Raw genomic sequence first — 60,177 nt, 5'->3', positions numbered from 1 at the left:
GACTGGCTGTTTAAAGCCATCACCGAGTTGTGAAGCAGAGAAGCCAGTAGGAAGAGCTCACACATGTACCCTGCCATTGCCTTCAGGTCATGGAGGCCACAGTACGCTTGTTAGGGCCAAGTTACCCCCGTGAAGTCACCCAGCAAAAGACTGTAGGCAGGAATATGCCACTGCTCCTATCTCGACCTAAATTATTGTGGGAGATTAAGTGCCCACCTTCAATGGAGAATTTTAAAATTGTGTTTTATATTCACCTCAGTGTCTTAAACATATCCACCCATTTGCTTATATGCTATGTGCTCATGAAGAAGTAAGTGTCACACACAGCCTAAAGTGTCCACCTCTTAGGTGACAGAAATGTTGACAGCATAGTACATCGTAAAAGTGAAGCGTGAGGTAGGTTTTATCTTGAATTATGAGTCTTCCAGTTATAAAACCTTTTCAGGATAGACAGGTATTACTACAAACGCAATTATAAAGACTGTAATAAACTGAAAGCATTTTCATTTTTAAAATATATGCATTTATCGTTCTGATGTTTTTAGCTAGCTCAGTTCCAAGCATTGCAATACACAAAAGAATCAAGCCCTCGTTCCTGTTCAAACAATGAGAAGTACAGGAAATGATGCAAAACTATACTGGAGTATGCATCTTCCCCTTCACAAAGACAAGAATGAGAAATCACCAGGCTGAATCATTTCTTTCTGATAAACTACCCTATATTAATTAAATCTAATCACTCTAGCACAACTTCCTATACAGCTGTTAAGCTGTAACCAGCTTACTGATTACCATCTTTACAAAAAATAATTGGGCTACCTTTTTATTACTGTTTTAAGAGACTTCCACTCGCCAGTTTTGTTCCTTCCTCTACCACAGGTCCCTGCTCCTTTAGATGTGCCAAATGCTAGATTAACCATTTATGTGTCTGCTGTCTGACTGAAGGGGAAGAAATCGCCAACCTGAACAGGGGAGCAGGTGCAATAATCATTTTTAATATGTTTTTTCCTTCTCATTGGTCACTGGTGGTACTTATAAGGACAAATTAACGAGAAAGAAAGGTATAATATTCCTTTGCTTCCCAGTATGTGTCATTTTTCTGGACTGCCGCAGAATTTCTCATGCCCAAGCTGATATTAAAATAAAGTGAGTAGTGCTTTTGAGGCCCTGATTCCTTTCACCACCTCCCTTTGGCACCCTGTAATGTACATTCTTTTACATGAATGTTTTATATATTCATAAAAAGCTATAGCCTGCTTGACATCTGTCATCTGGATTAAGGCTTTGCATTCAGCCGGCCAAAAAAGGGTGGAAATCAATGCAGCATTTCATTTACCACAATCTACAGATGATAGGTATTTGTCAGGGTGCTAATATGAACAAATACAGTAAACCAGTCAATCAGTTTACAGGTATAAGCAAAACATCAGAAAGGGGAAGAAATGGCGCATCCTCATAGATAATGCTCATTTTTGTGTGAGAGGCCTTGTAATGTAAATGTTACTATTACAGTCAACGTGACCTGCTTACAGGAATTACTAAGGAAAGGATTTATCACAAAGACCCTCTCTGTGAGAAGACAAAATGCAATGCCTTGAATGTCTCCTCCAAATTCGGACTCCTGCACTGAATGTGGCCAGTTTTGAGCCAACTCAGAATTACTGCTACATTTACTAGAACTAGTAATGTCCACAGCTATTTCCGCTCTACTCTTTTACAAGTCATGTGATTTCATTTCTCCTCTATCAGCACTCTAGTAAATGAAATACAGACTCATAATCATACAATCAATTTTATTATATTGCCACTGTGTAAAAAGGAAGGCTTCATTGATTAAGCAGAATTTTAGATAAGAAGATGAATGAGCTTGTATCCAAAGTGTGACTGCTTCAACAACAACAAAGGGGGAGCATTTAGATAAATGACTGAGGAAAAGAGCTGTCTCTCATAGTCCAAAAGTAATTGGGTACAGATCATGGCCGGTATGCTGATGGCCATGAAAATTTAACTACCTTCCGAACCACTGAATGAATTATGGAGTCTCTGATCCCTACAGAACAGAGTTTATAGGCCAGACTCACTGTTGGCACAAGCAGACAGAGTTACGTTGGCTTCCATGGAGTTGTCATCATTTGTTCCAGTGGTGAGCTTGGCTCGCCGTCCCTTCAGTGTGAATCCAGAGTCGTTTGAAGTCAATGGAAAGGGACCTTGACTTCAATGGACTTTGGATCATGCCTATTGTACCATGTGGTTTGCCAACAACCAAATTAGTTAAAGTGCAGATCACCGTGTCCATACGTTTTCAGTGTTGTGACACGTAGTGATTCAGGGTGGGACTGGAAATGGATCCGTAGCTGCAAATACTCTCTTTCTGTAGCCAAGGGCTGCATTCAGAACTATTCATTTCACATTTAGAATATTTCCACTTAGCATCCAGCCCCTGAATTTGTTTGCAGTTTAATTCCTTCCAGTGTGTTATCCCATCACCCCCACACATTCACAGTAGTAACTGCCTGAAAACTGAAGCTATTTTAGATGAAGCTTCATTGGAAAAAATGTGATTATAGGCTAACATATTCTTGCCCTGCACCAGCTGTCTGTTCTCTAAACCTATCTGTGAACATAATTTTCCTAAGAAAGCTCTCCAGCAGAAGTTAGGTAGGAGAAGTATGAAGGAGAGTGAGACTATGCATTTTAACCACTAGTTAATGGTATTTAATCACACAGTTAATAGTATTTAATCAGAGAGCTTGCTCTTGTCAAATACTGTCAAACCTGGGTAGAGAAGGTGCGTATGAGTGATGCCGTGACTCTCACAGTCACAGCTAAAGAAACGTGGAGAAAGTCCAACAAAACCTAGAGCTGCTCAGAAGCTCTGCTTTGCCATGATGAGATGGCAGATCCTAGCAGGCAGCCTTGCGCAGACTCCCAGACTGGGCTGGGCTTGTGCCACCTGCGTGGCCAGCAGTCAGCCCTGTGTCCCATCTGTCCTAAGCACAGCAACCGAGCCACAGGTCTCAGCAGCTCTCATACTCCCCATCCTATTGACAGGCTGAGGGCGTAAGTGGCTTTTTTCTTGTCCATCTTTGCACAACAAATGTGTATGAGAGGAGGAGGCCAAGGAGAGAGAGACTGAGCAGACATATATAGAAAAATGCCACAAGAGGCTATTCTAACATGCAGTCACAGCAGTAGAGTCTGATCAAGAGAACTTAGGAGGAGATCAAAATTGTGCTAACAGTAGTGTTTATCTTGATGGTCAAACATTGCTGTGCATTTCAATTATCTCCTGGATGATAAGAGGATGAGACAGAAAATCTGGCATACACCACTTCTCGCTGAGCAATGCTTACAGAATCAAATGTATTAGAAAGGTTCACATGCCTGATGTGACCTGATTGCTGCATCACTGAAGTAAATCTTATGTCTCCAGCTTTGACATCTGGAACTGAGCAGATGGGTTACCCTCTCTATTTTGCTATTCTGTACCTCAGTTTCCCGAGTATAAAGTGGGATGACAGCAAATCATCCTGAAGGCTTTAATAAAGCACCTAAAGAGCCTGCTGCTCTAAAAAGAAGCAAAAGCGTAATAGGTAGAAGTATTATTATTTACCAACTCTGTTCAGGTATGAGATGGACACTTGGTAAAGAGATGCTAATATCAGACTGCAGGTTTAAAACAGGCACTTCCAGAATATCATCCGCAGACAGACTTTTTAAATACCAGTTCAATCACATGCCATGGATTAGCAATGAAATCTAAGTTCAAATTCCAGCTAAAAAGCTAAATGTATGGTTATGAAATATAATGTTTAAACAAACCTGTATCTGAAACCAACTGATCATCGCAATACAGATTTAGAGTTGGCCACAATTATGTGGTTTAGTGTGAAACTACTGGAAGTTTTAAGCTTTTACATGTTTTGTCACAATCTTGATAATGGGCTTAATATGCGGGTTGTAAAATTTCATTACGGCACATTCATTTCTTGAAGAAAATGAGGCTCATTTTTCCAGTGGAAATAGCCTGGTCTTCATGATGCTTCTCTCTGTGCCAGGGAATAGACTCAGCTGGCTTCTTGGATTAGCTTTTATGGCCTCTTTGCAACACCAGAACGCTGTAGAAAGGAGAAGTAGGGAGCCAAGAATTTGGCCTCTGGATTTCAGTGACATTAACACCCAGCAAGAATTCCTGGGAAGGACCATTTCCATGACTGAAACTAGAGCCATTCCTCACAGTCTGGGGCTTGTCTGCACATGCAAATAAATGCATCTGGAATAAGAGAGGCTGTAAATTTAAAGTAGGATAGCGGTAAAATGGAGCAAGCCATGTGGCAATATGATTATTTCTTTTTTCTTTTTGATGGAATCAGTCATGAAAGTCACTTAAGCTGATGGAGGGAAAGATACCCACATTCCATTCTCACAACATCCACGTGTATTATCGCTCCAGACTAAGTTACTCAGGGCTGTTAAGTGACTCTGCTGGAATAATTCCCTGTGTAGACATGCTCTCTTTTTCTGTAGAAGTGGGGAGCTGCAGAAGTCTATCAGGGAATAAATTCAGTTTGTTTATTTCCTCTCAGAACTACTGATTTATCTAGGTTTGTAAGTTTAGTGTAAAAAAAATTGCTGGGATAAAGCAATAAGTGCTTCATAACTAGACGTTTTGCAGCTCAGTAAACTTATTTGAAGTATCAACTGGAAGCCATTGTTTGTAAACCATTATTTGTAAACAGCTTATTACCTCCAATAAGTTTTGAGTCTCTGTTCTAGCTTTCAAGTGCTTTGGCTGAAGGACAAAAAATCAGCTACCATATTGAGCTAAATATAAGATATAGTCTTAGGGCAATTTTCTTAAAGAAAAGAAAAGAAAAACTTGCCTTACACTCAGGTGAATACAACAGATTTCTCTTGTTTGAAGAGGAACGTACTTTCAGTTCTGAAGCACTAACTGTTTAGTGCTTTTCCCGAGAGAGAAGGAATTTATCTGTTCTTCCCTTTCTTGTCTATCTTTTGGTTAGTGTTTTCCCTATTCTTTGCCAGCCTTAAACTGTCATAGTGTGCATCCAAATCTGCAGCATTTAGAGATGCTTCATGTTCATATAGAGTTCATAGGGATGCCATTTGTTATTCACTGCTATTTCAAGGCACTTTGTGTGCAGAACAGATCCTGACAAAAAGAATACAAAGGAGAGAGCAGAGGAGAGACAGAGGGAGGAAGGAAGAAATGTAGGTATCTCATTTGCAATTGTGCTAAATTACAGTGCTGACCTTCTTCAGAAGCCTAATGGTTGTACACCAGGATTGAAGTGAGAGAGTGTTTCTATGACAGAAATATCAGTCGGATACACTTTGAGAAATGTATGTTGTCTAAACCTTATTTTCTTACATGAAAGCAGCTATATATCTATACACAATATTACAGTGGAAAACTATGCTGTCTTGCAGCAAGCATCTTTCACAGGCTGCTATGGCATATACTGTTCTTTCCAAACTTTTTCTGAGATCAGGGTAGGATTTGCAATACTTTCTCCGAAAATAGCAATCTGTTTTTTGCAATAACTAGCAAGACTGGCCATTTAGCATGAATCACCTAATTCATTCCAGATCTTGTACTTTGATATTTATTTTGAGATATTTTTTGTTTTGGAGCACAGCAAAGGGTACATTTCACAGGCCATTTTACCAGTTTCTTTGGGTAAAGAATGAATAACAATTCCCTAACTTGAAAATTGTTGTTTAACCACAGCTGTTAAGTGAAATCTTACTCTGCTCTGAGATTCAAGTGTATATCTTTGTATTAAAGGAAAAAAGAAATTATGATCCCAACCAGCATCAAATAATTAGATACTCAATATAAGCGGAAGAAGGGGAGAGAGATTGCAATAGGTCTATGGGAGGTGAACAATTTGTAGTGCAAAAGCTGTTCATGAATACTAGAACCATAAAAACTTCTTCAGATCTTTTCCTCTGACACCTCACCCCTTTCTAATGGTACAGAAAATCAGACTCACTGTATTTTCATTTGAGGCTCACATGTTCTTAAGAGGAAGCAAATACATAGTGATGATGGCCAAAGATATCTCTATGCTACTGCCCCATCAGAAATTTTTGCTCTGCATGAAAGTCAGCAGAACGGAATATATGCCTTGTACCTCCCCCCTCCAAGCCACAGTCCAGGACCTTAACACCAGCTCACCTTCTTGAGCTCTTTTTAGTGTCATCAGAGCCCACCGCACATTTGAATCTCAACCAGAGCCACAGTACGACCAGTCAATACTCCACTCTGTTGGCAATCCTAGGAGGATCCTTGGGCAAAGGAGCAGAGCAGACAGGTAGACCAGTACAATCTTAACCCCCTGCAGAAGATTCATAGCAACTTGTCTGTCAGAGTCATAAATCCCATGTCCTAAAACAGTTTCCTCCTCTCAGTGATTCTGATGTCACTCATCATGTACATGTCATATTTTGCCTGGATGTACACTTAAAATGAAGGAATTAATTTAACAGTCATGCAGTATGGTGAAAGGTACAGTGACCATTGTGGAATTTATTACTAACAAGAGATGCAAAAAGCATATGGATGTTGTGCTACTTGTGGAATTACATTGTTTTGCTCTCTGTACTATGGGCTAATGTGGGACAGGGCAGTTCTAAGCAGTCTCTAATAAGAGAATATATGATGCCCTGGAAATGCTCCAAAAGCTCTTTCAAGCCATTTAGGTACAGGATGTTCCACCAGAATCTAATGAGTTAAAACGGCTCTGTTCTGGTAATCTAATATTTGCAGAGAATATCTACTGAAGGCTGAGTAGCTGAGTCAGAGTGTAGCATTGCACTATTCATGTAATACTAATAACACAAGGGTGACTGGGACACGATAACATTGCAGCCAAGCCACATATTAGTAATGAATAAGCAAGAGCTACAGTGTACACTATATTCTTACTAAGCTTCCCTCCATTATGGATTTGATACAATCATCAGTCTCACCTATTCTCTTTCAAGATCAGGTTGTCATGTAAAGTATCAGATTAGCACTGAGCAAACACACTCAGAAGTCATGAGAACATTTGTTCAAATACAGAGCTTGTATTCGCTTTTCCCAGTCCTTTGAGTCATCTGCAAATCTGATTTTTTTTTAACCTGGCATCTTACGGAAGTGGCAAATGTTCAGCCATACTGGTGAGTGACAGTGTGCATGAGTGCAATTTTTCTGTCTGTTTTTCCATTCTGCATCTGCCCACCAGTATCTTTTAAAGCTATCAGCCATTTGCCCTCCTATCTCTATTCAGAAAATTAGAGAACCACATATTTTGCAGACTCTGTACCCTCTTTCAGATTCTTGGCTTTCCACAAACATCGGCATCAGACTGGAAAATGGAGCGAAACATTTGAGAAGGATGGTGGATATGACTCAGGCACGGTCAGCCTGTTGTCTCTGGGGGTTCATTTCTTCCCTTCCTAAGTCATTGCAAGGAAGCAGCAGAAGTGAAATTACGCTTCTTCAATCACCTAACTCCACAGGAAAAAAAAAAGGAACAATGAAGAATTGAAGACAAAGCCAAAATAAATAGTTCAGAAACAACCCATAAGCTGAAATTTGTTCCCATTCAGCTGTATGTTCTACAAATAACTAAAGCAACTCCAAAAATCAGTGTTCTGCTCATGGATAATTCCCCAGTAGAAGAATGATAAATATGTCATATTCTTCAGTAAGTAAATTAAGAGAGTAAATTTTAATTTACCATGACTGTATTTTCTTCAGAATGATCTAATGACTGGAATGGAGAATGTAGTTGAAGGGAGCAACCCAGGGCTTAGTGCACACAGGGACATAGGTCTGTACCTCTTTCTTTAGTCCCTGAAATTTTAGATTTAAATTTCTTCATAAAGTTCCTGAGTTGGAGGGACTATTATAATCACCAAACTCGGTGGTTCCCAAAGCAGTGTCCTCCATTCATGGGACAGGGGAGAGGAGCAGGAAGGCACTGCTGGAGGCTCTGCAGGGATTAGCCCCTGAGCCACAACTGCCCAGGAGGCATCGGTGGATTGAGAACTGGCTGGATGGCAGAGCTCAGAGGGTTGTGGTGAATGGCGCAGAGTCTAGCTGGAGGCCTGTAGCTAGTGGTGTGCCCCAGGGGTCAGTCCTGGGTCCACTCTTGTTCAATATATTCATCAATGACCTGGAGGAAGGGACAGAGGGCACCCTCAGCAAGTTTGCTGATGATACTAAACTGGGGGGAGAGGCTAACACACCAGAAGACTGTGCTGCCATTCAGAGGGACCTGGACAGGCTGGAGAGGTGGGCGGAGAGGAACCTCATGAAGTTCAACAAAGGCAAGTGCAAGGTCCTGCCCCTGGGGAGGAATAATCCCATGCACCAGTACAGGCTGGGGGTTGACCTGCTGGAAAGTAGCTCTGCCGAGAAGGACCTGGGAGTGCTGGTGGACAACAAGTTAAACATGAGCCAGCAGTGTGCCCTTGTGGCCAAGAAGGCCAATGGTCTCCTGGGGTGCATTAGGCAGAGTGTTGCCAGCAGGTCGAGGGAGGTGATCCTGCCCCTCTACTCCGCCCTGGTGAGGCCTCACCTGGAGTGCTGTGTGCAGTTTTGGGCTCCCCAGTACAAGAGAGACATGGCACTACTGCAGAGAGTCCAGTGGAGGGCTACCAAGATGATGAGGGGACGGGAGCACCTCTCCTATGAAGAAAGGCTGAGAGAGCTGGGCCTGTTCAGCCTGGAGAAGAGAAGTTTGAGAGGCGATCTGATCAACATGTATAAGTATCTGAAGGGGGAGTGTCAAGAGGATGAGGCCAGCCTCTTCTCCGTGGTGCCCAGCAACAGGACAAGAGGCAACGGGCAGAAACTGAAGCACAGGAAGTTCCACCTAAACCTGAGAAAAAACTTCTTCCCTGTGAGGGTGACAGAGCATTGGAACAGGTTGCCCAGAGAGGTAGTGGAGTCTCCTTCGCTGGAGATATTCAAAACCTGCCTGGACGTGATCCTGGGCAATATGCTCTAGAGGACCCTGCTTGAGCAGGGAGGTTGGACTAGATGATCTCCAGAGGTCCCTTCCAACCTAAACGATTCTGCGATTCTGTGATTCTGTAATCAGGATCACCCTGCAGAGGTGGCGGGACTGTGCTAGCGTCCTGGCAGTGCTGGCTGCAGTGGGCAGTCCTCTACCAGCCTGACTGGGGATCCTGTGGTGCTCCTCTCTTCTTCTCAGGTCCTTCATCCCCAATAATGGGGCCAACTGAACAGTGCAGACAGCCTACCTGTGCTGTGACACTAGGTTGTTTGCTAGACTACATGTAGCCATGATGTCCCGCTGTCACAAATCCTCTGGAGCTGCGAGTGCTCTGTGACTGAAAACTAAGGGACAAGTGGTCAGGAGACAAGAAAGCTCTCGCACCAGAAATCACCCAACGGACAGACAGTCCTTCCTAAGGCAGCTTTGGGGTGGCCATGGTAGTTTGACTTTCTGGTTCTCCACCCTGTGAGTCCTCAACAGAGGTAAGTCACTGTAGCTGTTTTACACCAGCAGAAGAGCTGACCACAAGCAGCCAGAGGTCGTGGTTCATTGGTGATTCACAGCAGAGCAACATCATGACACTCTTCCATCATTGTTCAGTACCCTGCAGCTAGGCGTGCTGCACCGAGGCCACTTCTGCTCTCTACCCTTAGCTTGCAGATAGAGCAATGGAAGTTATGCTTGCACAAGAGCAGGAAGGAAAAGTATAGCTCATTACAGAGTAAGGCTGTTCTGAAGCTGAAGTGAGTGACAGTGCATTGTATTACTGTACAGCCTCCCACTGTGTGATGCAGGTTGGCTTCATCTTGCCAAAAACTTCCAGTGTTTTTGTTTCCTTTTCTCTTTTTAAATTAAAGACTGGTAGGACTGAACGTTCAGAGAGAATCACTTCTGTGATGCTTTATTTCTCCGCAAGGCTTTTGCTTATGATATTTTCTTCAGGATAATCTAATGACTGGAATGGCCTAATGAACCCAACGATGAACCCTGGGATTGTTGTACACAGGGATATAGGGACTACCTGCTTCCTTAGCTCAAAAAGTTAAAATCCTAAAAAATTGCTGCTCAGCAGCTGCCTAACCCTGGAGCAGCCTGGTCCCTAGGCTCCTAATTGGCTGCCACTAAAGTCCCCACAGCAACTACACTGATGCCGCTGGCTATGCACAGGACTCCCTAGACCTAACAGCCAAGAAATATGTAGGGTCCCCAGGATTCGACAAGTGTGTCTCCTGCAGGGCCCAAGGCACTGGATTTTCTTAAGATACAACTAAGAAAGTGCAATAACAAGTTTATTGAAATGGATGGAGTGCTGTCCTGGAAGATGCAATTTGACATTTCTCTCTTTATTTGGAGGCATGTAAAGTCACACGATCAGAGGGAGTTGTTTCATGAGCTATACCATATTCCTAGAGAAGAGCCCACTCACTCACCCTTGGTGAAGCTGTTTTACATGCATTACGCCACTGAGAGAACGACATTAGAAGCAGCTCTATATTACCACAATCTGAGCACTTACTGGGATAAGAAAGAATTGGAGTGGATATTTGAATATGGAACCAGAGATGCTAAGGCTTGGCAGAGGAAGGATTGAGACACCTGCCTATTTTCACCTCAGAACATGCCAGGGCAGTGTTCTTTGTTTTACAGGACATATAGCTCTACAAAGTGATTGTAAAAATTCACTGAACATACCCACTTCCTTCCAAAGAAGCAAGGAATCAAACAAAATGAAGGAAAATTAAAAATGAGCAAATGATAATTTAAACATTAGCGTCCTCTATATATAAAACCTTTATGTCATAATATGGCCTGGAAATCCTTTCAAAAAATGCTAGATGGGCCTTGCAATTACAATGGTTTGAGAAACATAGCTCTGCATTGCGGTGGGTAGGGAACTTTCTTGGATTACAGGTTAAGTCTCTCTCTTCAGACAAATACCTGGATGTCTGACTTCTCACATAGGGGATCTAACTATTTAGGTAAAAAGACAATTTTAAGCCATCTCCCCTCCTCACGCGCATTCTTGGCATTCATTCTTGGTGCCATGGGCAGCTCTATGCTCAACTTGCTGAGTGCATTGTTAGGTACCCAACTCAACTCATTTATTGTACAGGATATTGTTCTGCAGATTGCAAGGCTGCATTCCATGAAGCCACACAGTGCCGGGAAGTTAGGCACAGAAACAGTAAGTGCAATGATGCCAAAAGTCCTTTCATCACTGTAGCCCCTGGTGACTCTCAGGCCAAGACCTGGCCCACAGACCCAAAACTCATACTTAATATGACTTTTCTTTGCCAAAGCTTTAGCAGAGCAAAATCACTGGAACGCATAACGCTGCTAAATGACTCTCTGATATGAGGCAGAAATAATTTTCCGTTAAAAACCTGACCTACATGTGGTAAGCATGTTACAAGTTCACCACTGCTACCTGGTTTACTACCCATAATCTGACCACTTCAGTGGTCTGCTGTGTTCCTTTGCTGCATGCTGAACATAACTGAGTATGCTAAGCATTCAGCTCTTTAAACATCTCCAGGGTACCACACCCTCTCCCTATGCCACAAAGAAATCAGGAGCTACTCAAATTAAATTCCTTTATTAATGGAATGGTTTTAATAGACCAAAAATGAAATGGATGAAAGGAATGCTTGTCCTTTATGGTTGCCAGAAAAAGTAAATATTGTCTACAGACATTATACAGCTTTCTTTTAACCAAAATTAAACAAGGTCTATAGCAAAGCAAGCAATCTGTAGAAATGTATTGTTATGCTGCTATTACAAACTATTTACATTGGATAAAAAACAGATGGCTCAAGGCCAGCTTTAACCTTAGTTGATTACTGTTATGATTTTGTGTAATTTTCCCTCGTCTCCCCTTCTTAGCTATTATATATAAATCAGCCATTAACAAGGTTAAAAAAGTGAGTGATCACAAAACAAGTTCCGAGTAGCAAAGAGAAAGAGATCTCCCTTCATCACCTCCCAGCACAACTAGTCTGCCACCCTCCTTCAAGATTCAAAGGAGTTTATCACCTTCCTATGGGCTCTTCCCATATTCAACCATTTTTCTCTCCCATCAATTTATTTTCAATGCCAGGAATCCCCATTAAGGCAATACCTGCTATGAGAATATACATTTTAAAGGAGAATATTTTCTTCTGGCAGCACTGCATGCTGTCTCTGTGATTGAATGTTCACAGTAAAACCATGTCAAATAAATATTTGAAGAAACCAGCACAGTGTATCCAGTTTCACTTTCCAATTGAAAGTGGTATGTCTATTTTTACTGATGGTATAAGGCAGAGACTTAATACAAATCCAGCTTTGCTAAGTCAAGATACTGGACAAAGAAATCCCACCTAATTACAAAATACTTGATTAGCAGCTTAGCCAAACAAAGGGATAGGTTTACTCTACACCAAAGCTATCTACTGAAAAGGACTCCACTGCTGGTTTCATAGCAGACATACAACACAGAAAAGATACTTTTTCAGTTTGGGAAAAGAATTGATCGGGATAGTCTGTTCATTCAATCAAACATTGCTCTGCTGTAACAACATTGTTCTCAGTTCCCTCTCTCTCTGGTCCTCCTGCCTATATCTCTCCTCTAGCTTTTGTTTTTCAGAGTCCATACTATAAAAAGTAGAATCTGTGCATCTCCTGATCTTCTCAAATTGGCTGAAATCAGCAACATACTTTCCATTTGGAGAGAGAGAAACCACAGGCACGAACTCATAGCCCCAGTGGATCTCCTCCGGGACGTAGGAAGTCCTGCTTTGGCAGACAGCACTGGTGGACTCAACCGTGGCATTCAGGAGCACCACAAGCTCAAAGTCCTTCTCCTTGAGGTTTTGAGGTGTGAGATCTCTTAAAGGGCTGCTTTCATCTAAAATATGGTAGAAGGTTAAAGGCAAAATGAGAAAAGGACTCTCAGAAGAGGAGTCAACATTGAACTTGACGCTGGCTTGGTTCAGCAAGATCCTCTCCCCTTCTTTAGTTTCATATGTCTGAAGAAGCTTCCCAGACAGCTGACACTGTATCAGAAGGCTCTTCCTCATATTTGCTACTCTGATCACTAAACAAAGTTCTCCGTTGTGTTTAGTAATGACAGCACAATGGCTGAACTTAATAGTCTCCGCCCTTTTTTTAGGTCTTGCAATTTTGGCCAGAAAGGTACCTGTGATGAAGATTTCAATCAAGGTGGTGATGACCAGTTGGGCCACAAGTAAGAAAATGGCATGAGGACACTCCTCTGTAATGAAACGAAACCCATAACCGATGGTCGTCTGTGACTCCAAGGAGAAGAGAAATGCCCCTGTCAGAGAGTCCACGTTCTTGACACATGGCTCGCGCTTTGGGGTGAACTTGTTTATTTCCAAATCTCCATGAAGAAATGCAATGGCATAGTAGATAACTCCAAAGAGGAACCAGGTCATGACAAAAGTAGCAGCAAATAAGGTGAGTTTGTACCTCCACTTCATGTCTATAACTGTAGTCCACAAATCTTGAAGGTAAAGTAAGTAAATGCCATCGACTTTGTCTATCCGCACATTGCTGTGACCACTTTTGGACATCACACGTGGTCTGTGTGCCTTGAGCGCAGTGTTGATGCCTCCATTAACCAGCGGGACACGTGACATATTAATCTGTGTGGCTTCCATTCTTAGTGCTTCAGTCCTAAGGAGAGAATAAAAGAAGATTGTTACTTAATGAAATAAAAGCACATAACTGATTTTGAAAAACATTAGAAAATGATGATGGATAAAAGGTACAAACATAATCTAAACATAGCATCATATAAAGTTAACATCATACAATATCTGACATTAGAAATAATTCGATATTCTATTTCCCTGAAAAAAATCATTCTTTGATTCTGACGATGGCTAGATATGGAGAAGTAGGTTTCTCTTATCATAGCCTGCAAAAGAAATTCGATTAAGCTGAAATTATATATTACTAATTTATTTCTATAAAGCATATCATTAAATTTTTGTCTTACGTTTCTATAGAGAAGAGGCTCTTTTTGACCACTGCATAGGTTTTCTTTAATGCCCTGAAGAGAGACATCTGATTAAAATTAAAGTAGCTTCAATGCTTGGTTTAGAACGCAGATCCAGTGCACCACCTCTGTCTCTTCCTGCGGCAGAGACAGAATGAGCCAGACCAGTTTTCACTGTGAACAATTAACTTCCACAAATGATTTAGTCAATCAGATCTGGCTCTTTGTTACAAACCTGCAACTAACCTACAGGGAAACAAAGCAGACCTGAACACATCAAAGTAGAATTTTGGAAAGAAATTTTTGCACCTGAAAACACTTCAAGGCTGTTCATATTATATAGCACTCCAATTTCAAGCAGTCCAAGTTAAAAAGGAGGCAATTCCCAAAATCAGAATTCTTGCAGTGGGCCCTAACCTGTGCACACCCAGCAATCATTGGACCACCCGACTTTTGAAGTTTGTTTACTGTGCATCCCACTTCAGTCTGGATGGAGATTAAGTGTGCAGACATCCAGGACTGAACAAAGCCCACAGAGAGAAGCAGAATGTTGCCTGTGCCAGTTTGATGAGGCAAGTAACAAGACCCGGCTTGCAGGACTAGACAGTGATTACATAGAGCAAGGACAGTGCACGTTATAGTCGTTTCCAACAACAAAACTTCCTGATGAAAAAAACAACAAAGAAAAAAAACATCCCATGCATCCTTTGTGCTTTGGCAGGTCATACAAAAAGCATTGTTTTGTTCCATTGTTTTCCTCAAAAAGAGGCTTAAGTAAGTGATTCGTTTTCATGAACCACCAAAAAATATAATAAAAAAAGAATGTCTTCCTTATAGCTACTTAAAAGAAATTTGCAGGAAATACAAGATATATTTGTGGTACACACATGTGCCAGCCCAGGACATCAGCATGATTGCTCACTAAAGTACCTTTCCTGTTATGTCAATTAAAGAGAGTTTTTGTTTATGACTGTACCTATCACAGTGATGCAGGTTTTCTGGGAAAGGGTAATTAAACTTAAGTCCCATTAACACCTGTAGCTCATTCCAATTTTAGTTTAATCACTAACATTGCTTTTCCATCATCTAGGAGCCATTACCATATATATACACATATACATGTACATATACATATACACATACACACAGGCACATATATATATATACACACATAACACACATACACATATACATATATACATATAAGGAATGCATCAGTGATCCCAGTAGGAGATTCCTTATGTGACAGTCAAATCAACACACACATTGCGCAGCATGTCCGGATAATAAACAGGAAAAAACCTTCAAGTGATCTGAAAAAGAACAACGGGAGGAAATGGGGGGGTGGGAGGGGTAGGGGTAGGAAGGAGCATACATGCAACTGCTCTTTAGGCAAACTCAAAAACAAGCACTACTGTCAGTGTGCAGTAAATACATGCAACCTCTAATGGGAAACTTTTTAGGAAAATGCATACCGTTTAAGTGAAGAGGCTCCAGTCTCCACACCGAGCCTCACCTTGGGTAAGCCATGGCTCTAAAACTTGTGCAAAAAGCTATCCTGAAATCAGTACGCCTTTTCCTCTCAAGCGCACTTCCCCTTAGCCATTACTTCCAGTCACAAACATTTCATTATCAGAACAAGTTTCCCTGCCACAGATTGCTAGGCCAGGCGGTAAGTGGCATCTCAAGTACAGTGCAGGGGACAGGTCCCCGTCCCATGCCCCTGCTCAGCCTACCTGGACGCCTGCTCCTGGGAGCACACTCCCCAGGGCTGACGGCTCCTCCTTCTCTGGCAGGGTGCGAGGATGGAGACGGCCAAGGCTCCACCTTCCCTCCTTGGGGCTCCAGCTGGTGGGGTTGAGCTGGTGGGACCGAGACAAGGCTGGCTGGCTCTGTGGAGGGCAGGGTTACCTGGCATGCACTAGGGACAGTCCATGGCATGAGACATGTGGAGGTGCGGGGTGCACGGGCGCTCAGCTCCCACTGCGTCCAAGAATCATCATCTTCTGCACAGATGGTCAACATGTGTACAATAAATCTAATGTGTAGGATGCATTGGACATGCTGTGCAGAGCAGCTCTGCTCCACAGGTGTTGTGGAGCTGATGCTCCCTTGATATGCCAGGCTTGCTATGTATGCACTGTACAGTTCCTCTGCAGCACCAGCCCCGTCTACAGTTTCGAACCACACAACGGCCTCATAAGATTTCTTGCCCCTGCCTCTGCTCTTGCCTTAAATGAGTTGCTCTGTGACCAAGAGCCCTGAACAGATAGAGAAAATCCTGACGTTGCATTCTGCCAAGTTTCCAGACCTGGTGGAGGACACCTAGCATCATACACATACCAAAGTACTGTAGCAAAACAATCACCCTGACAAGACAGGAGGTAGAAAGATAACTGAAAGGCAGAATGTCTTCCCTGGGTTACTCCAACAGAGGGACAGCTGCAGGATTTGCCACTTTAGGCTTCATTCGAGAAGAAATAAGGTTTTGCTATAACCCTAAGCAATGCCTGGCATGTTCCAGACCACATTTCAACTCATAATCAAAGTGACTTCTCATTGTGTCTCCTTGCCATCTCCATATGTAGGGTCAGCATGGCAGAGCTGCTAGTTTTTGAGTCTGCCATAGATTACAGAGGATTTTATCAGAGATTCTCTGACATCTTTTGTGTTATCCCTTGATTTGTATTTCTGTGTGTGACAAAGTTACTCAGCTTTACAGTGATTTCCTGAAAAGGATCCCAGCCAATTTTTGGTGCTTTTTTTGGTTGTAGGGTATTTTTTGTGTGTTGTTTTTACTTCCTATTTTTTCGCTTACATCACTTTTTCCTGTGTGATCCTGAATTCCTCTAGTGTTCTTTTCCTCTCCAGAGAAATTCATGTTGGTTTCCTTTCTCTGCAGAAGTACTTCCCTTCTCCCCTACCACATTGATACGGGAAGAGAGGAACTGTCACACTGTCTCTGAGCAGCGTTCCTTCTGCTCCCCTATCTTGTCACTGGCAGCAGCCAGTAGGAGTCATCTGGGGTAAGAAACCCTGGTGAAACCAACAGTGGAATAAAAATGGGCAATTTCCTCTTTGCTCTGACAATAGGAGATTGCCTTATGTCCTGAAAACTTGAAAACTCAAGTCCATTCCAAAGCTCTGGCTGACTTACTGTTCTCACTTTAATATTTACAAGCACAGCTGGAGTTTCTTGTCATGTATGTAAATATTTCTCTCCTTCTGCGGTGCCCCCCTAACCACGAGGGTTTCCATAGCTGTGTCCATCGCTGCTTTTCATAGCTGTGCTGGAGCTCTGGCTCAGCTTCACAGGGCCAAGTGACCTGATTGCGTTTGCACTACCCAGCAGGGAGAGCCTGCAGAGAGAGCTGGCCTCCTCCCCAAGCCGTTGTTGCATCCCGTGGGAGCTGCTGGCTTGCGCTGGGGCAGGCCCCATGCCGGCAGTGTGGGTGCCAAGGGAGCAGGACGATGGCACTGCCGTACCTGGCTGTGCCTCTGACAGCCAGCTCCTTGAGCTTCTCAGGACCTGCAGTCATAATTGTTTCCTTCCAACAATTTTATATTTCACAGCTCTTAAGTTTCATCAGTTGGACTCTTGTTCTTATACTGAGAGAAAGCACAAGCAAAACTATCACTCAAGCATTTTTTATAGTATATACTTTTGCCTTGCGTTCGTACAGGTTCCTGTGTAACACAAGCCAGCTCAAGCTCTTCCCTCTCACTCCAGAGGTCATCCCCATCCCCACCTCCCCACAGCTTCCTGAGGTGACGTGACCAGCTGTACAATATCCCAGACTAAATGTTTCATGGTTGTTCATATGTACAAAACCCACCTTACAACATTTGCTTTACTATTTCCCATTTAATATCTTGTATAGCCACCTCAGATAGTCTGTGCCCTGATAATCCTCCCCAACACCTCAGCTGAAAGATTTCAGTCCTTTTGGCTTCTACTCCTTTCCCTATAAATCAGAAAGCATATCTACGACAATAAGTTACCATAAGCAAACAAGCTATATAATAATAGCATATATTTTTAAATTAAGAGAGAATCTTCTGTCTGTCGGCTAACTGATCACACACAGAGAAAGCTTTTTTTTATGACTTAGAAAATAAAACCCTACAAACTGTAGCTGCAAATAAGTGAACTGAAGTACAGTCAAGGAAATAGACACTTAAAGCGGGAAGAGAATGAAACAGTCAGGCTTGTCTAGCACTGCAGTGTCCTGCGAATTACCTCCTTTCCTCACCAGCACTTTGGAACAGCCAAAGGAGACTCCCTGTCAGAGCATATGCTGGTAAAAGAGTTTAGTGCAGACAAAATCAATAAAACCTAGAGCTACATACCAAACTGCCAAGCGTGAATACTTTGATAGTAAGGTGAGTCCAGCAGCCAGGGATATAACAAGTACATTAACACTGCTTCCAGGGACCACATTATCAAGAAGTTGAAGCCAGCTTGAATGCACACAAAAATGTCCCTGTTACATGAAGCCAGATTTGCTTGTGCAAGATCTCTTTTGGCAGACACAATCGATTAAATGTGTACAGGAGCATGACTTGATCAGATGGCCCCAACTGTTTGCTTTTTTCAAATCAGACATGCTTTGCCACTTGAGCAACCACCCCCTACACACTTCACTGCCACTTTGGTAGGGGGGCAAAACCTGAACTGTTTTTTTCACCACCTCTAGCAGGCTTGGCATTAAAAAAGTAGCGGGGAGGAAAGAAAACATTGAAAAGAACTACTTAATCTTTGAATCTTTCCGAGGTTGGATGTGGTTCAGTAGATATAAAAGTCTCTCCTGAATTCCCAGTGCTCTGCCTACCATGAATGCCTTCCTCTCTTTGGGCTAAGCAAGCTCGAGAAGGCACCAGCTTCTGCTGTGCAATTGTCAGCCAGCAAAATCCCCTTCTATATCTGATTTATGGAAAGCAAAAGGAGTAGCAGAGGGAAAGGACACTTCAACTTCCCTGTCGACTGCAGCACAAAGTAATACAGCCAGAACTGCTGCCCTGGACCCTTCATAAAAGAGTCCTTCAGCTGTAAAACTGATCAACATTTTCTTGTGCACTTGAGGGTGGTGATAGAGAGGCTAGGAGGTCATTGTATTATGAAAGATGCTGTCTTAAAAAACTAAATTAATATCTTGGGTTTTCTCCCCCTTCACAAGATGGCTGAGCCATCAGAACTAGAAATACACCCTCAAGTCAAAATCAGCTCCTGAAGCTGTGAATTTACCTCTCCATGCAACCACCTATCAGCACAGGACAATCCTGTAGACAGTGAATCGTGACTCTCAGTGACCTCAGGCTCTCAGGAGTCACGAGAGCAGAGGTAGGGCAGAGCCTGCAGACAGCACGGCCACCTGGCACCCAGGGCTGGGGGCCAAGGCATGGGTCATGCCAGGGCTGGAAGACAAACAGCAGTGTGGATGAGCTAGCGGCACACTTTTCCTCCCTCTCAGTAGAGTCAGGGCAACTGATTACAGGCTAGCATTAAGAAAATGAAAAACCAAACCCATCTTTGGCTCTCCTAGGCTGCCTGTCTGACATCTGGCCATGGAAGATGAATTTAAGGTGGGGAAGTCTCATGGCCCATTGTTTCAAAGAGAGATTTGTATGGGAGTCCTGTTCTTTCCAAGGGCAGGATATAAGACTTTGCGATAACTATTGATGTATGTAGATGAGCCTTGGAAACTACACTGATGCAAGCAAATAGGAAAACAACCAAGTAGGCGGAGAAAAGGCAAAAGATGACTCAAAGCTTGTTGAGGTTAATGGAGAAACTCCCAGTGATTTCACAGGTCTCTGGATCAAGCCTCCAAGCGAAGAAAAGGCAAAAACAGCTAGCTTTTGAACAACTAACGCACTGGTAATGAGCCATCCATCCTTCCAAAAATCTGCTGTCCGGTCTCTGCCCTGGGAGATGTTCTCACTGCCTTTTCCCGGGTTCTGCTCTGTATACAGAGCTTTCAGCCTGGAAACCTTCATGTACACCAAAGTCTTTTTTGAAAACACATGAGTAAACCAAATAGATTCTAAAACTCTTTTTTCTGTTCAGTAATATAGGTTATACAGTGCTGCTGGAGAAAAAAAGAAATGTTCACCAGAAATGTTCCACTCTGTTTTTTTGTGAATGGCTTTTCTTCAGTTGTGCAACTTTCAGTACGTCTGAGTATCTCCCTTGTTGGCATGCTATTGCCTCAAACTCTTTTTAGTTTCAGACACTTCATCAGCACAGCTAAGCATTCAAAACTTGCCTCTACAGTGATGCTTTTCCCATCTGCTAACCCTTTTCCTCTTCTTGTGGTGCAAACCTTACCTGGCTCTTTAGACAGGGGTAAGCTTTAACACACACTCACAAACCTGTACTTTCTATTTCTGAGAAGCTGAGTGACAGAATTACTCTGCAAGGCTGAAAAAGACATTATTGTTGCATTATGCTTATAAAACTAATACTCTCTACTTCCGACCTGTATCATATCTCCAAACTGCTGTATGAACATTAGTTACTCCTTAGAATAGGCAATATGGCACAGGCAAGCATTCCAGCGACATTGCACAGAAGGAACTGAGCTGAAAAAGGATGGAACTGATGTCTTCTCCCAGTTAGCATTACAGTCAATAATAGTCAATAGCAAGGCCAGGACTAGAACTCCAAAGAGCTCAATGCCTACTTTCGCCCTATTTTCCAGTCACTGCCGCTATTTCTCCCTTCTTTGCTTTCTAAGATGCCTTTGGGGGGCTTTCAGTAGCTAAATCCTGTCTCCCTTTTTCTCTAGAGTATTTCTCTTTCCGATGAGGATATCTTTCACTATCCTGTTTTCCCCCATTTTGCATAGTATCCCATTGCTGCCCTCCTTCCTGCTTTCTGTGAACCGAAAGGTTCAAATTCATTATGCTTGCAATACCATCAGATAGGTATGCAGCTGTGGTAGCAGAACTGTTACTTACGAGACTCCATGCTATTTTATGTTTTGCAAGTATCTCGCTGTAGGTTTGCAGGACGCATAGCCTGACCTTTCTGTTATATGACTCCGTTTTTAAAGGCTTCAGATTTTGCAAGGCTCCAACTGGTTGTGCTGAGTTTTTCCTCAAGACTGGCCACAAGCCACTTTTCTATTTATTTGTTTACTTAAAGTGTCAGTCAAAACAAAATAGCCATTTCCAAAATCAGTGCCAAGAAAACACGTTTCCGGGTGTTAAAAAATTTTAAATTCATGTTAAAAAATGTTTAGTGATTTTCTGACAAGAAGCTAAAGCATAAGTCTCTTTGGTGCTGGGACCGAGTCCCACAGTCTCCTTGGCCAGCTTAGCACCCTAAATGCTTGACTGTAAGAGTGACAATGATGGCTTTCTGGCCTTATAAATTCTCATCCATACAGTGGGGCAGGAAGTGCAGTCTCCCCTTCCCATCCCCGCTGTTCCTCATTAATGATCGCCCCCGCAAGGGGGCATGGAGGAATGATTTGCCTCAGACAGAAGACAGATCGGGTCTCTTGGTGGTCCACGCTGAGTCCTATAGCACACATTGCTACAGGAAGGAGCATCATCTCCACCTCCCTCCTTGACCACCAAAGTGACAGCAGCCATGTAGTTCGGGGAGCCTTGCTGTGCAGGGGGAGCAGGGAAGGGGGCATGTTGGGAGAAGGCTGAAGACAGGCCAAGGAACGCCTCATTTCTGGCTCGTAAGACACAAGGTACACACTGAGCCATTTAGCACTGCCCACAGGGCGCTTCCTGGCCTGTCCCAAAAGCTGCTGGGCGCCTCGCAAAGTGAGGGTCGGAAGGTGCAGCACCTGCACACTTCGAGCACTTCCAGCGCTAGTCAGAGACTGGGCAGGGATTTTCTGTGTCATACTTTTTCAATTAGTCAGCCAAGATCTACCTGAGTCCTACTTAAGTACTTAAATCCTTTTTGGGAACTGGGCCTTTGCCAGCCTACTGCTACAGCTCCTGTAAGAATGTGCTATATGTCCTAAAAATCCAGTTGCCTTCCCTTTCGCTGCATAGAGGCAGGCCACCTCCCTGGGCCACAGCTGCCACAGGCTGGGTAGTGGGCAGGATCTGCCAGACAAAGGCTCCTGGAGAGGTGCACTGCTCTTTCCTCAGATTTAAGGGTGGAAACTCAAGGTGGTTTAACTGTTTGCCAAGAGACATATTTAATTTCTCTTTGTATGTATTTATGTGCTACCTGATACATCACCTGGGTATAATCTGGCCATGTGAACTCATATGCCAAGGCGGTTTCACATTTCTGTACAGAGCCGAGGGTTGGCTGTGTTTCCCTATAGTATTTTGGTCACGTGGTGGCTGCTTTTATAACCGATCTGAACCTGAGAAAAAACTTCTTCACTGTGAGGGTGACAGAGCATTGGAACAGGTTGCCCAGAGAGGCTGTGGAGTCTCCTTCCCTGGAGATATTCAAAACCCATCTGGATGTGATCCTGGGCAATACGCTCTAGAGGTCCCTGCTTGAGCAGGGGGGTTGGACTAGATGATCTCCAGAGGTCCCTTCCAACCTAAACGATTCTGTGATTCTGTGATCTTAAGCCTGACAGAGTAGGTTTTTTGGTAAAGGGAGTCCCCATTCAGGGTTTGTGCAGAGCTCAAATGTGCTAGACTAGGCTACTATCAACATTTGCTGGGACTGTCATGCTCCACTTGCTATAGGTTGGTTGTGCCCTAATTTTCTCTTCTGTCACACCAAGTAAAGGACAGCACCTTGGTTTTAACCTCATCAGTACTCACTCACTGTTTCACAAGTTGACAAATGCCTAGTCAACCACTAAATAATAACAATAATAATAAAGCTAAACTTGGAGCAACTGACAATGATGTAGTCGGCTGTAGTTGGCTTGAAGTTTACTGCTTTTGTTTCAGGCCCGAGGAAAGGCTTGTGGGAGAGAAAGCTTGCCTAGCTTCTTTTCTTGATTGCTTTTCTCTCTCCAAATGCACGTGTTGGTCTAATAAAATCTCATCTCATTCAAAAAAAAAACCCCACCAAATAAGCAAGCAAACAAAACCAAAACCAAGCAGTTACTGCAGAGTTTTAATTCAAGTGTCAGCAGGTGGCTGAAAATTCATGGTAATGTGCCTAGTGATGGCTAAGCAAGAGGAAGGCAGAACAGTTTGCTGATTGCTAACAAAAGCTAGCGAAAGTGTTTGTTGGCTGCCTTCCCCAGGGCCATTTCTCCTCCACTTTTCTCAGCTGCCACTGGTACATGAAAGATAATTTATCCAGGAGCAGTGGGACATTTCAAATCACTTACAATGGTTTGCGCCTTTGGTTTCTTTCTTGGACTACAGATACCTTGTGCAACTTTAGGCACCACATCAAAAACCAGTCTTGTCTCACTCTGATAACCAGAGGCCTAGGTTCCTACCTGCATGTTACCCATACCATATGAACCCAACTGGCGGCTGAGCAGCTCTTTTTTAATTACCATTTGTGATGCCAATTCATCACATGATGCATGCCCTGTATCTCAGTCAAGTTGGGTTTTGTTTTTTAATTAGTCTTGGTACACTGTGGCTTTCATAGCTCGGTGTAGGTGTGGCAGTGAGGTGAGGCTCACTGGAGGGTGTCAGACTTCTGCTGCGGCACATTTTACAACATGCTCTCGCCATATAAAAGCAGCATTTCTTGAAAGCAGCATTTCTTGTAAATCACAGCACTGCTTTAGCCAATACAATGAGAGGTTACACTGATGGAGGAATGACCTGAGCACACTACAAATATCCCACCGTATGTACACCCTCACAAGCACTTTTGAAAAAAAATCATGTTTATATCTTTCCACTTCTATACAATCATTAAATCTCAAAACTGAAATATAATTCTATAAAGGAATTGTTCACCAAATTTTTTTTTGCTTCCTTTACATATGTAAAAACTTCAGAACTATTGCAAATCAGTGTATGAGTGCAAAAGGCAAGGAAACTGGCCAGGGGAAAAAAGCACTTTCTTTAAAAGGTCCGTATATGGGTAGCCTTTTGTTTATCTAGTGCCTAATGCAGATAGAATCAAATCTAAGTGGGCAAACAGAGCACACCTTGACCCAGCAGGAGGATGAACTGTGTTATACGAGTAGAGCTTTCTCTGTCTGGCGGCTTCTGGTCGTCTCTTACCAGTACGGTGTAGCTGCTGTGTGCTGCTGCAGCTAGGCAGAGTAACAATAAATACAGTGTAACCTGCTAATTAAGCCAGATTTATGGCTTCTTTGCATGACCAGGACATACCAGTGAATTTGGCCTCGTGATTTTTGCAACACTACAAAGCACGTTTCCAAGGAAGAAGGATGGGTTTGTCAGGGTTTCATCTTTAAACTTGTTACAGGCTGATTTTCTCAGGAAGTTATTTGGTTATGAAGAATTGCCATACCTGTGTGAACAAGTTCACACAGAGGAAAATGTTTTCAAAAAGTGATTCTTCTTTTATGCTAGCAAAATGCAGCCTGTGAGGCAAAATATCTACTTCCCTCACCCAGGCCTACTGATTTTTAAATTGGATGTCTTTCTCAAGCAAAGCAGTGATCCACATAGATGATGTTGCTAGCACAGCTGATACACATGTTGATTATTTAGTTATTTTTTGATAATCAATGAGTTTATCATGAATTAAAGAATTAGTGTGGCCAGTATGCAATTTGAGGGACGTAACAGCTTCAAAAATTTTCATTCCTATTCCATTTTCTCTTCACTACAAAGATTTTAAATCACACTAAGCACCTGTTTCCCTGGATTGCCTGGGTGTGGTAAACAGCGAATTTTACTTGATCTCAAACAAGTATTTGGTAGCTACTTAAGAAAAAAAAGGTTGTCAAACATTATAAATAATGAAATGAAAAATCTAGACTGTCCAATAATATCAGGATCTATGATATTTTATAGGCAAGCATATATATGCACTTACCTAGAAATCATAGGTTCATTTTCACCACTTAAAATAATACATCATGGTATATACGTTGTCACAAATGATGTGTTGCCTATTCTGTTAAAGCACAAGCAATTGCAAACATAAAGGATTGATCGGGGATATTTTGATAAATCTACAGCAGGTTTTGAAACCTCTGGTTTTGAATGCATCTTAAGTTACATGTTTCCCTTCATACCATTATTTCCCTTAATAAAGTCTATAGAACTTGACGTAGAATAAGCTTCTTAGATAATGGGTCCTCAACACATCTGCAATGACCAGCAATCACAGCCTGCAGAGGGGCTGATGCACTCTGGACCCCAGGTCCATCCTGGCTCTGCAACTGCAGCTGCCCCCTCACCCACCCTGCACAGGGACACCAAGCCGTAGCCTGAGCCCCTGTGACAGCGGAAATAGTGACTGGGATCCTATGAACAGCTAAAACATCCTGCTGGCGTGCAAACCTGGGGCTTTCATCTGCTGCTTTGAAATGTGTAGTGCCACATTTAAAATGCCAATGGCACTTTCATATTGGGGCAGTGGTGCTTATTTTCAGTACTGGCTGAGAGTTTTATTTCGGGGTAATTTCCTTTTTCTTTCCTGACCAGGCCATGGATGTGGTTATTTTATGGTTTAAAAGGCTTTTTCTCACACACACACACCCATATATGTTTTCCACTGAAGTCTGTGCTTTTTCCTAGACCCACCCAAATTCCAGTACATAGCTCACTTGTGTGCCAAGTTTTCATACTCTCCATGCAATGAATGGAAAAATGCCCTTTTTTCCCCTTCTGCACATATTTTTTTGTGGGGGGTGGGGGTAGGAGAGCAGGAGGAAAGGCCTCCAGAGGAATTCAGTTGTACCTGTTGTTCCAGAGCAGAAATGTGAGAGAGTCCCTGTGCCTGTGAGAATACGCTGGTTCTGCCCGTGGATGAAGGTGCATTATGTCTGAGCCCATAGTGCTTGCTTGGGACTATAAGCTGTAAATGCAGAGTGCTCAGGAGACTTACAAATCAATGATTATAAAGTAAACGTAGCATGAACTGGTGGCTGCTGGATGTCTCCATTCTGTTCATGTGAACTACTCCAGGAACACTCTTGAATGCATTGATGTTTTATGAGAGATGAAAAAGAAATTGAAAGCTCAAGGGGGAGAAACATTAGGGAGCTTTATAACAAAATGATAGCTTTCAGCTGCATCATTATATGCTCCATTTAACGGGGTATTTCAAGCTATGAGCATCTTTATGAAAGGTGGTGGACTGACAGCAAAGAACTCTTCTAACCCGCAGCACCCCTGAAACCAGCCCCTCAGGCAGCTCTCCCTGGCAGATAGCTTTTGGGCGCCCCCAGGCGAGGTGGGATGCACCCCTGCCACCCCAGCCCTGGGGCAGGGAAACTATAAGGTGACAGGAACATGGTGGGGGTGCTCATTAGCACAAGTCTGCTGAGTGGATTCTCTGATATTCGGTTAAGGCTGGTCCCCATTGGTTTCTCCTTCTCTGGGAAGGCATTAATATAAGTCTCTCTCACTTATAGAGCCAACTAGTTTCATGAAGCTTGTTGGAACAACCATTTTTGAAGCTTCTATTCAACTGCCAAGATAAGCTGAAATTAGCCTGTGGATTTAAATATATGGGCTGTTTTGCATCCCTTTGCAAAGGGACTGAAATGAAAATATGCTAAGCAAGCAGAGTGTTTAGCCTTTCAGTCAAGAAAATGTTATCATTGTATAGAACATTATTGTCACTCTCATATCGCAAAAACTGGAATAAAAAATAATAGATTTTTTTTTAAGAAAAAGCTATTTCCAGAGTATGTTGACTGGAAGTTTATACAGACCAAGATTGTATGTCTTCCAGATAAACTTCCAAGGAATCAGAGGGAAAAGGGTACTTATTTTCCTCATTGCTTTCCCAAATTACTCAATCCCTGCCAATTTCCATGACACAGACCCCTTAGTCTGCTGCAGAGACTGTGGCTTCTGAAAGGGAGGAAATAGCATGAATGTACTGGTGCACATCGATGTTTTTGATTTTCTGGCCAAACCAAAAATATCAAAACAAACAAAAAAAGTGTTGAGGTTGAACTGAAAAAAAAAAAAAGCTTCTACTTTTCTGGCAAAACAAAAAAAAAGTCACTTTGGACTGAAGATGATGTTTGCTCAAACCAAAACTAAACCTTTCATTTTGCCTTGACATTCATAAAGATGTGCATGTGTGTCTGTAATTTAAATCAGGTGAGGAATGAGATGTTGTTTGAAATGAAATACTATCTTGCTTCCACAAGGTCAAAATGAATTTTTTTACATTTCAAAACTGATTTCAGGTTTATTCAGTCTAAGCTGTTTTATCTTCTTAACGTGAATTCATGAAATCTTTCATCTGACCTAAATCTACATTCTGAGCCCATAAGACTTTCAGCTGAAAATCTTGCCCTGATAGAACTGTAAAGGCCACCTGAGTTTCCTGGCTGGTTCTGTGACAAGTGAACTACATGCAACAAGCAGATTGTTCTTCTTAGGGGAAGACAGCAGAAGCAATGCCTGTTCACGTTATTGAGATCTGGGTCCGTAACTGTGTTATTCAGGATTAATTTTCTCTTTGTCCTATGGTTTCTTGGGAACCCGTATAAAAGCTTTGTGGTGTTACACTACAACAAGCTTAAGAAGCGGCAATAATGTGCCCAAAAGCGAAAAAAGGTTCATGCTGTTTGTCAAAGTTACTGTATTTCCTTATACTCAAAGGAGGTTATTTTGCTTGTTTATTTACACATATCTTATCTTTCTGACTGTTCCTTTATGATCCCATGTCATCTCAAAAGCTTAACAATCTTTTATAGTTGGAAACTTGAGAAAGTCTAGCTTTGATCATTGAAGTAATTAGATTGAATAGCACATTGTTCGTGCTCTGTTGAGAGTCGTTTCCTACTACATGCAGGATACCCTAAGCTTACTTTTACAATTCTACAATAGTCAACAACTTTTACTTTATTTTTTGCAAGTTTTCCAGATGCCAAGAATTTTAAAAGTCACTTTGACATTTTCCAAGCAGCTTGATTTATGAAAATAAAAATTACCACCACTCACCAGTTACTTTCTGTTATTATATCAAACCTTATTATAAGGTTTGATACATCAGTGGAACTATCACCTCATAGAGGAGTCCAGTCGTAAAGAATAAGAGAGGTATGAGGAAAATAATTACAGTTTCCACTCTACCAGTTGAAAAATCAAACCTTTGGATCTCCAACCATCTATACTTTTCCTGTAATCTTTACCTTAATAAAAATTCAATTTTCACTGAAAAACACATTTCATGAGAAATGCGTAACCAATTCTAGTAAACATCTGTATGTTACTGTAGTCTTACTGACTTGAAATCCAAAACACAGTTAATTCATAATTCGTAGACAATTGTTAAAGATATGTGAATCAAAGAAGCATGCTTAAAAGATGAGTTTGTAATTACATAATTAGTGTAAATGAAAGCACTACTTTGTACCACGAAAGGAAATCTCACTTTGGAATACATTATGATTCACGTATTCTTGGCTATCAATTGTAAAAGTAGCTGAGCAAGTCTACAGATATATCAAACTGCAGCAGCTTATTTCAAATGAGGTTAAGCCAGCACCATTGCTAGAAACCGCCAGAGCACTGTGAATCTGCCAGGCAGATTACATGCTGATGACAATACAGAAAACCCCTGCATTCACTACCCTGGTGAAACTCTGTCAAACCCATCCTGTCCAAAAGGACATCTTTTGTCTGATAGCACTTCTGCTGCTCCATTCACTGTATGGTGCAAACTTCTTTTCTCTAGGCAGCTTGATGCTGCAGCATCTCCAAAATCCATCTTTTCCTCTTTGAGTCACCCAGGATTTCATTTTGTCAATTAGCCATTTCCCAATAGGTCTCTTGTTCGCTGTCCTTCTCATCTACCCCACAGTCAAATCATTCAAAACTCTAGGGAAAAAAATCGTGTTGCCTTCCTACTATTTTGACTATAATTTTCCCTTTCAACGTTGGAGACATCCCTTTGATTACTTCACACCCATAAAGCTCATAGCCTAACCCTTCTACAGCTACTGTCCTGGCACCCCATAGCTCTGGTTTCTTCTGCTTTTTTTTGCTTCCCATTCCTCTTTCTCACCAATGTCTATTCCTTGTGTTTTTTGTCTCCCTTCATCTTTTAGATATCTCTTACGCCATTCCACAATAGCTTCCTCATCTGACGTACATAAAATCCTCTCCCTACCACCTTCAAACCAAATCCTGAAAATGTAACTGTTTTGAGACACATTCCAGCTTTAATAAGCATCTGCTAGTCTTTATGTTTGCCTATCAAGCACCTCGTTTGTGTTGCATCATGCCTCACTTGCTGTTAGAGCTGAAATAATTCAGAGCAGATCTAAAGTTTTCCTGTTTTTTGTTCACCACGCTGCAGAGCACACTGCAGAACTACAATATGGTGAAAAATAACATAATCAGGCTATGGGCTACATCCAGCATCATCATTAATACCATATGACTTTCTTCTTTTGGCAGCACCCTTTCTCCAGGATGGCTCTGGCTTTGGTACACGTGGGGTACCTTGGATGTCGCTTTTTTATCTTCCAGTGAGTTTTGTTTCAGAGAAATTTGGAGATTTGCTGTTTTAAAATTTGCCTGTGAATTCCAGATATCTGAAACCTCACTGAAGCTATGAGACAGTAGTTCTGACTTGGTTGCCAACCATCTGCCAAACTCAGTCATTTCTAATAGTAACACACTGTAAGGTCAACTGTTGGGCTCTTGAGGTTGAAATTCCTCTCTGCTCACTTCAGACCTTTAAAAGATTTCTGTCTGGTCCAGGCTAGTCCTCTAAGGCCAGTCCCCAGAGTCAATGGGGAGAGCTGGACACCTCCACACAGTGAGTATGTCTCTTCTTCCTCGAACACCTGAGATGCCCATCTCCCTGTGGTGCCTATGGAGTGAATCTGGCTGACCAGCTGAGACCAGATCTCTAACTTTTAGACAGCTGGAATTAATCTTACCCTGTGCACCTGCACCCGTATAGCAAGGCCAGTACTTCTAAGGGGTGTCAAATTTATTACCTATATGAAAATCAACTGTTCCAGTGTACACAGAGGTAACCCCACGCTTCCTGGAAGGATCACGCTTACTCATGTAAATTATACAGTAAATGTGTGCAGTTTCAGCTGGAATATCCTAGATGAATGTATGTCAGTCTGACTCACATTGATGAAGCCTTTCAGGTCAAATTCCCTAGAAGATGGTGTAGGGTGAGGAATCCAGTGTAAGATTCAACAATGATGTGATGTACTGTTCCCATCATACTTATAGTTTAGTTACCATAAAAGAATGTAAATTATGTACTGAAGCAGATGAGTAAGGTACATCTTTAAAAGGAAACTATCTAGGAATCTAAAAAAAGATATAGGAATAAGTCTGCTCTGTTTTACAGGTTCTCACCTGTAAAAGATTTTTGTTCATGTTCAAGATTTTTGTTCTTTCTCACATTCCCTACCACAGGTCAGCTTGCTCAGGCATCTCCTCAGCATATACACTGCCACTGTGTCCAGCTTTCATACATCTGCTTACTGTACGGACACCCCGGCAGTAGCCAAGCCCACCATATCAGTATGAACAGGAAAATAAAACTCTCCATTGCCTGAAAAATTCATAGAGATTAGCAGTAAAAAAAAAAAAAAAAGGACGGAGAAGATTCAGCAAAACATGTTGTCCAATACCTTACCAAAGCATGGATTTATCAGGCTTGTGCTATGAAGGACAGCCTGATCCATGACGTTTATCTACACACTTCCAAAAATGATGTCTAGGCTGACTTTGAAAACAATCTGCGTCCTACATCTTTTTCATCACTATTTCTCTCCAAAGTTCCTCTTTTCACAGTGCTGCTCAAGTTTTCACCATGTCACTTGGAGTTTTATGAACTCAGCAAATTCTGAAACTTTGACCACTGTTTTCTTCTGAAACTGAGGAATGAAGATCTGGTCCTTGTCCTAGCCTTTTTGTGGATTCCAGTGTAAATGTTTAAGCTCATATAGTACGTATGATTAGCAACGTGCTTAAATCAAAGCTTCTAGTGAGAACACAAAGGTTATTGACTTCCATGACACTTGCAGTCTTTACATAACAGCTTTGGTAAAAAGTTCCTTAGATCATATAAAGCATTAGAAGCAAAAGCTTTTCCTTGATTATCAAGTCGTTATTTATAAGATCTAAGGAAGTAATATGAAGGTATGGTGGCCCCCTTTTACATTTCCACTGCTAACAAATCAGAAATATATCCAGCAAAAGCAGAATCCCAAATCAATGTGTGGTAGGAGGAAATGTCACTGGGATTGCTCCACTGAAATGGTTTTTGGACTTTAGCACATGAACACTAACAAATGATCTTAAAATAAGATTTTATGTTCCCTATCACCAGAGTCCTTACACAGGCCAGGGCGATTTACTACCAATGTTACTCTGGGTCATGGTCAAATCACAGCTTTAGTAATTTTATGCTGACATGGAAAAAAAAAGAAATCAACACCAGTTTTCAGATATTCTTGTTCCAAAAACACATACTTGAGGTTCAGTACTTTTTTTTTTAACTGCAACAATAGAACATATCAAGGGCCAGGCACCCCTTAAGACTTGGGCTGAAGCACCCGTAATGTTGTGACTCACATAGAGAAGGAGTGAGGTTTGTAGCCTGAAGTGTGTTAACAGAGTTACCTCAAAAAGAGCGAGAGCATGAGGAAAAATAAGGTAGACGATTAGGACCCCTAGCAATGCAACAGACCTTCAGACTTTTGCAAACCCAACAGAAATACAGCATAAATCTCTGAATTTTGCTTGTTGAATTCTGTTTTCACAGATGAAACCAGGCAGATCTCAACTTGGAGCTTATGGTGTCATGCCACTGGCTGAAGAGCCGCTTCCAGCCTCTATGTTTCCCATAGCAGTGTAAAAGGGACACAATGTGAATGAGAACCAGACCCAGAGCCTTTTGTTTGCCCTTTATACGTAGATAAAAATGGCACTGTTAGCTTTCCCACACCTACCTGAATTGTGTTCCTTCACCTCTAGTCTTGTGGAAGCATTTCACACTTGAGGCCATTTCCATCTTTGACCCTTTTTTATGCCTTGACAAGTTTTCAGCACCTTTCACATTGTACATTTCACAACAGATAATCAGCATGTTGAAGGGCAGCACCCAAGAGCTGACATTCACTTTGTTAATTTATAGCTCATAAATGGAGTCCCTTGTGACAATTGCCTTTCTGCCTAATCTTAGAAAAAGAGGGACCCTGATATAAAATCAGTAAGCCTGGAACAAACCAGAAAGAGATCAACTACCATGTACTATAGTGGCCACAAACAAGTGACAGTTAATGAGGCCCAATCTGGTAAAAAAATAAAATGCTCCCTTGAAAACTTAATTTTTCTTTCCTCTCATGTTTTTGCATGTTGAATGAATGTTTTGTCATTTGCCTAAGAAAATGAACTAGATTTGCAAGTGCTCTATATCACCCAAACACCTGCTCAAATTTGCTGATATACTGTTCTTGTGGGAATGAAGGCCAGCCTTACTCAAAAGCTGTGAAAGTGACAGAAAGCACACCTTGGCCTGTCTTCCCTCATTTCTTTTATCTTTTGTTGCATCTTTTGTTAGACAGAGTTCTAATTTGGTTATATATTGTGGGCACAAGCAATTATTAATAGGTTTACCACTGAAGTGTTTGAGGAAGGATACTTTCATGAAACATTATTGCTGGATAAGACAGCCTGAAACCAAAGCCTGGGTGAGAGGCTGGAGGAAGATTCAGAAGAAGACAGTTGGCATGAAAGTATCAAGATTAAGAGTAGGAACAAGAGTAGGAAGCTTTGAGTGGCATCACCATGAGGCAGAAAATGGGGAAGCACTAAAGGGGATCTTTACAGACAAGATCAAATAAAAGCAGAAACATTTTTGGTTGAAAATTTCCTTGGAAAATGTTGAATGCTAACAAAAATCATCTAAGCAGGAAGAATTCATTTACTGGTCAAATGTGAACATCATTTTTTTATTACTTTTTTTTTTTTTGTCTGGCTGGGTAATACTACTGAGAAAAAGGGAAAATTTTGATTAGAGTAAATCTTTCCCATTTCTCTTTATCAGTTCATGCTGCTCTAGTGTCAGAATATACTTTTTAGGTCATTCAAGCAGGTGCACTGTTTCATATGTTGCTTTATTTCGCTAATTTATTCAACAGAAATTTTTATCATGTAGCCTCAATCCAAAAGCGCTAATTGCAGATAAGGAAAAGTTCAAAATGTAAACTAGAGAGATAGCCTACAAACTGTGTTCTAATCCAGAGTGAATCACCTCAGTCAAAGCAATGGAGATTAAATTAATCTAATCGGGCCATACTATTATTCCAGTCAAAACTTATTTCTCTTTATCGCTTTGATTCACAAAGGGAATTTGAAGGTGGCTTACCGAGGCTTTCTAAGCATGGACAAATCCAGCTGACAATCTCCATGAGAAAAACAAACCAGAAAGGAGACTTATGGTTTTAAAAGGCACCAAGCTTCAGATCCCAAGTTTTAGACTTCTTTCTCCTCCTTAAAATCCAGCTAAAATGTAGTATGTCCAATTGGTGAGGCTACTTTGAATCAAGAGGAAGAAAGACCTTTCTAAATCAAGGCACCCACAAGGGAGGCAGCAGAAAGGCAGCCCTTTCCCACACCTTGCACTCTTCGGCAGTTTCATCTGTGGCAGACATGACACAGGGCGGGAGGGGGCTTCCCAGGTAAGGAAAAGTCTAGGTCAAAATGAATCACTGCAAAATTGAAGGACAGTAGTGCTGACTGCTGAGCACCTGTGAAGCGAGCCAGATCTCCTGAGCAAGGAGGCCAAGGGGATGCTCAAGTCATGATAACTGGAAGCTCACGGGTCTTCCTAAGTATCCCCAAGGCTGTCCTGCAGACACAGAAACTTGGGTAGTGGCTATGGTGCTTCCCCCTGAGATATACCCGGGTCTAGCCTATGTCCCAGCAGTCCAGTTTCAACCTTTCCCCCAAGGTAGCCCAAGGTTTGCAAATGGCTCTGTTGGAAGACAGGATTTGCCAAACACTTTTCTCCCCAGCATCTAAAAATGACTGGAACTGCATTATCCCAAATACCTACCCTCTTTACATCCAAGTGTTTCTTCTGTCCAGTAAAGGGTGATAATACTTAGAGCTCTCATATCACTGCTTGCCCCCTCTCTGTCTGACCATGACCTCTAACTCTCTGTGAATGTAAGAGTGGGCTAGTCATGCAAAGACAACTTCATATGCTTTTTTTTTTTTTTTTTGGGGGGGGGGGGAGATGATGTGGTTATTACTCTCCATTTTTCTTCCTTCCTCCACCCCAATTTGTAATGCATCCACTATTTTTGGCCGGTGTCCATGTGTATTTCACACCATGCTGTCTAGATAGATATAAAAAGAATGAGCAGGCATTTCAATTCATGTACAGCCAATACAAGAGAGTTGCCTTTTTCAACTCTGCCTTTTTTACTCCAAGAGCATGCACATGCTTAACTCCAAGCCATTTACTACATTAACGGTACAAATATACTGAGAGCTAAAATGATCCTCAAGCCTATAGTAACTCATTGAAATAAGTCACGAATGTTCCTTCATTCCAAAGGGCTAGGGACAGCTCAGCAGAAAGACAGTTTTCAAATATTTAACATTTAGTGAATTAACTTAGACTGGAAAGTTTGATTTTAACTGTTTGATGCTACAGCCAATGTTTTTTTCTCATTTTTATATACACAGGATAGCCAATAAGATAAAGATGTTTTCCCTCCATAAATTAAAAGAAAAAAATCAGCCCATAATCTTCTTTGTTTTTCCTGGAAGCAAAGTGAATCCAAATTTATTTCAAAATGTTCTGAGGTTCAGCATGCAAAATAGTTAAGTTTCTGTTTTTCTTGGCCCCTCACAAGAGTACTGTCTGGTACTTCACAGCTTTGGTCTCTACCTGTTCCCAAAGAATACAGCCTGTCTGGATGAACTATGTGTGTTGGGAGAAATGGGAGAGTGGGAAGGAATAATACTCTGCACTGCTTTTAGCAAAATTTGGACAAATAGAAATTTTGGCTCCTGTCAGAACTTGTTTGTTTCATTGCACGAGGATCCAGGATAAAAAGCACTATTTGTTTTCACTTGAAATTCTATAAAAAGTAACAGGGTTGAAGTATCATTGAAAGTTCTTTGGAAGACTGAAGCCCAAGTCATCGGCTGCTGTTTTTGTTTCTAGGCCATGCCTCACTTACCAGGCTGGAATTCTTGGGGAAGTTTTTGGTCTGGTCTACACTTCACTTTACAAAAGCGATGCCAGTTTGTACTGTACAACTAGCTGCACTGAGTTACATTTCAGGCTTGTCCCCCCTCTGCTTTGCCCCCATAAACTGATTATTAGAGAGTGCAGAGAGCATAGTGACATTTTACAACAAAGGAAATAAAGAAGACATTTCTATAACAGCAAGTTGCCCCTTCTCCCTCCCAGTTTTAAAAGAATTCACATGTAATAATATCACTGCAGAACATAACCAAAAGGCTTGCAGGTAGGTATTCAGACACTATGATGAGAAAGACCCTGGAGGTGCCTCTACATATAATACAGCTAAAGGCAATTGAGGAAACAAGGTTAGTTAAAAAGTAATGTAAGTAAGTACTCCTGTTTCACAAAGGAAAGCAAGCTTTGTTCCTTTTTGCAACCAGTACGTCATGGAAAAAAAGCACTTATCTATAAATCTCTTTAAAGCATAATTCCTACATGAAAATAAAAAGGGAGGCAAAAACAAGCTACGCTGAAGGAGAGGGGAATCTGCACCACAGCCTCGGACTATGATTACTGATGATAAGCCAGACCTGTTGTAAACAAGTAATAAGAAGACACATGCAAAAGTTGGAAGAAAATGCATAATGTTCTCCAACACAGACGTGTTTACATTCCTTACACCTACCACAGAAAACTGACCTAATCTTTTCTTATACAGATAGGTAACAGGGATCGTATAAAGTTCCAGGCAAGTTTTCCCAGTATGTCAACTAAAACTGATTTCTGCATTGAAAAAGAAGCCGCAACTGACTGAAAGATATGCTTCTAATACCATAAAAAGCACTACCTATTTCTTTAAGAAAAAAGGCTCTGACAGGCAAACATTTACAAAGATAGATCCAATATCTGCCCCCCTCCGCAACATGTAAAAATATCAGTCACATATATTACTAACCTCACATGCAGTAGCTTGCATCAGTGGAAAGACCAAAACATGACAGCTTTTACTGTATCATTGTTAAACTGCCTCTATCTCAAAGTTCACAAGCAGGCATAATCTTATAAACAGACTTTTCTTTTACAGTCAGTTTCTAAATCCTTAAATTATTAAAATAAGCAAAAAACGAAAAGAACCTACTCATTAGCTTTCAGTCCCACACAAAGTTTCCAAAGCACTGTTAAACATGTATGCATATTTTGACAAATACCTCTTACCTGTAGAAGAGCAATGTTCAGATTCCTCACTAGATGTTATCGTCATGACAAGTCAAACAATCTTTTTTTATAAAAGGTTGGATGTCTTTTCAATAAAGCATATGTGCAAGGTTTAAAAAAAACCCTCAGAAGGTTTCCCTTCCCTCACTGTCAGTCAAAGCAAGTTGGAATAAGTCTGAGTTGGAATTACCTGAATAAAGAAACTGGAGAGAGGGAGGAAGGGAGAAGGAGGGAGGGGGAAAGAGAGAGAGAGAGAGAGAGAGAGAGAGAGTGAAAAGAGTCCAAGAGGAGACTCAGTGATGTCAGCAGTATGTCTTAAGGAAATCTACAGCTGAGCCCAGCAAACTTTATAACTACATAGCACTCAACACCCAGTTACGTGGTAAGCAAATACCTGCTTAAGAGGAAACTGATGTACTTTTAAAGAACGTCAGTTAATCTTTGAAGAAACTTTAGCCAGGCTGATCAAAGTCCCTTAAAGGCCTTATTGCCCAAATAAATAAGGTTACAAGTGATTGTATAATACTAAGAAAAAGAGTAAAAAGAATAAAAAGACAATGTTATTGATTACCCCTTTCTTGTTGGCAAAAGGAAGGTTGAAACTCATCTGAAATAAATTTGTACCGGGACAGTTGTAACAAACTGAGCTGTAACAGCCACGGACACAGCTGAAGTCCCTGGCTGCCAAAGTTTCCAATCTGGTTAGCCACGACGCTGTTTCTCTTTCATGACTTACTCTGGGCTTGCTCTTGTGCCTTTCTCTTCTTATTTCCTAGATGCAGAGAACAGAGATAATGCTGATTTGTTCTGAGGAAAGCTGGGTACCTCGGACACAGAGGGGAAGAGGCGTAAATGTTTGCCATCCATAAGCCTTGTACATTGCCTTTGATACCACTCTGTTATTTGATAGGATTCCCAGAATTAAATCCAAACAGCCGCAGTAGAAGGGAAGACTAAGACAGCTCTAGAAAGACTGTGACAGTCCTTGGATACTGTTCTTCTATGTCCATGCTTCTACGCCCAGAGTTACTACTTCCAGGAATTACGTATCTCGGCGACCTAGTCCAATATACACGTAGCTCAGCATCACTCAGAGAGACATCTGATGGCCCAACTAATGTCAGACTGACTTCACTCCTTTTTGCTCGGGAGAAAGAAGAGATTAAAGCACAGGTGGGTTTTTTACTAACAAAATTCTACCCAACCCAAATTTGAAGCGATTACATTAGCAGAAGCGAAATCTCTCTTTTTCTCAGCAGCTTTAGTAAACAGACATTTAAATGTCATTAACAGACATTAATAATGTCATGATATGCAGCCATAGGAAACTAGAGGCCTGGAATTCTGCCGTCATGTGGTCAAGTATGTAGGCATTCAGGCAGTGCCAGTAGGCAACAGCTGTTTTCATTTAGATGGACAACAGCGAGATGTGATTTTTCTTCTTTGCCAGAGACTAAAGAATTTCACACGACTTGGATTATTCCCCAGATCCATGAACCTGCTGCACTGGTATCTCTTTCTCTGTATTTCCTATGTGGGAGATGGCGGCAGTTCCTACCAATTTGCACTATAGAAAATTCTTGCAAATATCTTTTTCTGTTTTCAGATAAGCTCTTCTCCTATTTACAGAGCCCCCTAAAATGTCACAGGATGAAGCCCCTACACTAGAAATATTTCCTTCTCACTATCCAATGAAATGATGTTCAGCTTTAACTGAATTAAAATTTATTAAAAATTCCCAATTACACCTTTTCTTTCCAACCCTCTGGACAGGTTTAAAAAACTAAGTAACAGTTGAGTATGAATATGCTAATGCACTAGGCCCACACGTGTCCCAAATCAGCATTCACGGCAACATGGTGCCTGTGAAACAAGCTGTAATGCAAGGGGTCACTGGGAGATGGTGACACTAGGATATGCTCTGAATGATGCTTTTCACACTTTGTGCAAACACAAAGTCAGAGTCAGAGTGTAATGAATGTGCTATTTTGCTAATACGTTGTGGATCCCTATCCCATTCCGGAAGACAGGCTGGCTGTGCAGAGGGATACAATTTAACTTGCATGGGCATTTCCCAACTTTGCACGCTTGACTTGGCAACATAAATACTCTTCTTTCAACATAGTTTTCCCTCCATCCACTTAGCAGAGAGCTCACAGGTGATCTGGGCTCTTAACAGGAATTTAAGAGTACAAAACCTCTCCCACAGGAAGCCAAGGAGAGGCTCTGTGTAATGACTGAGTCGACCTCCCTGCTCACTGAAAAACGGCCTTCCTACTTCTCATCACCTCTTTCCCCACTGCTGTAACCCTTCCCCACGGCTGCACTGTCTCTGGCGCTTACCTTTCAGCTTGCTAAATCAGAAGAGAAGTGGCATATGTTTTTCTATGTCTGTTCCTTTCTGCAGGGTTATTTTCTGCTGGTCTAGTGAGCTGAGCCAAGGGGTCAGGCCAGTTGTGGAGCTCATGCAAGAGGAGCAAGAAGAGTGTGGCTGGAGGGGAAGGGGAAGAGCACAACACACCCTGGGGGAGTGCACGCAACTGGGGAACAGGTTACCTCAAGCTAGCTGCCCTGCAATACCTGCCTGTGCTCAAATCTTACTCCTCCTTCATTATGAGCAAACTGCCTTAACCAAGTGTCATTTCCTGATGGTCTTGGATCACCCCTACAGAGCTACTGCTGTAGGCTAAACCAACAACTTTGGTGCTCCACAGAGAAGTTAATTTGCAATCTCATGCCTTCCAAAAGGCATAAGCTGTCATATTGTTTCTTTAGCTTTACCTCAGTATTGAAGCTCATAAACCTATCTTTAAAGCAACAACAGGTAAGAGTTCAAAAGTTTGGGCTAGATAACTCGAACTACTTATCCAAATTTCTTCAATCAGTAAAGCTGGGCAGGAAATCCCATGATGATAAGAGGCTTTTTAGGGCATTTTCAGCTCTTAGGTTGGCTTTGGATAGAGTCAAATTAGGAAAAGAGGCAAAAAAAATAGAATCCCTGGCAGAAGATTAGTTCTACACAGCAGATCTGAACATCCAACTTATCTTCAACCCAGAAGTCAGTTCAGTCTTCTTTTACTGAAAAAATGCTTTGGGCTTCTCCAGTGACTAGTGACCCTCGGTTCATGAGGGTGTGCACACCAGGAGTGGGGGAAAGCCACAGTGGTAGTTCAAGCCTTAGGACTGCTTTAGGATCAAGGCAGTAAAAAACTTCCCTGTTCCTGTGAACTCCAAATGCGTGAGTTAAAAATCATCATGCACAGCATATAAATAAATATGGGGTAGGAAAGAATGAAAATTGGATCGTTATATAAAACCAGAAACCAGGCTAGAAATGGACCTTGCACAAAATAAGTTCAAGATGCCCTGAGCAGACATGTCACCAGAGTACCACTAAACACGAATGTGTACTTTTACACACATAAATATCTGTGTAAAGCTGGCCTTTGTCTCCTTTGCCTGGATCCTCAGAAGTACTTAGGAGTACTCCCAGAGAAATCACACCGGTGCTTAAACACTGCTGCGTATGTGGTCCCTCAGGACTCAGATTCCCTCTCTGTATCACTGGGATAATAGTGCAGCCAAACCTTAGAGAGATTTCATGACAGACACAATGAAGATGGGGAGGAAAAGCACAAAAATTTGTCTCTTGTAATAGTGCATTTATTTTTAGTGCACCCTCCAAATCAAAACATCCTGGTAAAATGTTCAGTTTTGCTGGCTCAAGGCCAGAACTATTCTGCCATGACTCACAGCGCTCTGTATTCCACAATAATTTCAGTTCTTCAGCCCAAACACCGCTTTTATATTTCAGTACTAAACTACCAGAACTTAATGTTTTCTGCATGTACCAGATGAGTTTCCACCTTAATCTATACAAACATTTTTTTTCCATTTTTATTACAGGCTTTTGAAAAATTGCATCAATATCAAAGCCTTCAGTTAATGAAAATCTATTAGGAATATTGCCTAAGTTGTCCATGGGCTCATTACCATCCCTTCAAAATGTATCTTGACTAGAAAGCAGGTACTAGAAAAACAATGCAATAGAAACTGTTGACTTCACACTAACAGAATGTAACACACAATGGAGAACTAAGCCCAAATAACACTTTCTCAAACATTATATAAACTATACCTAGTCATTCATTATGAGACACTCCCAGGATTAAAACTGACTTCCATTAAAAATGGTAGGAAAAAATAGGCATTGCTGTGCACACCAAAGATTTCAATTTAAAAAATAAGAATCCAACCTAAAATTTATTTTCCTATTCATAAGCTTATTAGAAAATCCCCTACAGCTAAGGTTTTACTGACTTTCTTGTATGGAAATAGAAATATATACTTTCCAGACCAGAACAGTTGAATACAAGACATCAGAAATATTGAATCCAAAACTGGCTCTCGTTAAGCACAGAAAAACCCTCTTGCATCTTTGCACTTTCTTCATTGTATATTTTCTTTAACTGTTTTTAAATGGTCTCCTATTATTTGTATATTTCCCCTGTGCATTAGAGAATTCACTTGTAACTAAACCGAAACTTTGAATCAAACTATTCCTCTGCTTCTTATTGATTGAGCTCTTGATAAAATAGAATTGCAAGGGCTAACATTCATTACACATATCCCCACGAAATTAGGTAAAACAGTGGACCAACAGTGATTTAGGTATGCACCTCTGCAGAACATGTTGAATGCAAACAGGCAAAGAAGTTTTCCACTCTAGAGAAAACAGTATAAAACTCGCACTGCATTTGTGTCCTCTTAAAACCCTTGATCTCTATTTTTCTCTCTTCTTTCTTTGGTCACATCTTTGTTTACATTACAACAGCAGCCACATCATGGAATTCATAGCACATTACCTGGCCTGCTGCAGTTTAAGACAGTGCTGTGTGTACAAGCCCTCCACCTTATGCTCTTTGCATTATGAGAGGCTGTGGCTGACAGAGTTGTTCCTGAGGGAAATCTATGCACATGAAAAGCATATAATTGGAATGGGATTTTATTCCACTTGACGAGCTTCACACGAAAGGATCTGACTGAGAAGGGCCCAGCTCTGCTCTCTGTGAAGCAAGCAGTGACCTTCGCGGAAGCTGTGTTTCAGCAGCAGTTAGTGCTTTCAAAAACTTCAGCCTCAGATCAAATAACTTTGCTTCACAAAGAGTGCAATTGCTGAGAAGTTTCTTATCTATGCACATTGGAGAAGGTGTTTGCCCTTCATCTTACAGGCTCAGGTTATCAGAGCTGCAACAAGAGTGGTGGCTTATTAGTGACAGAAGAACTTTGATGGCAAACCTGAACTTCCAAACTCAAGCTCCTGCACAGCGGGGTGGCTTCTTGGTGACAAGAGTTTTGACATGATACCACCCAAGATGTCAGATGGATTACCAAGCAGCAGAAAATTCTGGAGATAAACCAAACCCCTGAGAAAAGCCATTCCCATACACTTCTGGCTGCACTCTCACTGACTCTGGAAATAAGCCTCCTCTGGTTTTGGGTCTAACCCAGAACCAGAACAGATTCTAAGCAGGAATTCAAATTCAGGCTGACTTTCCACACCAGAATGGAAATGAAGAAGGCCTTCAGATCCAAGAGGGACTTTTTTTTTGCCCTATCTGATCAAAATGCCCAAAGCAGCCAAAATTCACCTCAGATTCCTGAAACTCAGCCACGTCTTTGCTCTCTGAGACTCTGTGGTAGATGACTCTCGTGATTGCCACATCACAAGCCAGCAGGACAATAAATCACCCTGAGGAGACGATCTTCTCACAGTGGTGGTAGCACCCCAGCAGGCAAAGGTGCTTTCAGTACTCTCAGACAGTTCTCCAGATCAGTCAGAAAGTAGCTCTAATACAACATTTTTTTATTTGCAATAGAATCAATTCCACAGTCATAGGCAATTATGCTCTGCAGGACCCAATCCCAAAAATTGCTCTCAGATACAAGCAGGCATAAGACTTGGCCAAGGGTTATGCTCCAGAAAAGCTGTTCCAGGGGATGCCAGGAGAAGCAGGGCTGAAAGCAATTAGCTGCTAGAACCACTGACCACTAGAAAGGGAAGTGACTTCCTCTGATCTAGCATTTTCCTCCACTTGATCCATGATGGTCAGTCCCCACCGTGTTCATGTGGCTCTCCTCCAGTTGTGATTCTGGGGAATGTGAATTTCACCAGTTACAGTTAGAGCTGCTCTGATGACCAGAAATTTTTCTGTTGGACCCTTCCTTCCATTGATGTGTTTTCAAGGCATGAAGAGCATTCCTCAGTCAAAGAAAAGCTTGCATATTTGATACCTCTTAGCTATATCCCATCACATATCTTCAATAGCACACATCTGAGGATAAAAAGGGCAGGAGAAATCTCTCCCACTCAATACTTCAGGTCACTGAATCCGGAGACTATGTAGCTTCTCACCCATAAAGCCACAATCACAGAATCACAGAATCACAGAATGGTTGAGGTTGGAAGGGACCTCTGGAGATCATCTAGTCCAACCTCCCTGCTCAAGCAGGGTCCTCTAGAGCATATTGCCCAGGATTGTGCCCAGATAGCTCTTGAATATCTCCAGGGAAGGAGACTCCACAACCACTCTGGGCAACCTGTGCAAGTGCTCGGTCATCCTCACAGTAAAGCAGCTTTTCCTCAGGTTCAGATGGAACTTCCTGTGTTTCAGTTTCTGCCCGTTGCCTCTTGTCCTGTCAGTTGGCACCACGGAGAAGAGACTTGCCTCATCCTCTCGACATCCCCCCTTCAGATACTTGAATCCGTAATCCTTAAACACGTCTTAGCGCTCACTGTCTGCAGCAGTCAGGTTAGTTTTTTTCCTCAGCGCTAAAATTCAGTGATGTTCTAATGGAGCGCTGCTTTGGAGCAACTTGAAAAAGAATGGATTATTTTACTTCGGAAGTTATTTTCATGGGCAACAATAAAGGCCCTAAGAGAATACCCATTATCGATTTTAGCTTATTTAATGTCTTTGAGCTGTTCAAGCTTGTGAGTATTTGGGACAAAATCGTGGCATTACTATTACCAATTTCAGATGCCCAGACTAGATTGTCTCTCAGGAAGAAGTACTAAAAGGGCAGACCAAATTAAACTGGTGCCTTTGTGCATTTTAAACATGTGTTCCTGGAAAATGACGTATGGCTTGAATGAAAGGAACTGAAATTTGTGCTTTTGCAAAATTTTATCAAAGAGGATTATGAACTGAACCTACAGACAGCTATTGAGTTTGACAGAGCCTATGACACTACCGAAAGTACAAGAACAGAGGGTAATAAAGAGAAGGGTACAGAGTTTGAGGTACAGGGTTTATGTAGAAAGACTGTCCCCAGGCTTACTATCTCCACTGTAGATAATGGCATCTCTCCCACAAAAAGATTAGGAAAGTGATCTTCTAAAAGCAAAGTGCAAACATTAGTCCAGATGGTGCTAAAATGACTCAATTTTAAGATCAATTTTTACAGAAAGCAGAATTGTTATCATTTATTTTTATTAAACTCAGCTTTGAGAGGAAGTAAAATATAATCCATGACATCATAGTGGAAGAAAATAATTGTTTCATGACAAAAAGATGGCATACGGGTGCCAGCCACACCTATTATCAGTGTGATTGTAACATAGTTTCCATCACGACCTCCTATTTTCATATGCCATAAGCATTGCAAAATTTTGACCTTTGGGGCTACATTTTTCCATGCTTGTTCTCTGCCCCAAAGGTGAATTCTTTCAGAAAGTTTGAGTAAATCTCTTCAGGGACCATGGCTATTACTTTCAGTCCGTTGCCAGGACAGCTTGCCTGGGGCAGATTGTATAGCAACTGCTTTATTCCTCTGAGCTATAATAAATCCTACCATCCACCAGGTAAAGCAGAAAATTAAAAGCATGAAAAACAATCAGAGTTCTCCTGATTTTTATGTTCATGTGGACTGTTTAGGCTTGCAAATTACAGTAGATAGAAAAAGGTAGAGATTGGACTGGTTACTAAACTGAGCAACATTCTCCTTTAAAAAGAACTGCCCACACTACTGTATTCATATCAGGTTATAGTCCTCAGGAACTCTTGGGTTACAGTGAAAACAGTTAACAAGTGGTATCAAACGAGGTTTCAAAAAATGGCATCATGACAAGCAGTTTACAAAAAGCTGGGCCTATTTTTGTTACTTTGGTCACCTCTTGATTGACATATTTGCTTTTCTCATGCAGTTCACTAAGAGAGGTGTTGCACCTTCATTAAAAGGTGTGCATTCCCATCCATTGCCCTAAGTGAGCTGGTTTCCTAGAAGGCTGGCTAAGTCAGTGCCAGGTGCATCAGATGCTTTTCATTTCTAAAAAGCAGACTTTTTATAGCAGGATGAAAACATGGATATTGGTGCCAAAATAGAGGCAGCCATGCTTGAAAATGGTCTCTCTCAATTGTGTAAAGACCATAGGCAATGCATGAGGAAAGAGAATATCAGCAGCACTCAAAGCCAACAACAACCCCGAAACAAATTCCCGTATGTGCTGATTAGACATAGCATCCAAGTGGCCTCATATAACCCTATACATTCTCCTGATTTTATCATTCACACAAAATATGTCTGAAAGACACTGTACAGACAGGAAAAGCCAGTCTCCCTACAGGCCACATTAAAGACTAGAGCTGTCCAAAGGTCCCTGAGAGTGCAAATACATTTGTTTTAGTACATCCAGTCAATGAGGATTCACACCCTACAGGTTAGTTTAATTTGGTGCCAAGTGGCACGCAGAGAAAGCTTGGTTGCCAGATCTTTAAAACTGCTGAGAAATTCATTAATATTCAATTATTGGTTCTTCTCCCCTATCTTGGTCTTACAGGGCTTTCATATACAGATTTCAAGGCACAAGCTACATGAAAATCTCTCTAGAAATAAGTAGGATGGCTTCAGTAAAACATACCAAGCAATGTTTCGAAGACCAAAGACAAGTTACACTGAAGCCTTGATTTATGCATCAAAACTTTCACCAGCAACCTGAAATGATCTCTTTAAATGTCTCCTTTCTCTCCATCTACCAGTATCTCACCACAAACAGGGGCCCAAACAGCATTGCTGCTTGTCCTGCCCAGGGACTTGTTCCTCCGCTTAGTCCAGTTTGGCTACATCCCTGCATAGGGCAACAATCCACCCAGCTGAACCCGTTCAGACCAACCTACTCAGCACATTTCTAGGTTGAACTGACCTTGGTTGCATTTGTATGTCTCTCCGGCATCTTGTTATCTGTTTGATTTCTGCAGTATTCCCACCATCGTAATTTCAGATTTTAGCTATTCCAACGCCTTGATTTCATTTCCTACTCTCCTTCCTGTTTCTTTATTTGGCCTAAAATGATTTCACTTTACATCTGCTTTCCTTTCCACCTCAGCCTTCTGGTGTCTATTCTATCTGCTTCGGTGAACTACAACTTTCAGTCCATAAAGTCGTACGGTTATTGCACTGTTTGGATACGTTTGTGTTTTGACAGCAGATATGATGTTTTAAATCAATATTTTTAATCACAAACACAACAGAACCTCTAGAAAACACAAAGCTTACAAAACGCACAAAATAATCTGCTTGTTTTGCAGCCTCCTTGTGCCTAGTTGCAACTAATTCATATACATGAGAATTATTGCTAAATCATTACTCCAGTTTTCGATGGCATCTAAGAATTCCACCTTTATCTGTCTGGTATACAGTTGTACCTGCATAGAGACCTTAACACCAGACCATTAGTGGCTTTGTTCCCTAACATGTCTCGTATTTCTAATACCTGATTAAAAGCAGAGTGATGGTGATTTCATTTCGTTTTGTCTTTCACTAAATTTTCCTGTGAAGCTATTGCTTAACACCTGTGTGTCCCTATGGCACTGATGTGTAGTTCTTGCATTGGTTTAATCAACGCATTTTTCTGGAGCTCCATGTAATTCTTCTACTTCCCGCATCACACTTCATGAATGCCATCAAAAATACAATAGAAACAATAATTCTCATTTGTCTCCATTCTCCTTGTTTCGCCATATACTTCTGGAGTACTGATCCCCTGACCAGTGCAACACAGCCTGATTTGAAGTCATACTATCTGCTCCCCCTACTCCTCAGCTAACTGCAGTTTGTTGATGATTGCTTTCATTAGGACAACGAACTTACACCTCTGGATTGCTTGGAATGAAAGGAATTTCTTTCCTCAGAGTTCATTCAACTATTTTCTTTAATCAGCTATCTAATATCGCCACTTGCTCCAATACACCTTCTCAGATTTTTTTTTTTCCTGCTTTGGTAGAATTTGTTCCTTCAGCTTCTAAAAGGCCAGCTGTGCTATTTATCTCTTCTCGAAGGACATCTGCTTTAACGCTTTCTTAGAGCAGAGTTTTCTGATGAAGGGACAGAGCTACTGCCCATTCTAGTGTGCACGGCAGGGCAGACTGGCTTTCACAGCTGGCTAAGGCAGGCTTCATAATATTCCCTTCATATTTACTGCATCTTTGTGGTATATGTTATTGGTTCACCACTCGTGTTTTTTAATTGCTGGTTTCATTGGCCCAACTGCATTTCCATTCAAATTAACCTTTAGTGTACTGCTTCTGTCTTTTGATCTTCTCATGGAACTTTCTTTCTAACACTTCTGCTTGTGCAGCCTCAGAGTGATTTGCTCAATTTTTTTGCAAGGTACTTTTACTTCTTTTGTTTCTCCTGTAGCCTTGGCTTGTTTATATTTTACCCATATTGTCTTGTTTTATTGCTCGTCTAGACTATCCTTAACTGTGTGTGCTTTCCGATAACTTCCTTCACTTTGTTTTGTATCACTTCCTTGAATATTTCCCAGCTGTTCTGAACTGAGATTTCTTCATGATCACAAATCAGTGGCCTGAAAAGTCACCAAAAAATGTCTCAGAGGACTGCCTCCAGGAGCTATTCTTTAACATCGTCCTGTACTTGGATGCAGTAGGTTATAGGTGCCTTCCTCAGTTAGTTAACAGAAGCAGGAAAGCATTGTATCTCAAGGAAAGCCATGAGGTTTGCACTGAATAATATAAATAAGGGGCTACTGAGCTAGGTGTATGCAGGGAAGGCAGGCTCTGAGTAGGCAGCTCTCAGAGCTTCACAGGTAGGTCTAGCTCAGAGAGGCCAACTCTGATTTCCAGTCTCCTTAATGGAGAATCATGCGCTTCGGACCACAAGAAGGCAACGCGGGGACTCTCAGCATTTAGCCTTGATATGGCTTTCCTTCCTGCTGGACAAAGTGGTTTGGCCGAAAAGACAGGACTCTCAGGACCGGCTTTGTCCAGAGGCAATGCAGTGAGCCAGACTGATTATTATGGCACTTGGCCATTAGGCCTAACCCATGGAAATGGCTCTGGATTTCCCATAAGTTTAACCTCCAGGAATCTGGAGCTATCAAAGCTGAGTGAGACAATTTAATTCCAATATTGGCAAGACAGTGTTTGGACTCAACACATTACAAGATGTCCTGCCAGTTCTGGTTTTGGGCGCACACTCCAAAGCAGGTGAATCCTTCCTGATTTCTAGTTTTGCAGCAAATGAAACATTTCACAGAGCTCTAGCAAAAAAAAAAACTAACCGGCCGCTAAAAAGAGAAAGTTGAGAGAAGTGGTCCACCTCAAAAGAGCTTCTGTACTTGTTGCCAGCAATTTCTGAAATAAAAGCCAATGTATTAAAATAATGGTATGATATCTATACCTACATTGAGATGAGCATCTGTATACGAATAAAATATATATTTGTATACACACACATACTAGATAGTCCATATATTTTATATGTGTGTGTGTATGCTTGTGTGTGTTCCCAGGTACAAATGTGCTTTGTAAAAGTGAGCCATTCACACTTTACATGGTAGGCCAGACACACCGTCACCTTCTGTGATCCCAGATACCCTGGTGTTGAAGAAGGAAGGGGCTTTTGCTCCTCCTTGGCTTCTAGAGCTACTTCCTTTCAGACTCTTTCTCATTTTATAACTCTGCTTCTGGCACATTTACCAACCAAAGTACATCTCTGTCTCCCTTGCTCTCTTACTTTCATGTTAAGAGTAGGCCAATTATTATGGACTTTGGCAACTGAGTTATAAAAATTGAATCATAAGAGCTTTGATATAAAATAAAGAGGGGAGAGATGGATTGTGTTGCCAGACTTTAAAAAGCTTCTGTAAAAGTGTACATTTTTCTATAATGCTACAAAGCCCTTATTTACCTAATATACTGTGGAGATTCCAAAGGAGCTTTTATAGAATTTTTGGTAAATAATATTTGTTTTAAGAATTGATGTGCATGCCAAAAAACAATGTACCGCATTTATCAGCTTGGAACTACTACAATCTTTTTGGTAAATAATATTCTGTTTTCTGAAAAGCCTAAAATGTGTGTCTAATCCAACTGTGTCACCTCTTATTTCCTTTAAAGATGGGGAAAAAGGCAAAGTTAAGTCTGAAATTCTGTTTTGAATTAACTGCTGCTTTATCTCTAAGTGACCTCTTTGTGCAAAGCTATTACTGCAAATAGTGTTTCTGAGATCGCTCACTCATCTCCGACCCCTGCAATGCATTACTGCAAGGTAGTGAGTAATACTAGCAATATCATCTTGCCTTTATGCAGGGCTTCTCATCCAAAATGTTCTAGTTCCTTGCAGAGTGCTCCTCTTGCGGGGGACCAGGCTGCACTCTTCAGGGACTCGCTTATATTGTGGGTGGTGCAGAATGTACTTAAGTATTGCAAATGCCAGGTAAGTGGCAGGTGGGAGTCAAACACTTTGACTGCAGTGTAATGTGTCGTTGCTAAAGCAAATAATCCCCTTTAAGGTGAAAACCAGCAATAAGTGCACTGTAGTGCTACACAGCCATTCAGAGCAGGAGATGAAGAATATTCCAGATATTATTCTCAATTCTGTTCAGTTATTTTTACTACTCTGGCAGTATAAGGGGATCCTAGTGTAAGAAAGGTTCAGACCCTCTAACAGAAAATACAAGGCTAGAAAGGGTATTTATGCAGAGACTTGGTTATCCAAGCTATGACAGAGCCCTGAATCCAGACAGAACAATCTAGTGTGAGAAAAGCTTGAATATTTAAATTGGGACGATTAAAACCACAATTTTTTCCATAAGAATAAAGGCAATTTGAAGGTTCAAGCACTCATTACACTATTTCTTGTAGTCATTCATTCCAGCCCTTTAGTCTATCCACTTAAACATATACCTACAAATACCTGTTCAGGTCAGTTCATTTATTCCCGGTCTCTCCTCCTTGCCTTCCTCAGTAGAGAGGGGCTCCTTTTCTCAATAGCATCTCCTGAGTGTGTCAGCAGTCAGTTGCTGAGGCCTGAGAAGCTCGTCTCACTTCTGTTCTGCCCAGGTGGTTAGTAAGGCTGTGTCAGTTCTTCCAGTCGGACCTCTTCCCCTCTGCTCCCCTAGCTTCCTTGCTCATGGCTGCTGGAGAAGGTGAGTCGGACAGCTGGAGAGCAAAGCAGAAAGAAGAGAATTTATACTTTGGTATTTTGGAAACTGGAATCCAGGGAGAAGCTTAAGAATGTGACTTGAGGCCAAAATGCTTGGCTATCCAGCTACAGAGCAGAGCTAGATAGGTTTATTCATATAGTAACACCATGTCTTTCTTGTCTTGAGCTGCCTACGTCAGTGATGTGCTGTGAGTTAAGAGGAACCTCTTGTTAGTTGCCTTCATTCTCCTCCTTTCTGCAGCACTATGGGAGAAAAAGAGATAACAGAAGAATTAGCAGCACTGCAAAAACTTGTAAGAGGTAGAGTAGTCTACTGTAGAGCATAATACATACCACATATATGCCTAGAGGTTATTATTGGGACGTCTGGAGGTTACAATTCATCCTGTCACTATCCTCCTCAGCCGTCCTCCCTTCCCCTCATTCCACCAGATCTGTGGCCCTCAAACTGTTAATTTGGTCTTTGACTAGTATTTCATTTACGCCAGCTGCTGAGTTAGGAAAAAAAAAAAAGCATCTCACTGAAAACAGATATTGCCTCTATACTAACCAGATAAATTAGACACACAAAGAATGGATTGCGTACGGTGTTGATTTCTGTAACATTTTGATGTTTTTATACTTGATATTAAAATTCCAAGTATGTTTTATCACTCTATTTTTAGTCTATCTGAATTAGGGAAATATCCTGTTAGCATTTTTTATGAATACTGTAAATTAACTGCACTAACAATTTACCACAGAAACGATAGCAAGGGGAAAAAAAAATCAGAGTCTTGTTTTTAGTTCTAGGAACATACATAGCTTTTCTAGTCTGCATTTCTCCATCATCATTTATATCTATTCAATTTTTCTCTGTATAACATTAATACATTGAAGCAACACACACACTCCCAAGCATGGATCTACATACATGCACACACACCCAGGAATACAGTTCCACTAATAGATGTTGGACTAAAGTCATTTCAGCACGCTCTTTCTCGGAGCTTGCTGCATCCTCAGTGAACAGAGTTGTATCCTACTATCTAATTAGGAGAACTGAGACAAGCACTTACCTTTATTTTAGTACAACGCAACATTCCAAGTTCATCCTACAGCCTCTTAGACAAATACTGATCTTCTTGTTGGAAACATTTAATTAGTATTTACAGTTCTAAGGAAATACAACAACATACATAGTACAATAACCTTGACAACTTAAATGAGAAATGCCTGCAATTTTCAGGTGTTGAAGTTAACCAAGGGATAATCTATGCAGCTTTGTAGAACTATTCAGACAGGGTCTTCACGTCAGAAAGACAGGCAAGGAGCATATAGTTTGCCAGGGCCAGCAGAAACTGGAATTTGGATAAGTTTCAAGATTCTGTGCCGCAAGTTACATTAAACACAATATGTATATAAAAGCGTATCAGGGTCTACATTGATGTATGCTGATTTTTATCTTTTTAATACAAAAACAAAGAAAACTTAGCAATGACGGTTTGGCAGCAAAGCTGCCTTCAAATGTAATTAGGGAAATGTGAGCAGAATGAAGAAGAGCTAAGGTCAAAGTCAAAGCGCAGCAACTGCAGAATTTCATGCACTGCATGTTCATATAGGTTTCCATCTCGTCCTGTCTCCTTTGGAACTTGTGATATCTCCCACAGGCAGATCCAAGCAAGATGCCATGGAAAACCTGGCAATCCCTCCTTTTGGGTGCCCAGATTAGAGTAGCTGTAGTGTATGGGGCATGGGTGGTAGTAGATTCTCACACCACGAGGCAGCCACAGTGAGCGCTTAAGGCTAACTGATTCTTGTATTTCTTTAGATAGATCTTCAGCATAGGATTTAGACAGCTCAGTAACTGTTTTGCTTGATTCCTGTGAAAAGCAAACTCCGTGAATGGGCAGAGCTGTGAAAAGAAGTGAAGTGTCTCTCACTCCCAATATTTCTCCCGATACAAGATGGGGCAAGTTGCAACTTTTTCTTTTTTTTCCTTTTTTTTTTTTTTTTTGCATCATTTTCCTTTGAAAATCATTGTCAAAGGGAACTTCATATTTAAAGCAGGTGATTCAGTGAGTTTTAAGTCGCAGATAGTCACCTATTTTTCCATATATAGCCAAAACACTGAAATACTGCCTGTTACTGATGACTGTAAGTTCAGAAAAGGCCCCATGAGCACTCTCTTGCACACTTTCTCATAAATCCAGGATAAAGAAACAGAACAGAATAGGAAGCTCAGTGATTTCTATAGCTACTCAGGTGTGGCTCCAAAAAGGAATTTAGACAGATTTAGACAGATTTTAATTTTTTAGTGGAATCCAAAAGTCTACTTGCCCCTGCAATGTACAGTGAATTTTAGATGCCACATAAGGGACCCAAAATTTCTTCCACTGAGGTCTAACTAATAGGAAATGATGAAGGCAAGGCTGTATCCAAAATTCTAGCCTTGGGAATACTGGCACCCACAAATATGCTTTTGCAGTCCTCTTCCGAGGACAGTGACATACTTTCGTCGAAGGAATTAGGCCAGTCCTGTGTAGTGGTTGGAGATGGTGCCCATATTTCGTATAGCTGTCACCTGGTTTACACTCTCCCTTAAGAAGTGGATTACCTAAATGGATGTCCTCAGGCATATAAGGCCATGCCCAGGAGTAAGTCCAGATCATGCAGAAGCAGGTTGCTTGGGGGAGCATTAAACCTGGGTGCTCTTCCCTCTTGTGCAAGGTGGCTATTGAAAAGAAAAATGCCATATACTAAAAATAAAGCATCACAGGCTCATTCTGTGGGAGGTTTGATTCTGCTGGTGTATCGTAAGTGTCTTTAAAATACTCTGACCTGAACATTGACTTTGTAGAGAGGTAGGTACAGGAATTGCCTACTCCCTGGCCAGGTTAGGCAGGAACACTGGCCTTAGCCAATTACAGCAGGAAACCACCGGCCATGTGCAGCAGCAGAGCTGTGCATCTAATGAGTTGATCAGAATTACAAAGCACATTCGAGATTACAGACTTCCAAACAAATGTTCACATCCCCGTCACTTAAAAATAGCTTCTCTTATTAATGTATTTGTATTAGGGAATTGGGAATTGATTTGTAAGGAAAATGATTTCCTGAAACTGGTCTGACTTCTAAGTGCTTAATGAGGCTCAGTTGATCAATACACATTGTACATGTGAAGAAATTCATTCACTCCTATTTGTATTTGAACAAGTGTCATTGCTTTTTTCATGGATCACTTGGATTTAAAATTGATTACTCAGTCTACTTGTATATCAATTAAGACTTTTTATTTGCTTGTATTCTGCTTGTTCCTGTCACTGGTAAATTGTTCGCAGCCAAAGTGCATTTAATGATACTGTAGCTGTACTGTGAAGATCCTGGCAAAATCATTAATTGCAATGGCTGTTATAAAGTGTCTTCCTTCTGCTTAGCCTGAAAGCTGAAACTCAGTGCTAGTGCGACATTCTCGCAGGCAAACTCAAGAATCCAAGGAGGGTTTAGCAGGAGAATGAAATAGTACAGTACTTTCACTTGGTATAATTACACTGCTTTTCAAAAGAGCAAAAACTTTACAGCTTTTTCAGAAGACATAATGCCAATGGTGAAAGCAAGAGAAGAATCACTTCTGGTATCACAAGAGCCAAGATTCAGCCCTTATTTTTAAGACAATCTGCAATCTGCAAATACAATGTTTATCAGCAGTGCAGCAGAAACTACAGTGGCATTAAATCCTGCATTCAAGAACATCAACTTCCACAATGTTTAACACGTCAGTAAGACTCCTATTACGTATGAACTATGTTCTGGCTACTTTTTAACTGTTCTAGGAGAGGAAAATCCTGACAATGCACATTGAGGTTAGTTGTTAAATAATCATAGGATGAAGTCCTACCCACCCTCAGGTAACTACCCTCACAGTTCTTGCATCCTTCTTCAGCATTTAGTGGTCCAGAGGTTAACTGAGTATCTGACCAGTTTGTTAAATATCGACGGGGACAAATCCTGTTCAGTGGCTCATCCACTGACATACTTGCATGAATCAAACTATCAGGATCTGCCCATTATCATAAGAACTGAACAAATGGCTGCTCAATTCAGTGGTGAGCAAGCTGCATTGTGGCAGAAAGTGCTGAATCAGGCCTTTGTCTTAGAATAAGTTAGCATGAGCAAGGGAGTTAAGGAATGAAATTGCCAGTTTAAACTGTAGTGTATTCAAAAAAAAAATTGACATTTTTCAAACTAGACATCCCAAAACCTTTTGTAAAAAAAAGTGAGACCTGACCGTCATACTGGAGTCCCAGAAGTGTCTTTCAAATAGTACCAGAAATAATTATAAAGTGCAAAATGTACAGTTTGAACAAAGAAAAAAATAAATTAGGGCATACTGACCAGATTTTCTTAGTGCCAACATGAAGATCAAGGTCAGAAAACAGAGCCAAACATCCTGAGCTGTCTTTTAACACAAGGGCCATTTTTCCCTGTAGCGCTGCCATAGCAAAACAGATGCTAGAAATTCTCACTCCAAAACTCTTTGCTTTTCATCCAGTTTTAAAGCTGTGGTAACTTTCCAAGTTAAACTCACAAAGGAGAAGAAAGAAATATGCTGGTGTTTTCATTGTAATATGAATTTTCCATTGAAGATGTGGTTGAATTAGCAGTTCATTTTTTAACCATTGTTTTAATTTGCTCCTTGTGGTCCATTCTTTTTTTTTTCTTTCTGCAAAAGTCCTGCCCCAGCCCTACATCTTTTGAGACACCTCACTGTAAAATGTATTGAAGGCCAGGGAACAGTCTAATTATACCTCTGTAAAGCGGCTAGAAAGCTTCACTGGTGTGGAGTAAAACAAATAAGAGAAAATATGGAGGAATGTGCTGCTGAATGGATGTGGACATACCTATCTTATTTCCATACATGGGCAGTAATATTAAGGTGTTGGGAGTGATTCTAAGTCTAGACATCCATTATAGGTTTTGTATTTTCAATTCCTCTTTTAACTTGTGCCTGGAGTAGCTGATATGTTCACACAACAGGACATGTAAAACAAGGCAGAAGGAAAATTTCTTTCCCATTCTCCTTTTTCCCTTCTTAGCATGTGGAAAATAAAGAGGATTCCGTGGTTTTTGATTATAAATTCCCCATGCTTTATTTACCTCCCAGGCACTCTGCCTTTGGGGATTCTCCTGTCCTTATCAATGGTGGGTTTTCAGAATCTCAAGTGCAGAATCCATTAGGATAATTTTAAATTGTGGAGCACTTTCCAGGAGGTAATTACTAAGGAATTCAAGGCTTGTAGGACCTCTTCAGCTGTACAATCAACAAAAATGTGTAACCACAATGCCATCGTTAGCCACTATGAGCACATGAGAGTGACACAAACAAACCTGACTCACGATCCCAAGACAAATTTTGCCTGTTTGCTCTTATCTTTTATGGAAGGTAGTGCAAGTTGAGAGGGTTAAGCCAACAGCAGACCAGAGGGAGGAAGCTGGCAGTAAGAAAGAGAGTGGTAGGAGAAGGCAACTGGTGGAGACCTCTATCTTAAAGCTAAGTAGGAAAGCAGTGGATTTGGCTCACTGAAAGGATGAGGAGCCCAGTAAGGCCATGGACTGTGAAAAAGGGGAAGGAAGAGCTCTGGGGAGCAAAGATAACTTCCCCTCTGTTCATCATGACAGCTCTCTATCTCCACAAAGGGAGTGTTGGAGAGAAGCTGCACTTCAGCTTCTTCCAGGCTGCCATGTCTCAGGATATGGCTACTATATGCACATCATAGCCAAAATCTCATGAAGAACCCTCACATGCCCTGCACAAACCAAATTGATAAGCATTTCAGTTATATTACATAAAACAAAAACTATTTAGGAACAGCAGCAGTTGCTTGGGGCTCAAGGCGAAAACACAGGCCATCAAAATTAGAAGATCCCAATGCCCTTCCCTATGGGAATGCTTTCCCCAGGCCACGGTGCAAGCTGCGCTCTTTGCAGAGGGTCAAGGTCACTGGTGAAACTCTTTGTGATGGTTAGTGGTGCTTGGGGGTTCAGTTTTCTTGTTCCTGGTAACACTGGAAGGGGCCCAAATAAAGTTGTCTGTGTGGTTTGACAGGGTATTTTCACAGGTTTGGCTTCTTTTCAGTTCCACTTAGAGTCTGCATTTTGCAGATCTTTAAAGTTGCCTGCAATCTGCAACAGTTCCAGTTTCTGCTTGAAGGCTATTTCCCCTTTCTAGGTGTGCAATTGCTAAAGGGGAGCGTGAAATAAAAACAGCTCCTGTCTGACTGCCCTTATGCCATGCCTGAGCACAGAAGCTGACAGACTTGTAATAATTTACTGTCTATGTACAAACCACTTTTTCAGCCACTCCTGATACTACCTTTAATCTGGGAAGAAACAGGACAGCGCTGTAACTGCAGGTAACCCCCACACGATACAATAATTCAAGAAGTGAAGAGCATCATTGCTGAATTAAAACTAAACTTTTTAAGATAGACATCTGCTGCCTCGTCTACCATGAACTCTAAAGGGTGAATGTTTCTATAACAGTATATGAGATATATATGGCACTAACAAAATATAGTCTACTGTGCCATTCAAAGCAGTTAAACCATCTTCTACACTAATATATTTTAATACTATCCTAGTCCATCACATCTTAATCTAAATTCCGGCAAATACATTTGCTGTGTCAAAATATGTCTTGATATCAGATGTGTCAAATAGCCTTGACCTGTTGCTTGCTGTTTGTTTTACTTTTGACCCTTTAATACCCCTCAGAAGTACTTCAGTACTTAAAAGCCTCTGATTATGCTGTCTCCTTTTAGTCTGTGTCAATTCCTTCTTGACAGCAGATTTTGATTGCTTGCTTTTGAAGGGAGTCACTAATTTCTGGGACCTGAAAAGTCCATGAAATCTGGCCGCTCTTCTGGTAATGCTTGCTCAGGAATCCTCCCCTGGCCCAGGAATCCTTCTCTGGCCTTTGTAGTCTGTAGGTTCAGCTCACAGCTCTCTCTTTGCATTATTTTTCCCTCAGGAAACTGAATTTGAACCAGATTCTGTACCACTTTAGTATAACTTTCTTGATATGACTGATCAACGTACAACTGTTATTGTTTTAATCAGAAACAAACTGTGCCCTCATGGCTGGTGACTTTTTACAATTTGACTGCAATAAAGCACAGTTGCACTTGGCAAGCAGTGACTTATCCCACTCCAGGCAAAGGGGTCTCCTGCAGAAGGAAAGGTTCAAAGCTGAGCCCTGGATTTCCAACCAGATAAGATCCTGATGCAGCAACAAACTCAAGGAGGTACTTAATGTGTGCTTCTATATGTCCTTGTTCAACCAGGCACTGAAGCTTATGATCCTCTCCCACTGAGACTAACTTGATAGAAACATCTAAATAAGTAGACATTTAGAATAAAGTAGGGAGGCGGTAGAAATAGTCAGTAGAATAAGTACATTCTTATATGTTTACTCATATCCGGGCTTCCCAGTCTGAAGAAAACAAACAAATTTGAGTTTAACAGATGTGGGAGTTTCAGAAAAGTCTGTGGGTAGCTGTGATACTCAGATGCTGGCGGCAGAAAATGGGAATAAAAGACAGCTAGAAGGTGGCAGACAACATCTGAGGGCAGACTTTGCATTAAAGGCGTGAGAGCAACGACCTTGTCTGTGTACTGGGTCGAAAGAGTTTGAGGCTGCTGACTGTGTTGCCAGAGCACAGACTATGTATACTTTCAGTAACCCTTACCAGCCAAAAGCCAGTATAGTTTAAAAAGAGAGAGACTGCAGAAGCCCTCCTTCCTGTGGGTTCAGTACGCTCTAGTAAGCTTCAGAAACCCTTTTCTTTCTTTGCGTCTAGAGAAACCTGCACCTCAGAGTATCGCTGCACGAACATACCCTGCCTCTTCCGTAGCTCATGAGAGAAAGAAGATTGCCATGCACCACCTCTGGGGAATTTTTCTTTTCCCAGGTTTGAGCCTGGATGGTGCGGGGCACTTCTAACATGCCCTGAGCTCACTTGACTCTCCCTGAAGTGCAACTGTGTACCTTGAAACACAGTATTACTGTTGCCAGTAACAGACCTTAAGCTTTGTACTGAGTTTGCAAGACCTCAGGACTGAGGCCTGTCAGGCTTGCTCTGCCTGAGCTTGTTTTGACCTGCCTGCAGCTTTGTTTCACTCGATTTAGCTATGCCAGCAATTCCTCTAGTTGACTAGGTGTCTATGACTAATTTGTTGTACTTCTGTTTACCTTTGTGTGGTACAAATCATAACTTTAGATAGAGAGCTGTAAAAAGCAGTTATTCTGTGTAGAATGAGACATTTATGACTCCAATATAATGATGTACTGCAGAGAAATACAGGCCTGGTATGAGAGCAGAGGCGTTGAGAAGTGGAGACACAGGATGTGGCACAGAGGAGTACAGGCATGGTATGGTAAGAGACAAGCTTGGCACTGGAGACTGCATGACCATGAGCTTCTCACCAATGTCTGGTTAAAGACACGCCAGACCTGGACCTGGACAAATCTGGTTTTAGGGGTAACTAAGAGAAGAAAGAACATCTGACATATGCAAAAGGCATCATATATAATAAATAAGGATGTAACGCAGAGCTGCAGACCAATGAAGAAAGAGAAAAGATGTAAAACTGTGTTAGCAAACACATAAAAATGACCCCAGGTGGACCCTAGAGTGGGGAAGAAGAAAGCATCAACATGAGATCATAGTCCTCTCAGCAAAGCACTCCAGAGGTTGATAACCCTCTGTAACCCCATCGCTACCAGACAGAAACTGCCAACCTTAGGATCCACAGGAGCAGCAGAAGGGCAAGCGTAATGTCAGTAAAAGGGGCAGAAACTGAGAATTGTGCGTGTAACAGTTTTATCTGCATTGTTATTCTTTCTTTTTCCTGTAACAGTTAGGTCTAGACTAATGATTAGACTCTTAATATTTCAATTATGCTAACAATAAATTCTTGGCTTAACTGACATATCAGGTATGCTTCCTCTTTGCCCATAAGCAAGATTTTGAGTGTAGCAGAAGTCACTTTGCAAGTCTGAGTCTTTTACTCCCAGCATAGGCCTCAAGTCAGGGGGAATGAGAGGTATGAATTTAAACATGTATTTCAAGTTTCATGGAAGCCAAATGGACATGTATATAAATACACATGTTCAAATCAGGCTTGGGGATAAGTTCTTTCCTTAGCAGAGGCCTAAATTCAGCATTACGTTAGAGACCATACAGTGCCTACTATAAATAGGAGACGTGAGTGTTCAGCTTCACCACTATTCAGATCTTCTGTACAGAATTAAATCAGAGTCCCATAAAAAGTGCTACATGAACACCTCATGGCCAGGTTGGTCATATAAATAGCAAGCTAGGATTAAAGAGGGACACGCTATTATAGGAACGGGAAGGCCACTAAAGTTGGCCATGGCTGAGCAGGAAAGGAGTCATTTGTATTCAAGTTTTCTTCCCACAGCCCACCTAGTTCCTTTCTTTTCTATTATAGTTCAGCATTAACGCAACTGAAACTGTCAAGGGGAGTGCATCAGAGTAGGCTACGTCTACATTAGTAAGTAGCAAGGCTCACAAGAGCAGGTCAACAGTGCTAAATGGTCCATGCAGGACTGTGCGTGAGTCAGGGAGTTATACCTCAAACTACCCCTGGTCTGGGCCCACAAACCGAATGCCCACCAGTGACTGAAGCCTGGTAGTTGCACTCCTGAAGCACTCCTTCTGGCTAAGTTTCAGCCAAAACAAACCCAGTTCAGCCACTCTGATACTGCTGCACAATTTGAACATGATCACAGTAAGTGGAGGTGTCAGGGAGCCTGCCTTTGGCTGCACACACCTGAGCTGACCGAAAGTGCTGGCGCAGGTGGCTGCACCCTCCAACTAGTCCTTTACCCCCAAGATCATTTTTCCAAGAGAATTACCTTTTTTAACTGCTCCAAGGCGGTGTCTGGGCTCTCTGTAGCCTTTGAGGTCCTGCTCTTGTCCATTCAGCTGCCTGCTTTCTCTAGTATCAAACTCTTAAGCTATGTACACAAGCTCCCAGGGTAGTTATTCCAACCTCTGCACTTGAACCGATAAACTGTGGTGATTCCTTCTTTGTCGCAAGCTAAGAGTCAGTGGTTTGATTTACAACAAAAAATTACTTCAAAGGGTGAGTAGCATTCCACATGCCATCATGACAGTATGTACGTGTAGCAT

General features: G+C 41.5%; 1 protein-coding gene across 6 annotated transcripts; it reads right to left on the bottom strand.

The window, feature by feature from the left end:
* Window positions 1–11,622: 11,622 nt before the first annotated feature.
* Window positions 11,623–36,499, bottom strand: KCNJ15 (potassium inwardly rectifying channel subfamily J member 15). Of its 6 annotated transcripts, none has more exons than XM_009679473.2 (3): window positions 15,777–16,046; window positions 14,041–14,094; window positions 11,623–13,715 (listed from the first exon to the last, which is right to left on the bottom strand). In XM_009679473.2, exons 1-3 carry the CDS (start codon window positions 15,956–15,958, stop codon window positions 12,572–12,574), a joined length of 1,380 nt encoding a protein of 459 aa, XP_009677768.2. In that variant the 5' UTR covers window positions 15,959–16,046; the 3' UTR covers window positions 11,623–12,571. The 6 variants fall into 6 exon arrangements, with proteins under 6 accessions (XP_009677768.2, XP_068769984.1, XP_068769977.1 ...); XM_068913883.1 differs by lacking the exon at window positions 15,777–16,046 and adding an exon at window positions 14,458–14,602; XM_068913876.1 differs by lacking the exons at window positions 14,041–14,094; window positions 15,777–16,046 and adding an exon at window positions 36,438–36,499.
* Window positions 36,500–60,177: the final 23,678 nt, after the last annotated feature.

Source organism: Struthio camelus, chromosome 1 (assembly GCF_040807025.1).
Source record: "Struthio camelus isolate bStrCam1 chromosome 1, bStrCam1.hap1, whole genome shotgun sequence".
In the NCBI taxonomy this organism is placed as follows: Eukaryota; Metazoa; Chordata; class Aves; order Struthioniformes; family Struthionidae; genus Struthio; species Struthio camelus.
Note: the sequence above shows the minus strand (reverse complement) of the source record. Positions and strands in the feature narration are given on the sequence as shown.

Excerpts from the sequence above, each read along its gene's own strand:
- KCNJ15 (XM_009679473.2), bottom strand. The coding sequence starts at position 15,958 with ATGCCAGGTAACCCTGCCCTCCACAGAGCCAGCCAGCCTTGTCTCGGT. Across the intron at positions 14,095-15,776 it reads TCCCAGGAGCAGGCGTCCAG|GGCATTAAAGAAAACCTATG; the intron begins GTAGGCTGAGCA and ends GTCTCTCTTCAG. Across the intron at positions 13,716-14,040 it reads AGCCTCTTCTCTATAGAAAC|GACTGAAGCACTAAGAATGG; the intron begins GTAAGACAAAAA and ends TTCTCTCCTTAG.